General features: G+C 58.5%; 2 protein-coding genes and 1 long non-coding RNA gene across 5 annotated transcripts; 1 reads left to right on the top strand and 2 right to left on the bottom strand.

Moving 5' to 3' along the window:
• Window positions 1-1210: 1210 nt before the first annotated feature.
• Window positions 1211-5566, bottom strand: LOC138846090 (uncharacterized). Of its 2 annotated transcripts, none has more exons than XR_011383479.1 (2): window positions 3823-5566; window positions 1211-2118 (listed from the first exon to the last, which is right to left on the bottom strand). It is a non-coding gene; the product is annotated as an uncharacterized lncRNA (long non-coding RNA). The 2 variants fall into 2 exon arrangements; XR_011383478.1 differs by having other exon boundaries at window positions 1211-1489.
• Window positions 2455-13371, top strand: IGFBP4 (insulin like growth factor binding protein 4). The gene is made up of 4 exons (XM_002719357.5): window positions 2455-3293; window positions 9705-9862; window positions 10446-10580; window positions 12159-13371. Exons 1-4 carry the CDS (start codon window positions 2945-2947, stop codon window positions 12291-12293), a joined length of 777 nt encoding a protein of 258 aa, XP_002719403.1. The 5' UTR covers window positions 2455-2944; the 3' UTR covers window positions 12294-13371.
• A 14242-nt stretch (window positions 13372-27613) lies between these two features.
• On the bottom strand, window positions 27614-47853 carry TNS4 (tensin 4). Of its 2 annotated transcripts, XM_002719358.5 has the most exons (13): window positions 47774-47851; window positions 43121-43652; window positions 37417-37891; window positions 35963-36360; window positions 33481-33567; window positions 33087-33212; window positions 31950-32042; window positions 31779-31856; window positions 30518-30589; window positions 29560-29728; window positions 29000-29068; window positions 28766-28792; window positions 27614-28373 (listed from the first exon to the last, which is right to left on the bottom strand). In XM_002719358.5, the coding sequence occupies exons 2-13, from the start codon at window positions 43551-43553 to the stop codon at window positions 28232-28234; spliced, it is 2169 nt and encodes a 722-aa protein (XP_002719404.2). In that variant the 5' UTR covers window positions 43554-43652; window positions 47774-47851; the 3' UTR covers window positions 27614-28231. The 2 variants fall into 2 exon arrangements, with proteins under 2 accessions (XP_002719404.2, XP_069916835.1); XM_070060734.1 differs by lacking the exon at window positions 31779-31856 and having other exon boundaries at window positions 47774-47853.
• Between the last annotated feature and the right edge of the window lie 13095 nt (window positions 47854-60948).

Here is a 60948-nt window from a genome sequence, read left to right as displayed (position 1 = left end):
TACCAGACACGGTGCTGCTGTCAGGCCGGCATCTTCCCCCCTGGAAAGGGAGCTCTTCTTCCCATTTCTTAAGGAGGCCAGCTGAGGTCTGGAGCTGTAGGAACAAGGGTGCTGGAGAGGCTCTAAACCAGAAGCCAGTGAAGGCGGGGGGCTGGAAGAGGCAGGGAGGAAGTGGGGCTCTTCCATGCCCACTGGGAGGGGCATCTTTCCAGCCCTCAGGGACCCGGAAGGCTGTGGAGCCCTGGGCTGGGAAAGATGGCAGGGAAGGAGGGCCAGGATCCTTTGCTTGGAAGGCTTCTGGTTGGAGCTGTGAGTCTGTAAGGAGGCAGCAGTCAGGTGGAGAATGCCAATGACCAGCACGGTGCTTGACTCTGCTCCTCGGCTTCATCCAACTCTCCTGTGGGGGTTAGCTCCCTTCTTTCAGAGGCTGAAAATGACCCTCGAAGATATTAAGTGGCAGGTCCTGGATCCCACAGCTCTGAAGTGGCTGTCCTGCAACTTTGAATCTGGTCCTCTGACTCCACATCCCAAGCCTTTGATCTACAGCCTCTCCCAGACACTACAAGCTAAGGGGTGGGGCGGGGGGGGAAGAGGAGGGACAAAACCCACCAGTTCCATGGCGGGGGACAAGGCCCCCAGAATGTAGCACAAAGCCTGTGCATAAAAGGTGCTCAGATATGTGTTGCATGAACGGTGGGGAGGGACTTGGAAGGCCTGCTCCTAGGAGTGCATTCTCCTGCCTCTGTGACAGAAATAGGGGTGGGGTGGGGAAGGTGTCTGAGGACTGGGGGCTGGGGGAGGTACTGGGATCAGAGCGGACCTCTGTCTCACCTGGAAACCTCTCTGGACTTCCCACACATACCTGCACACATGCTTGCCCAGGTATGCCTCTTGGCCCTGTCCAGCCTCTCCTGCCCCCTCTGCCTCCAGGACCCGGCAGTACCTTATGCCTTCCCGGTTTGCTGTATAGGGAATAGCCTGGCACCGGGATCAGAACTATCCTTCTTGGTACCATGGTATTCTCACAAGAGCTTCGACAGGTAGGATGAGTGGAGATGATGGAGTTAGGAACTGTTAAGCTCTAAGGTCAGAGGACAGGTTGGAGGCAGAACGGGGTCCAAAGGTATTGCAAGTAGAGGAACGGGGCTGAGGGGGCACTTCTCTGAATTAGGCCAGGCTGGGCTCTTCTCAAGGACCTGAGGAACCTGGCTCTGTCTGTCCTTTTTTTATTTTTAATCCAAGGCAGAAGGGGCAGAAGGGACCCCATTTCATCCCTGAGGGGATGGAGAGAATCCCAGAGCCTTGTGCTGGGCCATCGCTCCAGCCCTCTGCAGTCTTCATAGTTGCCAGTAGGTGCCGCCAGTTTGCAACTTTTTGGTCTGTCCCGTGGTCCGGCTTCCAGCCCGGTCTCCCTGCAAGCACTCGGGCAGCCTGCACTTGCAGAAAGCCAGAGGTGGCTCAGACTCCGCGAGGCCGAAAGACTCCTGCCCTACAAGACGAAGTACGAAAGGGAGTCTTCGAGCTGCACTTCAGCTTGGTTGCCCCACAGCTTTGCAGGCCAAGCAAAAAACCAATCAGTGCACTGTGGGCCACAGATCACGCCTGGACAGGTGCCCTTAGCCTTAAACAAGCTGCAAGATAGCAGAAACCTCTGTGTGGGCGGACTGGCAGGGATTAGGGTATCCGAGAAAGACCTTAGGAGATGGGTCCCTGCACCAAATGCTATTCTCTGGCTCCTCTCAATCCCAGCAGGATTGGGGCAAGGGCTGGGGATATAGGACATCACAGAGTGGAAGAACAGCCCCATGCTAGCCCAAGTTGGAAAAAGGCACCCCCTTCCTCAAACCCTTGACTGCCACCTGCTGGGAAACCGTCACAACTACACAAATACACAATGGCTGCAAGAGCAGTGTCCCCGAAGTTGTTCAGACGCAACCCGAGAGTGTTGTGAGTGGGCAATCCCGCAGGCCAATTTTCCTTCCAGGAGTGCGTTGGGACAGTTGAAGCAAACACCCAGGAAAGAAGAGGCTTGGCACCTCTCCTCCCTCCCAGGCCTTCAGTCGATTCCACGCCAGAGAAGGCAGAGTGGACCAGGGTCCGGATGAGCCTTGGGGGATCCTGGGGAAAGGGGAGGTTGCAAGGGTTCAGCGGGAAGAGAGTCTTGGGCCGCCAGGCCTTCCTGACCCCTCGCTGGGTGCTTGTGCCTCCTTCTCCACCCCACACGGCCCGATCTCCAGCAGAAGCCTGGAAGCCCTGGGGTGGGGTGGGAAGGACTCCGGCCAGGGACATTGAATTCGCAGAGCAGGGAGTCCTGGCGGGAAGGTTCTGTTCTTAGTGGGGACTGAGGGCAGCGTCGGTGGGGGTGGGGCAGAATCCTCTGAGATTGGTGGGGGGAGGGGGCCAAACCCAGCCCCTTCGCTTCGCCTCTCCCGCTCTCCCCTCCCGACTCGGGTTCAGAGGCGCCCTGGGCGCCTGCAAAGCTTCCCAACCGCGCCGCTTCCTTCTTCGGCAGCAAAGGACTTTCAGATGTTGGAGCGGCGGCGGCGACTCAGGACAGCGCCCCCTCCCCCTAACGGCCGCCTCTCCCTCTCCCCCTCGCCCGCCCGGGCTCCCCCACCTCTGGGAAGGCGCTGGGGGTGTGGCCAGGGGCCGGTATAAAGTCCGCGGGGGGAGCCGGTCCCGGGCAGCCGCTCAGCCCCCAGCCCCCGCCGCCCGCCGCCCGCCTAGGCCAGGCCGAGGATGCGGCGCAGCGCCCGCGCGGCCAGGCTCGCTCCGCTCCGGCGCGCTTGCTAACTTCCCCGAATCCGTCCCGGTCCTCCAGCCCGGCCGCCCCGTCTCCCAGCGCCCTCCGGGTCGGGTCTTCCAGGCGCGCCGGGCGCTGCCGCCGCGTGCCCCCAGCTACCCGCCTGCGCGCCCGCGCTCCCCGCCCCGTCCTCGCCCGACCATGCTGTCCCTCTGCCTCGTGGTCGCCCTGCTGCTGGCCTCCGGGCCCCAGCCGAGCCTGGGCGACGAAGCCATCCACTGCCCGCCCTGCTCCGAGGAGAAGCTGGCGCGCTGCCGCCCCCCCGTGGGCTGCGAGGAGCTGGTGCGGGAGCCGGGCTGCGGCTGTTGCGCCACTTGCGCCCTGGGCTTGGGGATGCCCTGCGGGGTGTACACCCAGCGCTGCGGCTCGGGCCTGCGCTGCTACCCGCCCCGGGGGGTGGAGAAACCCCTGCACACGCTGATGCAAGGACAAGGCGTGTGCATGGAGCTGGCGGAGATCGAGGCCATCCAGGCAAGCATGCAGCCCTCTGGTAAGACACCCTGCCCTCGCTCGACCTCTTGGTGCGCTCTTCCCTCCTCCGGCTGGCCTGGAAGGCCCTGGAAAAATCCCCCGTGAGCTGAGGAGAAGGCAGGGACGTGGCAGGGCCTGACTGGCACGGGACAGGCTCAGCCAAAGAAACTGCTCCCCAGTTCCCAACAGCCTGTTGCCACGGCTAAGGGGACTGTGTCCCATCCCTATGTCTCAAATCTCCCACCGGTGCTATCTGGGAAGAGGTCTGGCTGCTGGTGACAGAGTGGCAAATGTAGTGACCAGGTCTGGTCAAGAGAGCTGTCCACGGCCAGTGAACTGGAGCATGGGGGTGGAGTGGGGGTGGGGACAGCTCTGTTCCTGAACCAGGGCCTGCCCCTCACCCTGGACGCCGGTGAAACCCCAGGGGCTGAGGAGCCAGAGCTGGACATCCTCACGTGGTGGAGTGGGAAATACAAAGGAGGTGGCCTTTGGTGGTGAGGGCTGCCAGGCTGCCAGGCTGCCCGTCCCCAAAGCCGTAGGCAGCTCACCTTGCTGTTGGAGGGCTGTGCAAAGACAGGGGTCTCTGCCCGGCCTGGTCTCCAAGCTCCCCTGCTCCCTCTTCCTGGCAGGTGCCACGTGAGCTGGCAGAAGAGAAGTCTTGGCTCCCAGCCCAGAGCTGCGGAAACCTCGTGGGTGTGGGATAGGGGATAGCGATGGGGAGGGCGGGAGAGAGACCTTTTAGCCCTAACCTCATTCTTACACTTTCTCTGTTTCCATTCCTCAGTGAGCCGGTCTCAGCTTCTCTCCCATGTCTCTTTCGGCCTTGTGTTCTTTTGTTCTTTCCTGCTTTGTCTCTCAGCAGCCAGTTTCACTAACGACGTCCTGAGTTCTCTTTCTCAGTTTCTCTCTCTCGCTCGCGCTCTCTCGCCAGCTTGTTCCACGCTTCTGTTTCTGTCGCACGGCCTCTCACTTTCATCTCGCTTTCCATTTTTCTGCTGCCTGGTCTTTCCATCACTGTTTTTATCTTTCTGCTCCCCTTGGACCCTCTCTGCCTGTCTGTATCTCTGCCTCCGTTTCTTGTTCCCGCTCCGTCTGTTTCGCTCTCCCTGTGCCTCTGTGTCTGTCTCTCTTCCTGGTGCTTCAAGCTTCCATTGTTGCAGTCCGGATGCTGGGACTCTGGCCCCAAGCTTCCTGCCCAGGGTCCCAGACCGCTCCACTTCCTCAATCTTCTGCCGCCTGTTAGCTGGAGGAGAGCAGGATGCAGGGAAAACAGGAAGGAGGTGGACCCCAGGGGTCCGGGCCTCTGGCCTCGCTGCCCTTCCTGCCCCTGGGCAGAGAGAGATGGGTCAGCAGAAAACAGCCTGGCACCCAGCTCGTCGGGAGGAGGGGTCCTGGGGAGTAAGTTGCTGATCTTGGGGCACAGATGCCAGCACCAGTGAGGCTGGGAGTGAGGGCTGAGCCCTTGGGCTCCTTGGGTACAACGGGGGCCAGTTTCCTTTTGAATTCTCCACCCTCCGCTGGCTGGCGGGTGTCTGGCACCAGATAAAGATGGCCGCCTCCTCCTCTCTTGCCCACTGGAACAGAGGAGCCCTCAGAGGGTCTTCTGCTTTGCTTAGGTAGGAAGACCCCATTCTTTGGTGGAGGATAGTCTGACCCTGTCGCACGGCTTGGCACGGACAGCTGGTGGCTGCCCTGTGGACACAAGGCAAACTGGCCTGCAGAGGTGACTAGGAGTGGGTTGGCTTCAGGTCCCTGTTGGATTTCGGAGCCCAGGTGGCTAATGTGTCTCCCCCTTCCCTCTTTGCTTTGTCCTCCACCCATGCTGAAGATGCAGGCAGCTGGAGGGGGCGAAGGGGGAATCAGGAGGGTCGGGGAAGCTAGGTACCTGCTTGGTAGGCAGGGTCCATGCGCTGTCACCTCCTGGTCATCAGAGAAGTCCTCCCCTACCACGGCCTGGGCCACGCTGCACCAGGGGAAGGACGCCCCCTAGAGTTGTGCAGCAGCTCTGCAGGGTCTTTGGTGAGAGAAGGTGACCAGGGCTCAGACCCTATCCTGCTACCCTCTTTAGCCTTATACTGTCAATAGGGCATTGTCCCTCCTGGGGGTCCCCTCCCGCAGCCCAACCCCAATCTGCCCCCTGCAGCCCAGGAATGCTGGGTGGAGGGCATCAGGCGGTTCTCTGCGTCTTCCTCTTGGGGCTGAGCTTCAGCAGGTGGTTGGGGACAGGCATTCCCTTGGTTTGCCTCCTCCTCGGCCAGCTATGGCTCAGCTGCCGCTGCTGTGCACCAGGGGCAGGTCTTCCCCACCCTCCCCACCCTCCCCCACCCGTCCATCTCCAGCCAGCTCCAGGCAGCCAGGTTGTGGATTAACACGGCTGTGGCCGCCAGAGGTGGAGCGGGACATGTGCGTCACAAGTCCACAATTCTGCCTCGGGGTCCTGACCCTCCACTCGTGGAATCTGGGGGAGTGTTCAGTGGGGAGATCAGCCTTGGACAGGGAGTTCCTAAACTGGGCCCTGGGTCCCTCTGGGACAGGGTTAGGGAACAGGGAGGCTGGGTTAATTTTTAGTCAACGCAGCAAATATTGTCCTCCGTACTTCAGTACTGGGAATCCAGGCATGACATGGGAGCCGGCCTTCCCAGAAATTCTATGCCTTGGGGGAGGAGGGCTGGAGGAGCAGGGCTGCTTGGCATTTTTCCTGTAGTATTGGCAAAGCAATATTACCAGTTGGTTCCTCGGCGATCAAGAATCTTTTCCGTTTAAAGACGTAGGAGCTGCGAGTTAAGTCTGCCCGTCCAGTTTGCTCAGCTGTGAAATGGGGATGGTGACAGGACCTGCCTCGCAGGGTGGGAACGTCTGGCAAGGAGCAAGGCTCAGTAAGCTGACGTTGATGAGGATGGCAATGAAGAAAGGGTTGCTGCTGGGACTCGAGGACCAGTAGGACAAGGGAGCAGAGTTGGGGGGACATTCAGAGGAACTAAGGGGTGGGTGGACTTTGGGGCCTCTTGTTGCTGTGTGCACGAGGAGAGCCCCACTGCCTTAGCAGGCTCTTCAGGCCCAGGCCAGTAGTACAGCACAAAGGTGAGGGGCTTCCCAAGTCAGCCCTCAAAGAAGGGGCCTGGGCTCCACACAGGTGGTCCTGGCTTGTCCTCCTCGGGAAATGTCTTTCTGGCTGAGCAGGTGAGTGAGTCCCCAGGTTGCAGCTGGAGCTTTGTGTCTGAATGACTGGGCCGCTCGGCTCCCAGCCTGGCCGGCTCATGGGAGGGGCTGGACATGGGGGGGGGGGTCCCGTGGTGGGGGAAATCACACAGCAAGGAGGAGGAACTCCTCCATCTTCCACCACACACTGTCAGCCTCTCCTCGCTCTGGACTCCTTCCCTTGCTCAGCAGAGACCACAGCTGCCACGTGTGGGTGTCCGTTAGCTAGCACCCATGGGCGGCTGAGGAGGAGCCCCAGCCTGCCTTGGAAGCCCCATATCCCACACAGGCTTTTCGGAAGTGAGACCTTTCAGGGGGCTACGTCTGACTCCAGCCTCTGCGTAGTGGGGAGCCCGCGGGCATGGGCATGAATTTTTTCCAGAGGGCACCATGGGAGTGAACAGCACCAGGCAGCTGGAACTCTAGCAGAAGTAGCAAGTATGCAAGCGGTTCTGGGAGCTGGGAGACCCAGTGCTGTAACCTCTACCCCCCAAAGCCCAGTGCCTAGGGGCGGATCCTGGGGTGGGTCCTCAGTGTGCCAGGCAAGCAAGCCTGGGCAGGGCAAAGTTAGAGATTAGATGGAAAGTCAACAGCCTAGGGTACAGAGACTGGGGAAACCCTAGTGCCCTGTCCAAGGTCTGTGTCTCTGACCGGGGCCGGGTCCGAGTGCCAGAGTGCCCGTGGGTGTGCTCTTGTGAACGCATGGTGTGCGTGGTCATGTGATTATGTGTTTGTTTGTGGTTCTTGGGTGTCCATCCTTTTGTGTGTGAGTGGGAGGACGGGATTCCTTGGTGGCTCCCTGTCCTGGTGAGAGTAAGGAGCTGTTGTCCCTCTCTGGAGGGCTCTAGTGTAAGCTTGGGCAGGAACTAGGGCTCGGTGGGCTTGGCCTTGGGGAGCCCAACCAGGGGGAGGCCAGGCAGGCTGCTGGCAACCCTCTCCAGGTGACTCAGGCCAGACCAACTCCAGCACAGGAACTCCACATCCAGGCTCGCCCTGTGCTCTCCGCAGCCCAAGGTTTCAGTGAGCGCGCTCAGTCGCCCTCCCAAACACCCCAAACGTCTGCTAGCAGTCCCCTGAGGGGGTAATCGTTTGTGATTTTCTGCTCACAGACACTCCACATGGGAAAGCAGTTGTTACAGAACCTGCACTCCGTCTTCTAGTAGGACCCTTGAGGCCTCTACTGCCCTACACCCCCGTGGTGGGCAGCTGGCCGCTTTCCGGGCACCCCTTGCCTGAGAAAGCTTGTCCTTACTCTTTGAGCTCCTGGAGCCTCAGAACTTTCTTCCCCAGAGGAAGTTGTTCCCTACCAAGAGGAACAGGAGTTGCCGGGCAAAGCTGTGCTTTCTCTATGGTTGTGGAAAGAAAGCAAACTCAGGAAAAATAAAGGCTGTCCAGTTTGGGAGGGGACGCCCTCGACCCAGTGGCCTGGGCTGTGGCAGGCAAGGCCTGGTGATGTCCTCCAGCCTTTCCCAGGGCCTTGGGCCGCAGCTTAGTGCAGTTCTGTCCTTCCAAGGTTTGGTTCTCATTCTTTTGGTGTGTTTCCTCTTTCTGTCTGTACCTCAGCTCCAGCCTACACCCCTGAAACACAAACCTCATGACTTTGTGCAGGGTGGGTCAACGAGGGAGGGAGTCCTGGGCCTTCCTGGGTCTTTTGGACCAGGAAGGTTCTCTGGGAGGGTCTCTGAAGACAGCCCAATCCCAGACTTCCTCTGGTTCCTAAAGGAGGTTCAGGGTCTAGTCTCCTAAGGTCTCCTTGGCATGATCCTTGTCCACTTCTTTTGCTGCCTGCCTGCACTGGCTAGGAGGGCTAGCTTGGTGTCTTGGCTGTGGTTGACCCTCAGGAACTTGATGAGTGACAGGAGTTCCCTCTGCATTGTCCTCTGGATGGCACACGTGCAGAAGGGCGGATCATATCTCTGCTCCAATGATGCCTCTCTCAGGCAGCCCTCCACCCATGACAAAATCCTCTTCCCCTTGATGACTCCATTTTATTGGTGATCCTTGGTGTGGAACCTTGACAAAGACTTTCTAGGGGTCTAGATTGCTTCTTGCCTGAATTCCCTTTATCTGCATGCTTCCCCCAACCCCCAACACTCTAAGTAGGAGAATAGAGAAAGGGAAGCAACCCCCAGCTTTGGCTAGGCGGAAAAATACCATTTGACCCAGAGGCAGCTCTGGGACCACTGCCACGCATGGAGGAACCTGCTAACTCCTCAGGAAAAAAAAATCCTGACGCAAACCAGATGTAACCTCCTGTCCGGCTGCCAACATCTGGAATGCTGGCAGGGGCCTTGTGCTCAGCTTGCAGTGAGCTGCCAAGCCCCAGCCTTGCAGAGGGGCTCAGATCTGCAGAGAGGTCTCCCACTCTCTCTCTCTCTCTCCAGCTCAGCCCTGCATTCTGGCTTTGGCTGCCTGGAGGGAGGAGCCGCGGCTCTGATCCTGGGACTTCTGGATGGGGTTCTTGTTGAGCTCAGAGAGTGCAGATCTCATAGATGGGGCGAGAGGCCAGTCTCTTTGCTCCCATCTCCAGGTGCTCGGTGCCTTGGCTCAGGGCAACAGACGTGGATTTTGGATGGGATCTGAAGCCTAGGGATGAGAAACTTTGAGACAGGGGCTGAGGAATGAGGGGGGGTGTTCTCTTGGTCCTGGGGCCACACAGGGAGTCACACACACACACACACTCACTCACTCCTGCTTCTGCGCTCCCACCCAGCCAATGGGGAGCGTCTGTGGGCCAGATTTTTCATCACTCATGGAAACTTTGATTCTGGCTGTTGGGTAGAGTGTCAGCAGCAAGCACCTGGGGATCCCTTGGCTAGCCCAGCCAGACATTGGAAAGAGCAGGGAGACAGAAAAAGAAAGCAGGCAGAGAGGGGGATGGTGGGGAACTGAATGGCACGGGGTGGGGGCAGTAATGGGGAGGGGACCCCCTGCCTGCTGCAGACCTCCCTGCAGGGCCCAAGGGATTCTGCTGCCATCTGGGCAGCTGCAGCTGGTGACTCACTGGAGGGCTGGACTGGGCGGGGTGAGGGACAAGTCAAGGACTTTAAGAGCAACGATCTTCTAGGAGATCCAGGGGAGCGGGGAGGAGATGGGGGGCTGCTTTGGTTTCTTGCTGTCCTCCAGGCCCCATTGCCAGGCTGGAGAGTCTCCAAGAGGGAGAAAGTGGGGGAGGGGGCTGGTGTGATGTCCTTTTCCGGTGCTGACGCTCCCCATCTTGTCTGGACTGCAGACAAGGACGAGGGCGATCACCCCAACAACAGCTTCAGCCCCTGCAGCGCCCATGACCGCAGGTGCCTGCAGAAGCATTTCGCCAAGATGCGAGACCGGAGCTCCAGTGGGGGCAAGATGAAGATTATTGGGGCGCCCCGCGAAGACGTCCGGCCTGTGGTGAGGAGCTCTGACTCACACACGTGCATGTGCCTAGACACACACACACACAGAGACGCACACACATGCACACACGCATGCACATGCACACACATGCACACATGCATCCACCACCATCATCACCCGATCTGGGCTGTGTTCATCCGGCAGACATTCTGTGGACACCTACTGTGTGCCAGATACACCTAGTGTGTGTCATCTTTCCTTGGAGTGATTTTCCTGCTCATCAGTTGTATACTTCGGTACAGTGGAAGCGATTGTTAAATACTGAAATGCTTCTGTACTGGCTGGGAAAAAAGCAGCTACCCCAAGCCTCCCCCACCCACCCCGCCCCGGGTATTTCTTGGCCCTTCCCAGTAACGAGGGGGTTAATGCTGGTCACTGCCGTAACCCTTGCCACCCTGCTGCAGGGTCTGGCTCCTGTGCTTTCTGATGGGCGGCTCTGAGGGGTGCTTGGGTCCTACAAGTTGTCGCTGACATGACTTCATGGCTCCCTCCCTGGCCTCTCCCAGGGAGCTGAGTCCTGTCTGGTCCTGCTACCTCTCTCCCTTCTGCTGAGCGGTTTCGTCCTCCTCTCCCCCAGCCCCAGGGTTCCTGCCAGAGTGAGCTGCACCGGGCCCTTGAGCGGCTGGCCGCCTCGCAGAGCCGCACCCACGAGGACCTCTTCATCATCCCCATCCCCAACTGCGACCGCAACGGCAACTTCCACCCCAAGCAGGTGCGGATGGGAGGGGCGTCTCTCCAACCTGGCCCTTGGGCCCTTCCCGAATCCCACCCCGTGTCGGTGCCTCCCTCATTTTGGAGATAAGGAGGCTGAGGTGCAGAGAGGTGTAAACAGGGCCCAGAGTCAGAGAGAGAGAGAGAGAGAGATAGGGGTGGCGGGACCCTGCCTCCCGGCCCAGGGCTGCTTATCCCTGGAGTCACCACCATCCTTGGGCTCCCAGCGCTCTCCCTTCCCAGGAGCAGCGGAAGGGCCTGAGGCAGGGAGGAAGCTCAGCCCATCCCTTACCCCAGCCTGTGCAGCAGAACCACCTGAGGAACAGGATTTGGGGTGGAATCAGAGGAAGGGGGGCAGGAGAGAAGACACAGAGGCGGCCGCCTCCGTATTCCTTCCTGCCCTTGGAACTTGGGGTATCCTCTGGTCTCACAGGAGGCTGGGATGTTTGGGTGGGATTGGCCCATCAGGGTGGGTCCCAGGGTGCCTTGTGCTGGATACAGCCTGAGGTCCCCGGCTCCAGCCCTCTGGGCTCTGGACACATCCAGCGAGCCAGCAGAGGTCTGGCTGGGAGCACAGAGGCTCTCGTGCTCTGGACACCCCAGGAGAATTCAGGCGGGTGTGAGGTCTTGTGTAATGCCGGAAGGCCCAGAGAGAGTTCCCCGAAGTCAGTGCCCGCCCAACTCCAACCTTTATCCCAACACCGATTTTATCCTGTTCCCAATTCTCTAGACTTTTCCCCTCTGATTTTTAAAACAATTAATATACATTATTTTATTAGGGCAGTTCTAGGTTTATAGAAAAACTGGACAGAAAGTATACAGCTGCCTTGTACTGCCGTTCTCCCCCTGGCCAGTTTCCCTTGTGTTTGATGTCTTACATTAGAGTGGCTTACTCCTTGCAGCTGATGGACCAGTAGTGCTATATGATTGTTAACAGGGTCCATAACTAGGTTCCACTTCTTGTGTTGCCTAATTCCATGTATGTTTTCTTCCTGCAGTTTTTATCCCAGTGAAAGCTGGGACACTTGACTCCATCCCCAGACAAATTCTGGCCCTTGGCCCTGGAACTAACCTTCACTGTAACTCTAATTCTACCCTGAAATAGGCTTTTGCTCTCATGCCCTCTACTGTCTAATCCTAATCTAAACTTCAGCCTGACCTTAGTTGCTCTGACCTTGACCTCTGCCCATAGCCCAGTTCTGTTTCTGACCTGGGCTGTAACCCTTACCAGACTCAAGTTTTACTCCTAATTCCTAATTCAACTGCAGCCCTTACCCTGGTCTTACCTTAATCCCAGTTTGGATCCTGCCATTGACTCCACCAAGCACATCCCTGAAGCATCTCCGACCTGAACCAACCTTTCTAACCCAGGCCTTTGCAGGGTCCTGCCTCCCCAGACGCTCTGGACCTCGCCTTCCTAGCCAAGTGCTCCCTACCGGAGTGAGCTCAGGGGACCCACACTCAGAGATGAGCCTCCTCCCTGTCTGACTTGGGGGCTGAGCTGCGGTTGAGGCGGGACGCTGGGGCTTTTCTGTCCCTGTCTGCCAGCTGACTGCTCATGCCCCTCCTGTCTTGGCAGTGTCACCCAGCCCTGGATGGGCAGCGCGGCAAGTGCTGGTGTGTGGATCGGAAGACGGGGGTGAAGCTTCCAGGCGGCCTGGAGCCCAAGGGGGAGCTGGACTGCCACCAACTGGCCGACAGCTTCCGAGAGTGAGCCCTGCCTCTGGCGGGGGGCTCATGCCCCCTGCTCCCCCCTGCTCTGAGAGTGCAGAGCTGACCCAGAGTGGGGTCTGGATCTGAGTCCTGGCTCTGCCTGTGGCCCAGAAATTTCCCTTGGGGTGTGTGCGTGTGTGTGTGCGTGTATGTGTGTGTCTTGATGGGCATGGATGTGCCATTGGGTGAGCCAGAGCCTAGAGTGTCCTATTTGGGCTTAGAGAGCCCAGGAGGTCGCAGAGTGGTGATGGGGAGCCCTGGCGCGTTTCCAACTTGATTCTGAATTCATTCCTCTATCTACCCACCTACCCACCCATCTGAAAACATGTATTGACCACATACTATGTTCCAGCTCTTATTCCGACTTCCTCTGATTTGGGTATATGGGATCCCTCCTTCAGGTGAGCACAAGCCTGTGAGAGAAGAGAAGTCTCATTCCCAGAGTCGGAGGAGAAGAGAGATATATGTTCCTTGACCGTTGTCCCGCCCACCGTCCAGTTGCGGGGGAGGGGAGGGCACAGGGAAGGCGAGGGGTGTGGATGGCCCAATGATGGTGTGGCTTTGACCCACTCCCAAGGCTCCCCTTCCTCTCTTCCCCAGGACCCTCAGGGGCAGGGGCCTGCAGGGACAAGCCCACTTTGGGGTCCAGGTATCCTTTGGCTTGGTTTCCTAGCAACCAAGTCCCTGCTGGATGGGAGAGGAGGGATTGGAAGAAGTTCTGCTGAACAGAGGGTTGGGCGGTTGGAGCATCTTTTGGAGCAGTCAGAGTGGGAAGAGAGGATGCAGCCTTGGACTGAATGTGCCTCGTGCCGAAGAGGACCCGCCTGCTGGGGTCCGGCTCCCTGCAGCCAGGCCGTCACGGGATGACCTGACCGGGATGACCTGACCCCATGCTTCCGGTGGCTCGCCACTGTGGCTCTCCCGTTTACTCCTTCCCCTTCACCTCCTCCCCTGCTCCTCCCGAGGCCCCTGGGCGTTTTCTGGATGGAAGGAAACTTAAGAACCTTTCAGTTTGCCAGCAAGTCTTTTCTTCTTTTTTTTTTTTTTTAACAAAACAAAACAAAACAAAATCTCTAGAATATTGTGTGTGGTTGCTTGATTTACTGTTGGGAATTGGGGAGGTCCCAGGGCTGGCGAGGGGACAGATTTTGGGAAGTGGGTGCCCAGACCTGCCTATGTGGTGAAGTCAGCCCACCCGCCCCTTCCCTGAAGCTTCTTCCTGGGGGTATCCCTGTCCACGGAGTAGGGGCTGTCTGGCTTGGACTCCTGGGGTGTAGCAGTGGCTTCTGGAGGAAGGTGTGACCAAGGATAGCCCTGTTGGGCCAGCGCTCTTTCTGGGATCAGCCTGTATGTGGAGTGGGCCATCAGCGGATGGGGTTTGCATGTGGGTTTTTTAGTTTAGCTGGGGACTAGGGGGGTTCTGCCCGCCACATGCTCCACAGCTCTGACCGCCCAGATTCCTGCCTGGGGGCTGTGCTGAGATGGTATTCTGAGGGGCCGGGAGACAGGGCGGGGGGGAGGGGCAGCTTTGATTTTGTTGTGGATGTTCAGCGCCAGCCCCAGGGGGGGCGTCTACCGTGGACTCCTCAGAGTACACGGCAGTGAGGCCACTGCCTTCTGGGGACATTCCCTCCAGCCTGGCCCTGTCCCCTCCCCAGTTCTAGAAGTGCTCCCAGAGTTCGGGTTTCCCTGGCCTCTACTTCGATGGCACCTGTGCTGTCTGCACCTTGGGTCTGGGGCTGAAGTCGCATCCCTCTTAGCTCTGCCTCGGTGCCGCAGCCTCTTGCAGCTGTCTGGTTTCACTGAGGCACCACGCTGCTGCTAGCAGCAGGAGACCAGCAACAAAGCTACCTTGAGTTCCCTGCCACTCTGCCTAGAGCCCACTCCTTCCAGGGCCGGCCCAGGGCGTGCTGGAGGGGGAGGGAGTGCGGGCTGAAGATTCAGTCTCAGGTCTCTCAGCCACACCCAGGGGAAGTCTCTCCCTAATGCAGCTCTTTCCAGCCCCTTCCCAAGGCTGGGGGTCTGCACCCTGGGCAGCCGGTGGTAGGAGGTCTCCTGAGAAAGCAGTCGGCTTGGAGGTGGCTGTGGGGGTGCGTGTGAAGGTGGCACGGGAGCAAGCGTCTGGGCCCTTCCAGGTGTGCGTGTGTGCCCACCTGATGTGCTTCTGTGAGATGGCCACTTGTGTGCTGGGTCTCTGAGCTGAGAACGACACATGCGCAGAGCGCACACTTCCCCGCCGGCTCTGAGTGCGGGGCCCCTGTGGGGCGTTGTAGGGGACTGTGTGGTCCCAGGGAGCCGTGGAACGTGCATTTGGGAGAATTCCACAAGAACACTGTCCCCACGACCCTGGAACCAGGGCCTCCGTTTCAGAAAGGAAATGGGAGCAGCTCTGTGTTTGGCCCTGGGCCCCCCTTCCCACTTGGCCTCCAGATACCCTGACATGGTCCCTGTGGTTGCCACACACGGTGCCAGACCCTCGGGTAGGGACCACTACACCGTGTGAACTTGGGCTTATCCCTTTGTCGCATGCTCTGCCCTGCCTCCCCACCCCGAGCCGTCCTCTGCAGCCCCTGCCTGGATCCCCTCGCCCGCTGGAGCTGAGCTACATCAAACATTTGGTTTCCGTTTCCAGCTTCGCAGTGCAGATCCAGCGCTGGGGCTGAGGGCTGGGGGCTGGGATTTCGCTGGCAAGAGGGCAGGCTGGGGGCAGGGAGAAGAAAGTGGAGCCTTGGACTGACTCCTGCGATGGATTCCGGCGGGGGTAATCTCTGGATAGATGGCCAGAGGCCCCTTCCCTCCCCGTCTGGGCTGTGAGGTTCCAGTCACTGTCCTACCTTCAGCTCCTCTTGTCTCTGCTCCTTGGGGCCAGGCTGCCAGCGAGGTGCTCCAGGAAGGCTCCTGCCCCGCGTCCCCTCCTGGGGGGATGTGTAAATATGGCTGTGTGGCAAATGACCCTGAAAGCATTCCCAGCCAGAGGAGATCCCCCTGCATTCCAGGCTCCTAGGCAATGTCACCTCTGACCTAGAGAAAGTGGAGACACTGGGGGTGGACAGAGCTGGGGGGCCGGCTGGCTGCTGGCTGCTGGCACCCTGGGTGGTCGAGGGCAGAGGGAGGAAAGGGGGCCAGCTTGTCAACTAGGGGAGCTGGACCAGGAGGAGGGAGCATATTCAAGCATATTCAAGGGTGGGGGGTGGGGGGTGGTTATGTGGAGGCGGGACAAAGGAGTCCGCCTCTGGGCTCAGTCTTGTTGGGACAGGCACTGCTGCTGATCAAGGGCCTAATGGGAGCCTCACTGTCAGAGTGACCTGTCCCCCTGGGGCCCCGGAAGGTGGGGAGGGCTGGGGTCAGGGAGCAGCTGTGGGGAGCCCCGCGCCTTAGCTAATTAGAAACATGCTGTGCTGCGTGAGCAGGCGCCAAGGCGACCTCCTCTGGCCTCCCCTTCCCAGCCCCTCCCCCTCCACCTGGAGTCCAGTCCCACCAGCCCTGATGAGTGAAGGGCTGGCAGAGCCTGGGAGTAGAAACTCCTGGGGATCAGCTTCCCAGGCCCTTACACGGACTCTAAAGTGCAAACAACATATTTTCACCATGCAGTGGTATTTAATTACACATAAAAACAGAGCCATTAAACTGAAATTAAACCCTTGTTGGAACCACTCAATTCAGGGCATGACAAATTGCTTTCAGTGGAGGCGGGAGGAAGTCCCCAGGGGAAAGATGCAGCTTGGTGGCCTCCATGGCTGGCTGGGTCCCCTCCTTCTCTTGGCCCCCTTGCTGCTCTAAACTCTGAAAGTCAGAACCGTCTTCCCGAAAACCCCCCAAGCCAGGGGGAAGTGTCTAGGTTTGCTTGGATGACAGGAATGAAGGGTTGGGGAAGCACCGAATCACTGTCCTATCTGGTTTTAGCCAACCCAACCCGCTTTATGGATGGGAAGTGGAGGCCCAGCTGCTGGGGTCGTCCAGAGAGAGCAAGTGGCGACCAGAGACTGTGTCATTCGGGCTGTGTCCTTGGCTCTGGGCCTGGACACAGGGGCTGGGGCTGGGCCAGTGCAGGGCGGGGGACCGGAGCCGACCCAGAACTTCTCCAGAACTTGGTCCCCACCTGGTGAAACCCCAGAGACAGCGGGGACGAGAGGGGCATGGGCTTTTCCCTGGTGCCCAGACTCGAATCAGACAGACCTGGTTCCTCAAGGGCCTCAGCTTCCCCACGCGTCAGACAGGGATGGGATTCCTATCTAGGGTGTTCTTGGGAAGACCAGCGGCTCGGGCCACAGCAGAGTTCCGCCAGCTCCAATGGATTCCCTTCCCTGGGTTCAGTTTCCCTGTTTGCAATCAGACCCAACTGAGATCTGAAGGTTTCTAGAGCCTTCTGGTTCTCTGTTTGCAGCCCTTCTTCTTCCCTCCAGTCCTTTTCATCAGTTTCCTTCTTTTTTCCTCTGTGGTCTGCAGGTCTGGGATCCGACCACTGGGGAGGGGAAGGGAGGCCCGCGCCCCCTGCTGCCTGCTCCTGCACCACCACCCCATCTTTCAGTCGCTCTGTGTGCGGCCTGCCCGGGAGTAAAAGGATACAAGTGGGAGGGGACTGCCCTGGGGGGGAGGGTGACTGTGAGGTCAGGGGGCTCACTGTGGCCCCCCTTGCCACACATCCTCTGTGATCTGATTGGAACCAGATGGGTGCCGAGGCCAGAGGCCTGTCTGAGCAGTCTACTGACTCCGTGTACTCCTCCAGGAGGGGCGGGGGATGGGTTGGGGGAATGGAGAGGCCTGGGGGGGTCTCTTATTTCAGGGGTCTGGGAGGGAGAGCCCTCCTTCCCTTCTCCTCCCCACTCCCCAGGCTTGTGGCCTGGAAATCCATCCACTAGCACGTGGAGGGTGGCCACAGGAGGCAGCCAGCTGAGGATAAGTTCCTGCCCAGCTTGGGTGGGCAGCCTTCTGCCTTAGGGCACCCACCCCCCACCCCCACATTTCCATTCTGCTGCCCATCTCAGCAGCAAGTTGCCAACTAGGAGCTGAGCACACCTGTGTCCTGGTCTCCTAGTGTGGCCTCAAGGTCACTGCCCTCATCCCAGCCTCCTCGACCTTGACAGACGCAGAGTTTTCGGCACTGGGCGCTGGGGCGGGCTGCGGCCCAGGCTTCCCGTCATTTCAGGCCTGGCAGGCATCCGGCTGCAGATGGCTCCCCCGCCAGCCTGGCGGCCAGCACAAATGCTTCACAGCTGTATCTCTACCAACTTGCCCGGGAGCTTTGAGACAGAGGCGGGAGTCACAGAGGGGCCCGCACCGAGGGCCAGGGTGGAGGCTGTGGGGGACAGCCCAAGACAGCTGCTGAGAGAAGGAGGATGACAAGAAAACTTGGGAATCCAGCAAAGGCTTTCCCAACTTGCAGGGGCTGGAGTGGGGCCGGGTGCTGCCTGGCAAGAGCCAGGCCTTGGGTCTCTCTCTTCTCGCTCCTGGTCTCTGAGCAGAGCCAGAAGCTTCCAAGTTGCAGCAGCAGCAGGAGGGGAGCAGAGCTCTGTCCCGACCCAGGGGAAATCAGACCAGGCTGCTCAGAAGATAAATTCAATTTTCCAGCATCATGGAAGGTTAGTGGGACAATAAAGCCCTCCCCCCAGCCCCCCTCCCCCCCCAAAAAAAAAACATTAAAAAAGAAAAATAAGTCCAATTGCCCTTGGCTGAGCTGTTTCCCAACTTCATGTCTCAGCAGCAGTTCAAGGCTTCTTATTCAAAGTGACATGTGACTGCTCGGTGACCCTGGCCTGCTCTGCTGGTGTGCAAGGGGTCAGACTGGGCCAGGGCAGACTGACCACCCCCACTCCCCGAAGCCCCCTGGGGCCTGTCCTGGAGGCAGGCGTGGCCTGCAGGGCTCTCTGGAGGCAGCCCCAAGCCTCCATGCAGAACAAGGGGAGAGGCTGTGGGTCAAAGCCAAAGCAGCCCACTTCCGACAGACCGGACGACAACAGGGTCGGTCGGTGTCTCCTAAACTCCAGGCGACAGGCAGAGGAAGGGACACTTGGCACATCCCGGGTAGAGGGTGGGCGGAAGCGCAGAGGCTGCCTGGAGCCAGATCTGGAGGAGCCAGGGTGGGAGGGAGAAGGGAGAGGAGGCAGTGGGGGCGCTGCAGAGGAGACCTCTGGGGGTGTGTGGGCAGGGAGGGAGCAGGGAACGAGGAGATGACCCAGCCTGGGGGCTGAGAAGGGTCGTTTCCAGAGAACAGAGCTGGAAGCAGTCTCTAGGGTCTTCTCCTCCAGCAGACCCGTTCCACAGCGGGGAAAGCAAGGCCTAAGTGGACGTGCGCCTTGCTTGTCTGAGGCATCAGTGAGTTGGCAGCAAGAGTACCTTAGAACTTGGGACAGGTGTCCATTCCCCAACACTTTAGGCCCCAGATGGGGGCTGTCACTTGGGAGGAAGGAAGAGGGGGTGAACTCCTGCCCTGAAGAGCTGGGACCCTGCGTGAGGGCAATGAGGGTGCGTGAGCATCACGACCCTGTGCCTAGGCAGCCAGGGGGTGTGAACCTCAGAGGACATGACTTTCCCCACACTCCCGCCCAACATCCTCCTGGCAACTGCCTTACTCAGGTTCTCAGTTAACTACTCTTCTCCAGCCCCTTTATGTTATCTTATTTTTTAAAGATTTATTTTATTTATTTGAAAGGCAGAGTTACAGAGAGAGAGAGAGAGAGAGAGATCTTCCATCCGCTGGTTCACTCCCCAAATGACTGCAATGGCTGCGGGTGTGCCAGGCTGAAGCTGGGAGCTCAGAGCTTCTTCTGGGTCTCCCACATGAGTGCAGAAGCCCAAGGACTCGGGCCATCCTCCGCTGCTTTCCCAGTCGCAATAGCAGGGAGCTGGACCCGAAGCAAAGCAGCCCAGACTCGAACCAGCACCCATAGGGATGCTGGTACTGTAAGCAGTGGCTTTACCTGCTACGCCCAGTGCCAGCCCCTTTATTATGGCTCGTGACAGCCGACAGCCACTGGGCCTTCGAACTTTCTGCTTCCTCTGCTGGAATCACCTTTGCCCCCTACCCCTCTGAAACTGACCTCACAACCCAGGCTCCCTGTATGCCCCTCCCCCACACCACTGCACAGTCTGCTCAGAGCCCCTGATCCTCTGCCTGGTTCCATCCTAAATCCAAGACTTCCCAGCTTCTGGGAGTCGGAGGATGGAAGCACCAGGGATCTCACCACCCACCGTGTTCCTAAGCGGATTCCCTAGGGGTTCAGGTCCCTGTCTCCAATCCAAGGACCACGGAGGCACGTGATTTCCTCTACAGCTTTCTTTTCTTCTTCTTCTTCTTTTTAAAAGATTTATTTTGGCCGACTCTGTGGCTCAATAGGCTAGTCCTCAGCCTGAGGCACCGGCACACCGGGTTCTAGTTCCGGTTGGAGCGCCGGATTCTGTCCCGGTTGCCCCTCTTCCAGTCCAGCTCTCTGCAGTGGAGGATGGCCCAAGTGCTTGGGCCCTGTGTCCGCATGGGAGACCAGGAGAAGCACCTGGCTCCTGCCATTGGATCAGCGCAGTGTGCCGGCTGCAGCGTGCCAGCAGTGGCGGCCATTGGAGGGTGAACCAACGGCAAAAGGAAGACCTTTCTCTCTGTCTCTCTCTCTCACTGTCTACTCCGCCTGTCAAAAATAAATAAATAAAAATAAAAATAAAAAAAAGATTTATTTTATCGATTTGTACAGAGAGAAGGAGAGACACTGAGAGAGGTCTTCCATCCTCTGGTTCACTACCCAGATGGCTGCAATGGCCGAAACTGAGCCGATCTGAAGCCAGGAGCCAGGCGTTCCCACGTGGGTGGCAGGGGTCCAAGCACTTGCGTGATTTTCTGCTGCTTTTCCAGTCACATTAGCAGGAAGCTGGGTCTGAAGTGGAGCAACCGGGACCTGAACCTGTGCCCATAAGGGATGCTGGCGCTGCAGGCCGGGGCTTCAACCTGCTGCGCCATAGCACTGGCCCCTAGTTTTCTTTTCTCCTCCACTATGGTGGTTTCCAGCCTGGCAATCTGGTGGAGCACTTGGTTGTCGTGCCGTGGTCCTTATAAGGGTATCCTGGGGAGTCCTGCCTTGTTGATGGAGGGATGACGCTGGGAGGGACAAGGAGGCAGGGGCTGGACTTAGAACCATGTGGTTGTCCTCACCCCCTTTGTTTTTTTTTTTAAATTAATTAAGCAATTAAATTGAAAGGCAGAGCTCTTCCATCCTCTGGTTTACTCCCCGAATGGCCACAGCGGCTAGGGCTGGGCCAGGTCGAAGTCAGGAGCCAGGATCTTCTTCCCGGTCTCCCACATGAGTGGAAGAGCCCAGGGACTTATGCCATCCTCTGCTGCTTTCCCAGCCATTAGCAGGGAGCTGGATTGGAAGCGCAGCAGCTGGCACTTGAACTGGTGCCCATTTGGGATGCTGGCGTCACAGGTGGTGGCTTAACCTGCTGTGTCCCAGTGCTGGCCCCTGGCCAGTCCCCTTTCAGGAAGGGCTCCACCATCATTCCCATCATTCCTGCAGGCCAGGCCCTGGGAGCTTCTGGGTCACCCCTCTTCCCCACTGCTTAGTCTCATTCACCTCCAAATCCTGTGCATTTTCATTGTCAGCAACTCTTCCCAGCTGTTCTGAGAGATGAGACTAAATTCGTCAATGTGGGCTGGAGGTCTTTCTCAGCCCACCCCCAGCCAACCCCAGTAGCCTCCCTGCCCCTAACAACCCCTTGCTGTCTGGGGCTGCTAGCCACACTGGCTGCACTGTGCTCCCATCCACCACAGGGTTTTTGCACCTGCTGTTTCCTCTGCCTTCAGTACTACGAACGTCCCTCTTCCACCCACATGCCCCTGACAACTGATTCTCCTTCAGTTCTCATCTCAGCCGTCACCTCCTTGGAGAAGCCCTCCCTGATTTCCCCGCCTAGGTCATTCTCGCGAGGAATCATTTCAGAGCGCATTATGGATTTTCCAGCCTAAGCATGCTCAGTGAGGCCTCCCAGGGCTGTTATCTTTGTCCTCACTTCTATCGACTCCTCGGGGTCAGGAGCCATGTCCGTTTTACGCTCCGCCAGAGCTCCAGGCAGGGTTGCCAGAGTCAGTGAATGAAAACACAGCCATCCAGTGACACATGAACTTCAGCTACACAGCAAATCACTTTTGTAGCCCAAGTCCCCGACTGACCTCCAAGGCCCAGCCCAGTGGCAGAGCCACAGCAGGTCTCCCGCAGACATGGAGCGACTGAGCGAGCAGAAGCGGAAAGACACTTTCTGCCCTTGCCCCTGTGCCCCCCAGCCCTGGGGCCCCCTCCTGGGCTCTGTAGCCTGGGCACCACCCCCAGCCCTGTGCTGTCCTTGGGTCCCCCTCTTCTTTGGCCCTTGCTTCTCCCTCTTTTGTCTGTCTTTTTGTTTTCCTTTTCTTTCTTTCTTTCTTTCTTTCTTTCTTTCTTTCTTTCTTTCTTTCTTTCTTTCTTTCTTTCTTCCTTCCTTCCTTCCTTCCTTCCTTCCTTCCTTCCTTCCTTCCTTCCTTCCTTCCTTCCTTCCTTCCTTCCTTCCTTTCTTCCTTTCTTTCTCTGCCTTTCTTCCTCTGCCTTTCCTTCTCCCCATCTCATCTGCCCACAAGTACCGGGGTGGGAGTGTTCCTGGGGTCCCTGTCTTTCCTGAGAAGGTTTCTTGGTCCAGTATTGGGCATCTGTGAAGGAGGCTCGCCCGGGCACAGGGGGGTCGTGGGCACTGCAGGAGAGGGGAGGTTAGCTCAGAGAGTCAGCCCTGGTGGAAGGTTCTGAGTGGGAGCTTCCAGGGGAGAGGTGCCAGCCCCCTGGCAGAAAGACATGGGGGTGGGGCAGGCGCTGTGGCGAAGCAAGTTAAGCCGCCACTCGGGACGCCCGCATCCCCTATGGGAGTGCCTGGCTCCTGGCTACTTTGCTTCTGACTCCAGCTTTCTGCTAATGTGCACCCTAGGAGGCATCGGGTGATGGTTCCAGGAGCCAGCAACTCCTTCCAGGTCTCCTATGTGGGTAGGAGGGGCCCAGCTACTTGGGCCATCTTCCGCTGTTTTCCCAGGTGCATCAGCAGGGAGCTGGACTGGAAACAGAGCTGCCTGGACTTACACTGGTGCTCTGATATGAGATGCTGGAGTGGCAGGCGGCAGGCTAACCGGCTCTACCTACTTCTCATCCACTGTTCCCTCTCCATCCAATGAGACGAATGATAGTACTTTAGGTAGTGTTGCTGTCTGGCTTGGATGGGATCACACGGCCACGCTCCTGGCTGCAGACTGCGCCTCCAGCTGGGCAAGCCCTTTGTTCAGGGAGCTACTCAGTGCTCAGTGACACAGCGGCTGGAGCGCTGGCCTTCTCCTAAGGAACGTGTGTGTGGCGCTTGGTGGCCCAGGAAGGGCACTCGTGTCTAGTCCGCGTTTTGGGCTTTGCACAGCCTCAGCTTTGTGCGGTCAGTGTCTCAATGCCCAGAGAGGCGACATGCCCCAAACCATGGGCACGGTCAGTGGCAGGAGGCCCTGCCCCCACATCTGCCTGACTGCCCAGGCGTCTGATTCCTGAGGGAAGTGTGTGTGTGTGTGTGCGCGCGCGCGTGCGTGGGTGGCAGTGGGGTGAGCTAAGGACGTGGCCCATTTTCGTGTTCACAGGGTGTCAAATCTGAATGCCGGGGAGGAGACAACATCCCTTCCCGGGGCGGGGGCACATGTGGACCCCACCCCCCCACCTCCTCCCCAACCCCTGTCTGCCTAATTCTGCACAGATCACAGGGGAGCTTCGCACACTTTTGTTGACTGCGTGAACGAGCAAGTGCGTGTCATTCTCCCTCCTCCCACCTCTCGTTCCGCTCTGGCTCCCTCCCCTGCTTTGTCTGCCTGCTCCCAGGGCTGCTCCAAGCCCAGCTCCACTCACCCCTCTTGGCTGGATCCGGCTGGGGGGAGGTGAACGGCTGAGGTGCCTTCCAGGAAAGAGAGTTACAAAACAAGCCCCAGCTGTCTCTGGGAGGGCAGAGTCCAGGGCGAGGGTTTCTTCTGGGGGCTGGGGGCGCCAGCCTGGCTGCGGGTGGGGTGGGGAAGGGGGCTGTGGGCTGAAGCACCCCCTCCGATTGCTGTGAGGCAGAGCATTGTGGAGAGAGTTAAAGCTGGTGTCAGAAGAGAGAACTCAGCAGAACTAACCGACCGCTAGAGCTGCGAGCCTGTCTCAGCCGCCCGATGTACGGTGCTGAGAAGGCTGGGGAAGCAAAGGTCAGGGAGGACAGGGGCCCAGACCCCTGCCCCAGCCTGACTTGGGGTGCACGTCCCTCTTCGCAGGCTCTTACCCCTTTCCTGATCTGAACCCCAAGTCGTCACACTTCTTCATCTCTCCCAGCCCCGGTCCCCATCCCACGTCCTGCCTGCCCCCACAGCCAGGTTTCTACAGCCCAGATCTGCCCACGTACTCTTCAGACCCCCTGTGTCACCCCATTACTTACGGGGTGAAGCCAAAGCAGAGTGCAATATACAATTGTGCAACACACATCCTGCGCAACTGTACACAGTGGTCCTGTGTCCAACCTCCTTCATTCAGTCCCTGAATCATTCAATTATTTACTCCCTAGAGGTTCTCAGCTTGGCACCTCACACTCTGTTTATTATTTTTTAACATTTTAATTAATTCATTTATGAGAGGGAGAGACAGAATGAGAGAGCGAGCGAGCATGAGTGCTCCCATCTGCTGGTTCACACTGCAAATTCCCGCCATGACCAGGGATGCTGAAGCCAGGAGCATCAACCCAGGTCTCCCATGGGGGAGGCAGAATCCCGATTATTGGAGCCGTCATCCCTGCCTCCCATGGTCCACATTAGCAGGAAGCTGGAGTCAACCAAAGCCAGGTACTGAACGCAGGCACTCACCTCTGTGGGATGGGAGTGTCTTAACACCAGGCTGAATCCGTCCCCTCCCTACCCCAAGTCTCCTGAGGGTCCTCGGGGCTCCTCACCTCTCTCCGCCTCCTCCCTCACCCGCTCCCCTGGTGCCCTATACTTTAGCCACATGGATGGTGCTGCACCTCGTCATGCTTGTCTGGGAACGCTGGGACAGGGGGGCGGGCATGGATTTGAATTCCTGTCTCTCTGCCACTTATTGGCGTGGTGCGTGTGGGCAAATCAGCCCTCCAAGCCTCAGTTTCTTTCTTTTTTTTTTTTTAATTTTTTTTTATTTTTTTATTTTTGACAGGCAGAGTGGACAGTGAGAGAGAGAGACAGAGGTCTTCCTTTGCCGTTGGTTCACCCTCCAATGGCTGCCGCTGCATCGCGCTGATCCGATGGCAGGAGCCAGGATCCAGGTGCTTTTCCTGGTCTCCCAAGCACCTGGGCCATCCTCCACTGCACTCCCTGGCCATAGCAGAGAGCTGGCCTGGAAGAGGGGCAACCGGGACAGAATCCGGCGCCCCAACCGGGACTAGAACCTGGTGTGCCGGCGCCGCTAGGCGGAGGATTAGCCTGTTGAGCCACGGCGCCGGCCTCCAAGCCTCAGTTTCTAAACTGTCAAATGGCATCAAAGCGCTAACGTGCCTCCCCCAGGGAAGCCGGCTTCTCCCTCCCTTGCCTGCCTGGAAGAGCCGACACCGACGCCCACGCCTGGCTCACATCGCCCGCGCCCCTCCACGTGGGTCAAGTCTGTCTTCCCCAGTCTTCTCTTCCCCCCTGCCCTGCATGGCACTTACAAACCCCTGCTGAAGCGCTGTCCCATCGATCTGTTTTCCTGTTCCCGGGAGCAAAGCCCGCAGCCAGAAAACAGGAGTTGCGTGAATCAGGCGTCAGCCTCAGGGCCGGAAGCCTCACCCCTGCCCGGGTTCTCAGCCCTGGCCATTGCATAGCACAGAGGCAAAGGTGAAACAGCAGAGGTCAGCAGTCTTGGCCCCTGGGGGGCCCTGAGCCCCTCTGTATGTGTGTGTGGGGGCAGTCAAGTGGGGGGACTGGGAGGCTTCAGTTTCTAGGAAGGTCGCTTTATAGCAGAGAGAGGTGGGGTTTAGGGGGTGTGGGAATCCCAGGTTTGAAAAATGGCTGGCAATGTAGGGGCACTGCTGGACATGGCTGTGAATGCAGCCTCCAGGGACAGAGGTGAAGGGATTAAGTGGGAAAAGAGCAGGCGGTGGATGGGCGTTGGGCCTAGCTGCAAGATGCCCACATCTCCTCTTGTGGTCTCTGGGTAACTGCCCCCAGCTGCTGAGTCCTGCCAATGGGCACCCGGGAGGTGATGGGCTGGCTCAAGTAGCCCTATGGGAGATCTGGATTGAGTTCCTGGTCCCCAGCTTCAGTCTCAGCCCAGTCCAGTCCAGCTGGGGCATTTGGGGAGTGAACCAGCAGATGGGAGTGCTGTCTCTCTTTCCGCTTATCCAATGCAAGACAATTTTAGAAAGGGAATAAGAGGGGCCGGTGCTGTGGTGCAGTGGGTTAAAGCCCTGGCCTGAGGTGCCAGCATCCCATATGGATGCCGGTTCTAGTCCTGGCTGCTCCTCTTCCGATCCAGCTCTCTGCTATGGCCTGGGAAAGCAGCAGAAGATGGCCCAAGTCCTTGGGCCCCTGCACCCATGTGGGAGGCCTGGAAGAAGCTCCTGGCTTCGGATCGGCACAGCTCCAGCCGTTGCGGCCATATGGGGAGTTAACCAACAGATGGAAGACCTCTCTCTCTCTCTCTCTCTGCCTCTTCGCTCTCTGTGTAACTCTGACTTTCAAATAAATAACATAAATCTTAAAAAAAAAAAAAAAAGAAAGGGAATAAGAGCAAAGGAGGCTTTCCTGTGAAGAGGAGAGGACGGGCTTGGGGGGTGGGTGGAGAGGATGATGAGGGATAGGGAGGGGTGGAGGGAGCGGGGCAGGCAGGTGGGTGGTGCACCTGTGTGAAGGGGGAGACAGTGATGGGAGGGTGGGAAGGACCAGGGAGCGGACACGGTGGGGGATCAGCTAGGAGGACTGAGGGCCATGGGCATCAAGGCTTGGAACCTTCTGGAGAGAAAACCTCTGGGGTGTCCCTGTGTGGGTGCAAAGACCCTTCCCCGTTCCTGGCTCCTGGCCTGGTGACCTCCCTGCCCTCCCCCTCTCTGCCCTGCAGCCCTCCTGCCCCCTGCTGGGCTGGCTGCTGGGCTCTGCGAGGCAAGTCTGCCAACCTTCCTGGGGGAGAGAGGAACTGGGGCAAGGGTGGCCCACACGATCACCCTGCGCGTGGTCTGCCTGCCTTGTGATAGGTCGAGCCTTCGAAGGAGCCCTCACAGGCCCTCGGGGCACTGCTGTCCCTGGGTGCTGTCCGGAGGGGGCAGCGGGGACAAGTCTGGGACCAGAGGGGACAAGGAAGCCTGCCAGGCCCAGGCTGGGATGAAGGGGCCATTGTGGAGGCTGGTGGCTCTCGGGGGTCACCTTGGTGCAAGACTTCCTTGGGCTGCTCGTTTCCCCGGCTTTGAGGCTGGGCGAGAGCTTGGAACCCACCAGGGGTGCCACGCATGCTCACCCCAGGCCTGGACATGGACATCTCCACCTTTGTTTTCCCGGCATAGTGAAAGTAAGGAAAACGGGAGTGCAGGCTGTGTGTGGGGACACAGGGGTGTGGCGGTGGCCTGTGAGGTGGCCAGGGTGTTGGAGGGAAGGTGGCGCCCTGGCCTTTCTCTGAGACGCAGCCTTCCCCGGGGCCAGCTCCGAGAGTCTGGGAACCAGACACTTTGTTTTTCACGATGGCTGCGGCACAGGCACCCGGGACTATGTGGGCGACCCCGGCCGTCTGCACACTGTGACTGTGACCGTGACCTGGAGAACCTCATGCCATTCTGTGGCCTCTGAGGGAGAACTGAGCCAGCTGCTCTGAGCCCCTCCCGCCAGCCCAGGGCTGCTCCAGTGGGCTTCGGTTTCCTGGATTGAAATCATAACCGTCCAGGCCCCGCCTTGGCTGAAGACCTGGGTCTCTGAGGGCTGGCAGCTGGGTTGGGCAGACCCTCGCTCCTCAGAGAGCAGCTAAGGTGTCTTTCCACCTAGCCTCCCCATCCACCAGCGTGGCGTGGCTTCCGTGGGACCCTGGCCTGCCAGACAAAGTCCAGCCTCTGGGGGCTGGGCTGGGCTGGAGGCGGGAAGGGAACGCTGCCCAGGATCGCTAAGCCTTTTGGTATTCTTGACTCTCTGCTGCCCCCCTGTGGCTGTGAGAACAGCTGACATCATATGGCTGTAAAAGGGCTCTCTCTCTCTGTCTCTGTGTGTGTGTGTATTTTGGGGTTGGGGACTCAGCAAGCCTGGGGTTGAGGCAGAACCACAGAGTGTTGGTCCTTCTATCTGCTTTAGGGGATGGGGCCTCTGTGCCCTTATTCCTCAGATGAGAGTTATCCAAGCAACGCTTGGGCAGCTGTGACACCAGCGATGGGGTGTCTGTTTACTGAAGAAGTGAAAGAACAGATAGGGCTGATACTCATTTACAAGGGGACTCGGGACTAGACACCAAGAATGTGAGGATAGTGGCATCTTCTCTGACCACGGGGCGACCATGCTGGCTTGCAGAATCCTGGGCAGGTGGGTTCAACAAGTTATCAGGAAAGTGGAGGAGGAAGAGCTGCAGAGAGAAGTAGACTCCGTGCTCCACCCTCGCATGCCCCGCGGGGTCCCGAGCCAGCTCCGGCTGGGTGCCACAGCACGGGGGGCACGGAACCAGCTCAGCCTGCTTTGTCAGTGGTGCCCAGGCTGCAGGGAGCCGCAGGTCCTCGGCTGTGTGTGAGCTTCAGGACTCTGGAGGGGTGAGGAGACCACTAACCCAGCTGTCTACTGGCCTCTTCTTGTGGTTGAGGACACTGAAGGCCGGAGGGCACCAGGGAAAGACTGTGGCAAGTTCAAGGCTTTCAACCCCATGCTGTCCTGCAGTGCGAAAGCCGGGCCTGCCAGCGAACCCACGAGCCCCTGTGTGGGTGGGGGTGGGCTACTGGGCTGGGATGTCTGGGAAGGCGCACAGGCAGCCCCGCCTCCTACATCCGTTCTGTGTCCTGCAGCAGAGCAGTCACCAGGCTGATGACCCGGGAGGCTGGCTGGGCCGCATCGTACTCCGCGAAGAGGTGGCACACGTTCTCCTGCAGCTCTGTCTGGCTCTTGGCCACAAATCCAAACATCCTGGGGACAGAGGGTGGTCTGCGTGAGGGGGCAGCCTGGGAGGTATCAGTAATGAGGTGGGGGCGGGGCAACCCATACCACAACACTCCTTGGTCTCCCGCAGCCAATGGGCTCCCCGACTCAGGGTCTCGGGGGCTCTCCTAGGGAAGGAGGTGTCTCCCCCATCAGACTGGGAGACCCTGAGCTCCATTTCCGGTGGTGGCTCCCTGAGGGCATGATGTTGTCACCCCCACCTGAGGCAGGCGTCCTGTGCCTCTTGCAGAACACTGGGGACTGCAGGCTGTCTGAGGGAAGGGGCAGGGTCTCCCCCATCAGACTGGGAGCTCTGGAAGTCTGGGGCCTCACCCCAGGAACCCCTCTTACAGTGGGCGACAGCAGATGGGAAGCCTTACCAGGAGGGCTTGCAGTACTTGTGCCACCTGTGTGGACAGAACGGGCCAGTGTGAGTCCTGGGCTTTGCTCCACCCCCTTGACCCTGGATGGGCATCCCCACTGCTGCCACGCCCACTACCCCGCGTCAGCCACCCCAGAGCCCATGGGGTTCACAGGCCGTCTCTGCCACCTCGGGCCGGGAGTCGGCGGGGCAGCTGGGTGGCCGTCTTACTCTGGCCCAGCCTTGAACTTACTTCCGTTGCTCGGGGTCCATGCCACAGAAGCGGAGGGTGCTGAGGGCGTAGTGGCGTCGGAAAAACACCCTGGGGGGAGGCGGGCAGACAGGGGAGGATGGTGAGAGCCTGGGCCGGGGCCCTGTCCTGCTTCCTGCATCTCCGGGCCCCCTGTGGCCCAGGTGCCCTGTCCCCGGGGAGTCTCCTGGTGACCTCTCCCCCCACTGACCCCAGGCTGGCCCCTGACTCCTCCCGGGGAGGGCATCCCCACCATTTCCCCTTGGAGTGCGTTCTGAGGATGGAAGCTCCATCTTGGCCAGGAAGTGCCCTGCCCAGCTCTGGCTCCACTCCATGTCCTGGGGCCAGCCGGCGCCCATGGACACTGCAGACTTAGGCCAGCCCCAGTGACCACCTTCACTGTGGTGACGAAGGGTGGCTGTGGCTGGGGGTCATTGGAGTGAGGCCCCCAGAGGGCAGGGGCCTTGCTGGAGCCATGGCCTGAGGTCCAGGGTGCTGGTTACTCTCCTTCGTCATGGACCTGCTCTCCCAGCCCCCAGCCCCTGGCACGGGAAGGCCCTTACTTCCTCTGAATGTCCGTCAGGGTGATGCCCTGTTCCGTGACTCTGAAGTGGACCACAGTGGGCGTGGGTAGGACATCCCTCTCCAAGGTGGTGGAGATGGCCTTCTGCACAGCCAGGGCTCCGCTCAGGGTCTCCACGCTCACGGAGCTCAGGTACAGGACGTGGCAGCCTGTGGGGCACAGACATTGTGCTGGGCTGCTGCCAGGGTCCTGGGGATCACCCAGGCCCAGGTCTGCCCAGAGCCGGGGGACGGGTGACTCTTCCTCAGGGCTCCTCTTCCAGCCACCAGACAGGTGCAAGGACACAGGTGACAGCAGTCTGCGGCCTCTCCCACGGGACTTGGGCAGCGACTGTTGTCCTTGGCTTTCTAGGGTGCTGTAGGGAGGGAGTGCCATCCCAAGTGTAGGGGCACCCAGGAAACTGTCTTCTGTCCTGACCTCTGCCTTCCCCTCCCCCACAGCCCCTCCCATGGGTCCTGGTTCTTTGCTGTGAACAGAAAGAGAAGTGGGGGGAGCAACGCCTGGGTCCCCAGGGGCACGGAGTGGGAACTGGGAGTGGGAACTGTCGCTTAGGCAAGTGCTGATCTGCCCCCGGCCCTCTGGAAGCAGGGGAGGGACCTTTCTCTGTTGAGATCCCCAACTCAGACCCGACACCCACAGAGGCCGCCCCCAGGGCAAGCATCTCTGACCCAGAGAGACCCCAGCATGTGTCTGTGTGCCCATGCAGGTACAGGATGGGTTCAAGCCCCGCCAGCGGTCCCCTGCTCCCCTCCGCCCCCTTTCCCTGCTGGCCCCATGCCTGCAGCCTCTCATCTCCTGGTCTCCAGGCTGCAGCGGGGAGGGGCCTTGTTAAAGCCTCAGAAAGGCAGCCTGGGAGGGGCCCCGGGTCACCTGCAGGCCCTGGGGGGAGGGGCAGACACAGGAAGGGCCCCCCCCCCCCACTTCCCTGTCCCACTCACCTGCAGATTTCTTCAGGCAGGAGGCCGGGCTGTCCGTGGAGGGGTCCGAGCCCCTGTCGGTGCCTCCTAGCTCTGAGCAGAGGCAGAGAGAGAGACGCCCGAGGGAAAGGGGGTTCAGTGAAGGGCCCCTTCTCAGAGGAACAGGCCTCACACATCCCTTCGAACAACTCCCACCTCCAGCCCCTCCCCTGGGAAGTGCTGGAAGGAGGCGGGGGAGGGGGACCTCCTCTGGCAAGCCTGTGCCCCCTGCACCGCTCGGCCCCACACTGCTGCCAGGGCCTGTCCTCACAGGCTCCTCACTTCTCCTGGAGCCCATCCTGACCTCCCCTTCCTCACAGAGGGTGGGGAGGCTGTCTCCATGGCTACCCAGGAAACGCCCCTTCTCCTGTGCACCCCTGGGCTGGGGTGTGGCAGCTGAGTGCTGGGATGGCCCCCCCAGCTGTGGGTTCAAGGCCTGAGCCCAGGGGTCTCTGCGCAGCTTACTTAACACCCAGGACCCTCATGTTCTTTTCTGCAAAATGGCACCAGCTCTGGGGGGGGGCAATGAGGGGGTGCTCCACGAATGTCGGAGCGAGACATTCTCCACGCTGTGTGCTTTGGGCTCTTTTGTCCTCTCAAACAAGGCCACTGCTGGGGCCGGTGCTGTGGTGTGGTAGGTTAAGCCGCCGCCTGCAGTGCCAGCATTTCATGTGAGCGTGGGTTTGAGTCCCAGCTGCTCCACTTCCAATCCAGCTCCCTGTTAACGTGCCTGGGAAAGCAGTGGAAAATGGCCCAAGTCCTTGGGCCTCCACCACCCACATGGGAGACCTGGAAGAAGCTCCAGGCTCCTGGCTTCCGCTTGGCCCAGCCTCAGCTGGTTTGCCCATTTGGAGAGTGAACCAGCAGATGGAAGATCCATCTCTCTCTCATTTTCTCTGTATCTCTACCTTTCAAATAAGTAAATAAATCTAAAAAAAAAAAAAAAAAGGAAGCTACTGTTTACCAAACATGTCTTCTGCACCAGGCACTGGGCTGAGCCTGGCCTGAGAGGCCTCACTTAAGCTGCACATTCATCCTCCAAGGCAGTGTGACCAGCATCCCACCCATTTCACAGATGAGAAAAGTGAGGCTCAGAAAGTTTAACATTCTCAAATGCTCACAGCGAGGAAGGGGAGAGGCACTTTTAACCTTGACCCTGAATCAATCTGCATGCAAGGAGAAGTGACCCGGGGCAGACTGCCTGGTGAGAACCCCCGCGTTGCCGCCCTGGGCCCAGGCCCACCTCTCTGAGGGATGGCGAGTCTGCAAGGCAGCGCCAGGGCCATGATGGAATGCTGGCACACGAACGCCGACAGGCTACCTGCAGAGAACGGGCAACCCGGCGTGAGTGCCGCCTCGCCGGCCCAGCCTCACAGCCCTTGGCCCCCTTGGGCAGGGGCCTGGGGAGGCTCACCGAAGTAGGGCTCCTCGTCCGCTCCTTTGAGATGCACCCCTTTGGCGGAGGACTCGATGAGGAAGTGCTGGATAAGGTCACTGCTGTCCTCACCTGGACAGAGGAGGGGGGAAGGGTCACAGCAGGAGAGCTCCAGACCCTGACCACAGCCCTGCACCCATCTGCGCGTCAGCTTGTCCTTCCCCCACCCCTGAGCGGAACCTCAGGCCGGGCCCCTGTTTTCAAGGCCTCCTATACACACGCGGCCAGCATGTCTGCTCTGGGTCCAGCAATCCCATGGGGGACCTGGAGAGAGCTCCTGGCTCCTGGCTCTGGCCTGGCCCAGCCCCAGCTGTCACAGTCCTATGGGGAGGGAAGCTCTCTGTCTCTCTCGCTGCCTTTCAAATAAATGCTTTTTTTGAAAAAGGACACAAGTTTGGGGTTTCTTGTCTTTGCTCTATCACTTAATTGCTCTGGGTCATTAATGCTCAGAGCCTCAGCTCTGTCCAGTGAGGGTGAAATCATGGGGCTTAGGTGCAGGGCCAGGACCCAGGGACCTTGTACTGTAATTGTCTGTTTTTGTCTATCTCTCCGACAAGGGGCGGCTGTGTCTGGTTCCTCTGCGTGGCAGGTGCTCGGGGATGCCCCGAGTCACGTGCAGTTACTGAATGACCATGTGCATTCCCAGGAAACCATGTGATCAGCCATCACTCTCTCTTGCTCGCTCTCTCTCTCTCACACACACACAGACACGCTATCACACGTATGATGAGCTGTTGCTCACAGCTGATAAGTTATCAGCTGGTAATAAGCTGGCCTGGGCACGCCTGCATTTTATTACCACACTGAGATTCCTGGGGATAGATCTGGTCTGGGCAGCAGTGGGCACTCGGAAGAGAGCAGCCCAGAGAGGGGCTGGGACCATCCTCCTCCTCCTCCCACCGTGAGGGTGGAGCAGGGGTTTGGGGGACCCTGGAAGGCAGCATTGGCTAAGCGTTGCTGTGGCCTTGGTGGCGGAGGGCAGCTGGGAGAGTGTGGAGGTGGACCCTCCTCCCAGAAGTCTTAGCAGGGCTGGTCCAAGGTCACCTTGAAAGACGGCATCAGAACCAGGCCTCAAAGGCGCCCCATCTGAGGCTGAGCACAGATCCGGCGGCGTACCTGATGGGTTCTGGGCAGATGCGGGCGCCTCGTGCACCCTCAAGGCAAGGCCGAAGGAGCCCCGGTATGAAGAGCTGTCCCTTATGATGAAAGCTCCTGGCTCCGCCCTCCTCAGCAGCTCGATGGCTGGAATAGACCTGGTGTTAGAATCAGGTGCGGCCCACCTGGACCGCTCTGTCCCCAGCCCCATGGGATCTTCACAGAGCAGGTGTTCAGGTCAGCCTTTGCCCTCAGGAAGTCCCCTCTTTGGCCTAACCCCTGCCACGATGTTCTTGCCACGGTTCCCACCGTCTCAAGCGCCATGAAGTCAGCAGGACACCCCGCTTTCTGGGCCTCCTCTCCTGTGACCCAGGGCCCTGCCCGCCTGATGCACAGTGCACGGCCCAGGCCTTACCTTGTTCCCGGGTGATGCTTGGCTTGAACCAGTACTTAGATGTGTCCATCACGAATTTCATGGTGGGCTGCGTGTCCCTAGTGGGGCCTGGAGACAGAAGGGCTGCTCAGAGATGTCTATCAGAGAGGGCTTCCCTGCTCCTTGGCCCTGAGGTTCCATTCAACCCACCCTCCCTACCCCAGCCCGCCTCTCTGCAGACAGGCAAACCAAACCAAAGGATTCCAGGGCTTGGGGCATCTGGGACTTGGGAGTCCCCTTGTATCCTTGGAAATGAAGCAAAAGCAAACAAGTAAAATCCCTTTTAGTGAGAAGTGGTGGGGACTGAAGTAGGAATAATAAGGGATTCTCCAGACACAGGGCTTGACCTCTCACTCGCCTGCCCCTTCAGAATCCTGAGAGGCCCTCAAGGACGTACTGGGCTTAGAAAAGGAAAAGAGGTTAATCCTCTGCCTGCAGCACTGGCATCCCGAATGGGCGCCGGTTCTAGTCCCAGCTGCTCCCCTTCCCATCCAGCTCTCTGCTGTGACCTGGGAAAGTAGTGGAAGATGGCCCGGGTGCTTGGGCCCCTGCACCCACGTGAGAGACCAGGAAGAAGCTCCTGGCCCCTGGCTTCGGATCAGCGCAGCTCCAGCCATTGTGGCTACTTGGAGAGTGAACCAGCGGATGGAAGATCTGTCTCTCCCTCTCACTGTCTGTAACTCTACGAAAGGAGGGAGGGAGGGAGGGAGGGAGGGAGGGAGGGAAAAGAAGAAAAGGGGAAGGAAAGGAAGCCTTGTTCAGGGTCTGGACCTACTCTGGGACAGGTGTTAGCTCCCGAAGTCCCGAGGGGACCCCGTGGCCTGGCCATGAGATCAAAATACACCTTGCTTCGAGACTACTCTGCAGGAATTGATAAGATGCCAGGTACGACAGTGACGACTGGGGCCTCACCAAAGCATGAAGGGAATGTTGCCGAGCTACGTCAGTGTGCCCTTGGAGACGACAGCATGCCCCTTTTCCTGGGTCCTTGGGATAAAGAGTGGCGGGCCTCGTGTCAGCATCTTAGCAGTTTAGGGTAACTCACTGTAAGAATTGTACTGATATCTGCGAGGTCCAGCACTGTGGCGTTCTGGGTTAAGCCGCGCCTGCAACGCCAGCATCCAAATGGGCACGGGTTCATATCCCTCTGCTCCACTTCCAATCTGACTCCCTGCTTATGGCCTGGGAAAGTAGTAAAAGATGGCCCAAATGCTTGGACTCCTGCACTCGAGTGGGAGACCCAGAAGAAATGCCTGGCTCCTGGCTTCGGATCAGTCCGGCTCAGGCTGTTGTAGCCATCTGGGGAATGAACCAGCAGATGGAAAACCTCTCTCTCTCTCTCTCTCTCTCAAATAAATAATAAATCTTAACAACAACAACAAATCTGCAAAGGATTGTCCTCCTAAGAAAGTGACCAGAGCAGGCTCAAAGATGCTTCCCCTTGCACTGATGTGGGAGTGGGGGTGAGCATGGGCTAGAGTGATTCCACATCCCAGGAGTCACCTGGGGAAGCCTGGTTATGGGACAGAAGCTGAGAGAGGGAGGGGCCGGGTCCGCGTCCCGGGGAGGCTCTGCTCTGGGAGGTGTGCGCCCAGGGAGGGCTGAGGCTTGGCTCCAGTGAGTACTGCTGTGGTTCCGGTGCAGGGTGTTCTTTCTGGACGCCTGTAGTCACAGGCTGGGGGAGGAGGGTGTTGGCTGCTTTGTGGTTTTCAGCCCTGGGGGTTGGAATGCATTGTCTCCCTTCCCTGTCTGCCCCTCCGTGCTCTCCTCAGCCCCAGATGGCAGCGTGAGGACTGACGCTCTCCCTGGCTCTGCTTGGGTTAGTCATGAGACTCACTGCTTTGACATCCCTGGGGCACCTGGTGCCGTCCTCTCTCCTCCACCTCCACTGCCTCACCCTGGGGCATGCCCCTGACACCCATCTACTGCAGTGCCTCTGACCCCACCTCGCCCCTGTTTGAGACTCACCGATGGCCCCTGTTGCCTAAAAGGCAAACACTTTTTAGCTCGGCATTCAAGGCCTTCCACGGGCTGGCTCCCAGTTACGATCTGCGACCTGACCCTGCACCCAGCAGCCCAGGTTTTCCTAAGCGTGCCATGGGTTTCCACACATTTCCCCTGGGAATGCCCTCTCTCCCCTGCTGACAAGGCCCTTGCTCCCCTTCTCTGCCCACACATTTCCCATCCACTTTCCAGATCCAGCTTGAATGTCACTGCCTCTGTTCTCCAGACTCAAAGAATCACTCTTCCTTGGTGGCCCTGTGACACTTCTTGACCCGTGTCCTTCCCTGCTCTGTGAGATTCTTGGCTTTGTCTCTCTACACCCATCGATGTATCCATGCAGTCTGCTACAGGGCTTGGGCCAGGCCCACTGCAGGGACTCAGTCCATGTGCTGCCTGGTGCTTTGTCAATTTGCCCCCTGGTCCAACCTTGCAAAGCTGGAGGCATCGGTTTACAACATACCCTCTGGGGACGTGGTGGCGGGGGCATCTGGCAAGGTCTGGCTGTGGCTCTTGCTGGCCTGGCAGGGGTGGCTGGGAGGGGCAGCTCCGGGCTGGTGTCCTGGTGTCCGCTGAGGTGGGGGAGAGCCTGGTTCTGGGCAGCCGTTGATGAGCACGATGGGTATGTCCATCATGGAGTTGGTGGTGGATGGGGGGCAGCTGCTGGCGTGCTCTTCGGCCAGAAGTGGGGAGCAGGCTGTTCCGGGCTGGCCCATGTTCAGGGAGGGGTTGCTGGTGCCCTGCGAGTCACTTGACCCAGGGCCAAGGCTGTGGAGGCTGGAGGAGGAGCTGGCTGGGCTCTCCCAAGACCTAGAGGGTGACTGAGGGCTGGAGAGGCTGGAGCGGAGGAGGGACTGGCTGCTGCAGGGGAAGAGAGCCCCAGACAGGGTGTTAGGGCACTGGGGTGGGGACGCAGGGGCCAGGGTCAGGTTCTGGAATACAGTGATCTAGTTTGCCCAAGGCTTTAGCCAAATGGAGCATTATATCACCTCTGTCCCAGGTCAGAGCCAAGGGCAGGCATGCTCACTTGATCCCTGAGCTACTGAGGGAGAGGGACTCCCTGGACTGCAGGGAGTCAGTGGGCCGACCCCTGCAGCCACGTGGGCTTGGCCTGGCCCAATTCCCTCTGCCTTCCCAGCCAGACAGGGCTGACAGGACTGTCCCACCAGGACCCCTAGTGATCATCACCCCCAAGAGTCCTGAAGACCCGGCTACAGCTGCAGGAACCCCCAGCTGGAGGAGGAGGTGGCGGCCAGCTCTGGATCAAGCCAGCCTTCCCCCGAGCCCAGAGCCCCATGCCAGTGGGCACAGCTGAGGAATCCTTGGTGGCTGTGCCAGGGCTTGCCTCGGCCTGTGGCTTTGGTGTTGGAGTGGTGGTTTGGTCCTCCCCGGGCAGCATGGAGAGTCCTGCACCTGCTGAGCTGGGGCCGCCATGAACAACACCCAGGCAGGCCGGCCTCCCTCCCGCTAGGTTTTGCGAGCGACAAAGAGGAAGGAGGATTTTCGTTCCTAGATGATTCATCTCGGGCACCCCCCCCCCCGCCCTGTTCTATCTGCATCCTTGTGCTTTGGGTTTTAGAAAACCCTTCCACAAGAGGAATCGGCCCGGGCTGGAGAGCATGGAGGACGGCCTCAGAGGCAGCGGCTCTCTTCCAAGAGGCAGGCGCAGTGGAGACTCTGGGAGTGTGGAGTGTTCTCTAGATGCATAAGGACAGCGTGAGAGCCAACGGCTGTGTCTGCATCAAAGGGCATTCCCTCTCTCATCTGATGTGCTTCCAGCTTCCACTCAGGCACACCAGGGCCCCCTTCTTTGGTTTTAGGATGTGTGCATGCATGTGCATGTGTGTGCGTGTGCGTGTGCATGCGTGTGTGTGTGTGTGTGTGTGTGGAGGCCAGGTGGAGGTTCTAGAACCTTACCTTCCAAATATACAGCTGACATCGGGCGCTGGGCTGGTCGACAGCACGGAGATCCTGCTGCCCCGTGAGTCACCTCCGGCCCTGTCCTGAGGTGGATGTGGCCCCGGGAGGTGGCGACCCACGGCTGGGGCCCACAGCCCCTTCTCCAGGCCTGGGGAAGCCGTCAGTGGGGAGCCAGAGCGGGGGGGTCCTGAGGCCTTGCTCCCCGTGCAAGGGATGGAGACGCTGGGGGAGGCTGGGGCGCGAGCGGAGGGACCCCCAGAGGGAGGAAGGGGGCACGCGTGGCCCCTGCCCTGGCTCCCAGAGAAGATGAGGCTCTCGCTGCTGCTGCGGGTCTCCCGGGGGAGCTCTCTGGAGAGGAGGAGGCCGCCGGCGCGGGGGGAGCCGGAGGGCGTGGTGGCGGACGGGCTGGAGCAGCGCTGAGGAACGTTGTGGCACCTTGATCTGGTGGAAGTCACCTCGATGTACTTTATATCTTTGGAGAGAGAGGCAGAGAGCTGGTGAGACCCAGAGCCTGGACTCCCACAACAGAACCTGTGCGGGTTCTCGGGGTCCACCTGCTCCCCTCTTTCTTTTGCACGGGTGAGGAAACAGGCCAGGAGAGGAGAAGCTCCTTGACGGGCAGGACTCGCACCCAATCCACCTTCAGGGCCCGGTTCCAGAGTCGCCCTGCCTGCGACGTCTTCCCTCGGGTGGGAGAGGCTGTGGCGTCCTGGGGATCAGACACACTTGGGGTTGAGACCTGTTTCTGTCTGAGAGAGCTTAACCAAGAGACTTGCCCACACACAGCCTGAGTTTTCACGTCTCTGAAGTGGGCCGCTCTTCCCAGCTACCAGTGCTACGGTAAGGGTGAGATGAGACGAACTGGCACACAGTGACGGACGCCTGTCGCTCAGGATGTGTGTGAGTAGCTATGTGTAACGTGATGAAGGCAGGAAACCTCAAGCCCCGGGCTTTGAAAAGTCCCAGTGCCTGGCTGCACCCATGCTAATTAAATCAGACTCTCCGAGGGGCCCCAGGCCTCAGGTCTGTTTGTCTGCTTATGTTTTTGGTTTCCTGGGTGAATCTGACGTTCGGCCGAGCCTCACCAGGATGATTTATGGCCCACGTCACCTGGGAGCTGGTGACTCTTAGGTTCCGCCCCAGGCCTACAGAATCTGAGTCTGTAGGGATGCAGGAGCCCAGGGCAGGCTGAGCAACCTGCTTTAGAGGGAGAGCTCCCTGAGGCCGGGGCCAGCCTGGGCCACCCTCGTGCTGCCCAACGGCCCCAGGCTGTCGATTCGAGCCAGTGCCCCTGGAATCCCCAGGGAAACCCGAGACCCTCCCTGGAGAGAGGGGGTGTGTGACCCTCCCCATGGTGAGGAGGGACACACCTCCTCTCCACCTGGGTAGGGGAAGCTGGGTGCTAACTGGTGGCTCCTTCTGCGGAGATGGGGGCTGCGAGTCCTGCTTCCGGCTTCCCAGGGTAGAAGCCGGGGCTATCAGTGACAACATGCACCCTCAGCTCCTGTCCATGGCTCCCCCACCCTGTGAGCTCTGGCACAGGCACCCCCATCTCTGTCCTGACATGGAGCCCCAGCCTGCCCCGGCCTGCTCCTGGGTAGGGCTACCTTCTGGTCTTGCTGGTGGCTACTGCTTCTGTCTGAACCTGCCCGGGCAGGGCCGAGGCTGGGGGATGACATCAGAGGAGCAGGGCTGGTGGGCTGACCCAGGTTTGTAGCTCCTGGAGGATAGAGGAGCAGCCTGGGTCTGTAGTGGGACAAACCAGGGTGCGAGGCTGGGCTTTGCCCCTCTTTGCCCAGGGGTGCCGGGGGACTTTGCACACCTCTCTGAGCCCCAGTTTCCTTAACTGTGAAGTGGGGCTCAAATCCCAACCTCCCAAGGTCTTGGCGAGGATGGAACACACGATGAACGGAGCACGGAGCCTGGTGCCTGGCCCACAGGGAGCCTTGGGACACAGCATTCCCTTCCCGCCTGCTTCTGGGGCTGGTACTTGGCACGTGGCGCATGCCCTCCAGCTAAGGTGGGCGTCCCCCTGCTTAGATAGGAGGATGTGGGCAAGTGGAGACGGACTTAGGGCTGAGATGGGAGAGGTCTTGGAATGGGGTGGATCCTTCTGGAAGGATGGTGAACACAATTCTATTTTTGTAAGAGTTTATAGACATCATCACACCCAGACGCGCCTTTGAACCTCGTAACAGCCCTTAGGCAGGACAGGCATTGATTTTACAAGACAGGAGACTGAGGCTGAGGGGGTGGGGGTGGTTTACTGCCCACCAGTCTTCAGGAAAGACTGGTACTGGGGCTGGTGATGTGGCATAGCGGGTAAAGCCGCCACCTGTGACGCTGGCCTCCTGTACGGGTGCTGGTTCATGTCCTGGACACTCTACGTCCTATCCAGCTCCCTGGTCCCTGTCACCTACATGGGAGACCCAGAAGAAGCTCCTGGCTCTGGATTTTTGCCTGGCCCAGTGTTGTCCATCTGGAGAGTGAACCAGCAGATGGAAGATCTCTCTCTCTCTCTCTCTCTGTAACTTGGACTTTCAAAATAAATAAATCAACCTTAAAAAGAAGACAAAGACTGGTATTTACCGGGTACCTGTACCAGCTCCACTCCAGCCATGTTAACCATAGCAGCTCATTTGGCAGCATTACCAAGTAAGAAGCATTGCTAATTCCCATTCAACAGAAGAGGAACCCGGGCCCAGAGAGGCTGATGGATTCTCGAGTGCCACACAGCCTGGGAGTGGAGGAACCCGACTCCTCGTCCTGAACTCTCTTTAGGGGTCTTTCCCAGGATGAGGAGGGGCTTCCCGGGACCCCATTCCAAGGCCTGGCCCTGGGAGCAGGTGCCAGGTTGCCTTGGGAAAGGTCTCTTGGCCTAGTCAAGCTCTGGGCTCCCTACTCACTGGGTCATCCCAACACACACCAAAGATCTTGCTTGGGGAGCAGCAGGCAGAGACGGGCAGGAAGGGCGGGAGGAGGTGTGGGGGGGTGGGGAGGGGGGAGACGCTGTGAGTCACCTCTGGCCCTGTCCTGAGGTGGATGTGGCCCCGGGAGGTGGCGGCCCCCGCCCCATGGCAGGCGCAGTCCTTTTGCAGGCCTGTGGGGCAAGTCAGAGCAGGGCTGGGTGCTGGCGCCAGCTGCGGGCCACGCCAGCGGACAGCGGCGCGTGGGTGGGGGGCGGAGACTGTGTTAAACCCCTTCCCTGGGGACTGGCAAACAGCTTAGGCCGGAAGGAATGGCGCCTGTTCCAAGGTGGGGTGAAGGTCAAAGGGAGGATAGAGAAGGGGGTGGGGCCCAGGGACAGCGAGCAGGAGGCGGGGACTGCAGAGCCCAGAACCCTGGGTTGGAGGCCTGACCTGCACTAGGTGTGGCTAGTTAGGACCAGAGGAGCAGTGAGCACCTGCTGGCCCTGCAGCTGGTGAGACAAACACCCTCAAGCTGGGAGGGTCGACTGCAAGGTGGCGGGAGTGGGGGGGTCCTCCGTGGTGAAGACCCAGCCCTGAGAGCTCAAGGCCATGCCCGCACCTGGTTACACTGCCGGGGCCCCTGAAGGCCCGTCCCCAGCAGCCACAGGACAGGGGGACCCTCCCAGGGCGGAGCTGCTCCAGCAGGGCTGACGTGGGAGGCTGTGGGCTCTGAGACATGGCCAAGGATGGCGTAGAGGACCTTCTTGTCTCCATTGGAACCCCTTGGCCGCATTGGGACCCCTTGGCCACCATTGGCTCCCGCGGTGCTCCCTGTTCCCAGAGCGGGGTGGGCACTGCTCACAGTGGCAGGCTGTGCGCAGGGCATCCTGGGAGCAAGGGCCTGGCGGGCACCAACCCCCCTGCCCTATCCGTGTGGAGGCTCCACAGAGGCTGCTCCTGCCCCATCTGGCCTTGAACGTGTGGAGCCCATGCCTGGAGGCACGGACAGGAAAACCCTGGCTCGCACCTGCCAACAGCAATTAGGCTCCCACCGCCGTCTGTGCAGAGACATGCCCCTGACCGGCTTGAAGGAGGAGGGAGGCTCCTACAGGACACGGGCAGCACCTCTAACAGGTCTGGCAGGAGGGGAGCCGGTTGGACAGCGGGAGCCCAGGGCATTGAGCTGGCCTCCACCCAGAGCCCAGACCTACCCTGGGGCTGGCCCTACGTGTAATTCGAATGCTCCATAAAAGCAGCCTCCGTTTGGAACGACTTAGAGCTGCCAGCAACTGCTGTTTCTTCAAGCCCTGCAGCACCCTTGGAGGCAAGACTTCTGACTGTGTGCGTTTTGCAGGCAAGGAAGCGCCCTGAGACACACAGACGTGAAATGAACTGCTTGTGTAAGGCCCGACCCCAGGCTGGCTCCCAACTCAACCCCTCCGTGTTTCCATTTGTAAAAGAGGGCAAAATACTCGCCTCTTGGGGGTGGGCTGAGAGGGCAGGAGGTTCCTAGTATATGCTAAGTGCTCAACATGCGGGCGCCATTCTCATGGGTCCTACCTCTAATCCTAACCACCCCTCCACCCCCTGCTGTTTAAACCCCGGGAGGCCTCAGTCTTGCTGCCTGTCTAATGGGGCTGCTGCTCCTAGCTTGTCTCCCCTAGAGTGTACTTGAAACTCTCTGCAGGAATCTGAGGCTGGGCGGAGGGATTTCCAGAGTCGGTTGGCCGTGGCTTTGTACTGGAGGTGGCTGGTACTGACTGCACAGCGTTTAGGATTTTATCCAGCGGGTTGCTAAACTCTGCTGTTATTAAAAATTGCATCATATAAACTTAGAGTGAGGAAACTTAGATTAAAAACAAAGGCCAAGCCTACTCAGAAGGCATCACCTCCCAGCGGTTTTTCTACTATCTGTGCACTTTACATGTCTTTATTGCAGTCATGGGAGCACCGGGCCACAGCTTGTCACTGTGCGTCTCTTCCCGACTCCGTGCTCAGTGACAGCCCGTGGGTGGCTGGAAACCGGCCAGGGTGGCAGAAGTCATGGAAACGGGCAGGTGCTTCAAATCAGGGTTCCCTCTGTCCCCACCTCCCTCCAGCAAGGGAGCCTGTGGTTAAATATTTACCCACACAGCAATATGGGAACACAACAGGGCTCCCACCCTAGACAGACTGAATCCTGTGTGTGTTAACCCCACTGGTTCCAGCGGGGGCCTCCCAGGAGAGGTCCTGCCCTTGTGGGGCACAGGGACACCAGGCGGCAATCCTACACCCAGCTCAGAGGGGGCTCAGGATGGGCCTGAGGAGACGCCACAGTTCTGAACTCTCACTGGTGTCCGTGGTCCTGCACACACAGCTTCCATGGACGTCTTCAGAAAGTTCATGAAAAATGCCTGCTATGGAAATAGATACTCCAAAAAAGTATGCATGGATTTCAAAACATTTTTGCACCAAAATCTGCATTATGATAATGTGTATTTTCCAAGAAATGCACATGAGGTTTCCAAACGATTTTTTTTTGCAACAAAATAAACTTAACTTTGACTTCCATTTTCCATGAACTTTTTGAAACAACCTCCTATTTGCTTTTTTAAATTCTCACAAAAAAATCAAGTAAAACTTTCCAAACTCAGGAACCAGATAGAACAGGATGGTGAGGGGAACTTGTATACACCCCAGGGCTGCACAGCACCTCCCGACAGGAAACAGCTCTGATTCTACCGGAAACGGAGTCGTCTTTCTCATGAGGCTGGTCCCAAGCCCCCCTCCTGGCACTGTGCCCCAGTCCTTACCCAAGGCTTCAGGCTCCTCCTTCTTTCTCCTCGAGGTGGGGTTCTGTGCAGGCTCAGCCTGGGAGCCAACAAGCCCTGGGGGGAGCAGCTGGAAGTTGGGGTCCAGTTCCAGGATCATCTGGTTGAGGCTTTCCAGGGAGAAGTCAATGTAGGAGTCAAGGTCGTCGGGAGGTTCGGAGGCCTGCCCGCCAGGGCACTGCTGGCGGCAGTGGGTGTTGGCCTCAGCCTCGGGGGTCTGCTGGAGCCTGTTGGAGTCCCCCTTGCTTGTCCTGGCGGCCATCAGGGCTGGGACGCCCCAGCCTTCTGTGGTGTAGTAAGGACACTGGGGTGGCAGGCTAGGGCTGGGTGCTACAGCCCTCGTGGGTTCCTCACAGGAGGCCAAGCCGACTGCGCGGCCCCCCACCAGCAGGGGGCTGGACAGCACCTGGGACATGGTGCAGGCGGGATCCCCGAAGTTCAGCTCTGGCTTCCGAGGGACCGCGCTCACATCCCTAGGTGTGTCGTCGTCACGCGCCACCAGCAGCCCCAGGACCTGAAAGAGGCCAGGAGTGGGACGTGAGGTTTCTGTAGGTAAAGTCTGATCCAGCTCCCTGCTAATGCACCTGGGAAGGTGGCAGCAGATGACCCAAGTACTTGGGCTCCTACACCCACCTCGGAGGCATAGAGGAAGTTCCAAACCCCTCTCCCCCTAAACATGGGCGCTTCTGTCCATTCGTTTAAAAACGTGGCTGCTGGACCAGGCTGCCTGGGTTTGCATCCCGTCTCTGCCGCTTACTAGCTCTGTAACCTTGGGCAAGTTAATTAAATTCTCTGTTTCGGTTTCCTGATCTATAAAATGAGTTAATGTTTATAATACACTTAGAACAGTGCTGGGTACCTAAGAAGCACTGCATAATTTCCACAGATACTTATTGAAATCTACTATGTTCTAGCCGTATTTATGAAATGAATACTAGGGAATGTTTATTGAGTGAGTACTATGCACATAGGCACTGGTGTTTACACACAAAGGCTTTAAAACAAGATTGATTTATTTAATGACAGAGAGAGAGAAAGACAAAGACAGGTAGATCTTTCATCTCCTAGTTCACTCCCCAAATGCCCACAACAGCCGGGGATGGGTCAGGTCCAAACCCAGAGCTTGGAACTCCATCTGTGTCTCCCACATGGGTGCAGGGGCCCAAGCACTGGAGCCATCTTCTGTGGCCCTCCCAGGCGCGTTAGCAGGGAGCTGGATCAGAAGCAGAGCAGCTGGGATTCAAACAGGTGTTCTGATATGGGAGGCGGGCATCCCAAGGGTGCACCACAAAGCCTACCCCTCATAAAACCTTCTAAGTCCTCAAAGCAGCCCTAGGAGGTAGGTATTATTTTAAAAATAATTTATTATTTTATTGATATGAAAGGCAAAGAGATGGGTATATATATATAGAGACAGAAAGCGATCTCCCACCCACTGACTCATTCCTTAAACAACTGCAGTGACCAGAGCGGCACCAGGCTGATGCTGAGCTGGGAACTCATTCGGAGTCTCCCAAGGGGGCGGCAGGGATCCAACCGCTGGAGCCATGAACTTCTCCCTCCCAAAGTGCCTGTTAGTAGGAAGCTGGAACGGCGGGCGCAGCCGGGATTTGAACCCAGGCACTCGGATACAGGATAAGGGTGTTCCAAACAGCTTAACCACTAAGCCAAATGCCTGCCTCTGATTGTTTGTTTTTTTAAAAGTGAACCTCAGACATAAAAGAATCACTTATTTGGGACACAGAGAAAGTGAGTGAGAGAGAAAGAGACAGAGACAGATACCCGTCTATTAGTTCACTCCCCAAATACCCATAAAGTCTGGGGCCCAAACTGGGGGCCAGGAACTCAATCCAGGTCTCCCCATGGCTGACAGGAGCCCAATGATTTGAGCCCTCATGGCTGCCTTGGGCACCAGCAGGGAGGCGGAGTGAGGGGCTGAGTATGGAACCCAGGTACTCTGATGTGGGAGGTGAGCATCTTCAGGGCGTTTTAACCTCTAAACAGCTGCCTGGAGCAGGTGTGATGATTCCATTTTACAGTGAGAGAACTGAGACACAGAGAGGGCAGTAACCTGCCGGGGGGCATGGTGCCAGCAAGTGTCAGAGCAGAGTGGACCCGGGGTGCCTGATGACCTGAGCCAGTCACGGTGAGGCAGACAAATGAGCAACTATAAACAGGGTCACCAGGGAGGAGAAGTAGTGGGGACTCTGTAGGCACTGGTGAGGAGGTCAGGGAGGACTTCCTGGAGGAAGGGACAGGCAGACGGAGATAAGAAGGTAACACAGGATCCTGCTGGGCAAGGCAGGGAGAGGTGAGGAGACAGGGTCGTGTTTAAAGCAGAAGGCACGTGTGTGCAAGGGAAGGCCTGGCTGACGGGATACTAGAGGAGAGAGAAGGCATCAGAGTGTCTGGGTGGGTGGAGGGAGTGCTGGGGAGGGCAGACCCCACAAAGCCACTCACCCCTGAGGGCAGTGGGGAGCCACAGAGAGGTTTAGCGTCGTGACATCAGCACATGGCATTCATTCCCTGGGGGCTTATGCAGGAATTAGTGTCTTAACTTCCTCATCTCCCTCAGTATGGAAAGTTCCTCCTGTTGTCTAACCTTAGCGCCACCAGCTCGTTTCTTACACGTGGGGCTGGATCGGAGGTGAGAGGTTGTGGGGCCCAGCCCGCCTGGGGCTGGGATGGCTGGGTCGTGCCGGCGGCCCCGCCCCCTGGCCTGGAGCCTTGCTGCCCGCCTGCCCCCACCAGTCCCTGCCCCGCCCACTCTCTGCTTCTGCCTGCTTCCAAGCCTTGTCCTCCTGCAGCCTGCTTCACGGTGGGACCCTAGGGCAGGACACCAGCCTGGGGCATGAGGAGTGACCTTGGCCTCTGCAAGCCCAAGGTTCAGGTTTGAATCTCAACGGGAACAGCTCCTTACGGGGTGACCCTGACCCTCGTGTTCCTCATCTGTGAGACAGCAGCAAGACCCTGGCCTGCCCCGTCCTGGACAGTGTGGATCCGCTGGGGTGCTGCGTGGGGAAGCAGTCGGACAATTCTGAACTCTGCGGGAGCACAAGCCAGCCCCTGAGCCGCTCCGTGGATATTCGAGCTATGTTCGGAAACCTGGGATCAGTCCATTTTACAGAGGGAGATACTGAGGCTGAGAAAGGTGGGGAAACCTGCACAGACTGCACATCCAGAGACGTGGTGGAGCTGGGGTTCAAACCCGGGCCCGGAGACCCTGGCATCTTAACTCCTGCTGCCACAAGGGCTTCTGACTGTCCAAGATGGCAGAGTCTGTTCATGAGAAAACCCAGGTCCTCTCTCTCTCCTGCTTTCCCTCCCTGGGCTTCCGCAGGGCCGGCAGCCAGGCTGCTCCCTGGCCGGGTCCTGGAGGGGGCGGTGCATCCCGGGCTCAGCACGCGTGTCTATAAATGGCAGTGGAAGGAGCTGGCCTCTGAGCTCCTTCCTGGGGGCAGGCGAGGACACAGAGCTGGGGCCGTGGCTTTTTCCATACGGGGCTTCAAGTGTCCTGGGTTTGTTGGGACAGGATCGGGGCTCACCCCGCAGGGTTTCCTGGCTGGGCTCACAGAGGAGTGTGGGGTTACTGACTCTGCAGAGTGCACCTGGGGGAGAGAGCCCTCCCCCGCCCAGTCCCAGGACCCCGTATGCCCAGTTACTGACTTGGATACCACTCCTGTGTCACCCTGGGCAAGTGTCCTTTCCTCTCCAGGCAGGCCTCCATTGTCCCATCTGTGTAATGGGCATCTGATAATAACAGACACCTAAGACTGAACTCATTTTCTCGACAGTTTTGTGGCAGTGAACTATTAACAGGTATTATTACCTTGTGGCTGAGTGATTTGGGGATTCGTCCCTGGTCATGCGTGGATCGGCAAGTGGGTTTGGACTGGGGTTTGAGCCCTGTGGTCTTGGTCTCATGGCCCCACACTCTAATCTCACCCTGCCGCGTGGCAGATTTAAGGCCCCGGGGGTGAAGCACAGGGCAGGAGGCCCTCAGAGTGTGCCCTGGGCGTGGAGAGGGTTTCAGGAGGGATCCAGCCAGCTCAGCCCTGTCTGTGAGTCCTCCCACCCATCCCCATTCAAATTCAGACTCAGGTTTGTGTCTTTCAACTCCAGGACTCCGGAGGCAGGGCGATCCTGGAATCTGGGCAGGTCCCCCTGTCTGCTCCACCACTCTTTACCCTGCTGTAAGCCAGGGCCAGTGGAGGGAGGGGGCAGCCCATGTCTCCCCCACAGTGCTCTGTCTGGGCAGCCCAATCCTTACTCTGCTGTGGCCTCGGCACCTGGCTCCCGATGGGTCCTGAGCCCAGGGAGGCAGGACCTGCAGGGCCGGGAGACCCGGGTTCTATGTCCAGCCCCTCCCCAGGTCCAGATGACCTTGGCCGAGCTTCTTCCCCTGCCTGTATCTGAGTTCTTTCATTTCTACGCCACGGGGTGCAGATTTAGCTCCCTGAAAGTGCTGAGCTCTGGTGTCCGTGACCCTGTCCCTCTGAGCCCCTCCCTGTCCCCTCTACAGCTTCCTTTTGCTTCTCCGTGCCTTGTCCCTGGGCCAGGAGGCGAGGTGGAGACGCTGAAGACGCGAAGGGGCTGCACCTTCCTCAGCTCCCCTTCAAGAGCAAGGTCACCTACCTGCTGTGCTCGGGCGGGCGAGCCGGCAGCTCCTGGGATCCAGGTGAGAAGCAAAGGGTGGCGCCTGCTCACCTCCCGGACCTGCCTTAAGAGCAGCCCGCCCTCCCCCGCCCCTCAGGCCCAACACGTGGCCTTGACAGTGGCTGGCCCCGCCTCTGCTGTGTGCAGACTCGCTCAGGTGGGGCTGGCAGGGACGGCTTTGGGTGGTGCTGGGGCCCGATGTGCGTTAGGGGCTCCCACGTTCCCTGCTGGGTCTTCCCAGCACACCATGTGGTCCGGGGCCCTGGCTTGGACAGGGCGTTGCTGGGACCAAGGTGTGCTTCGGGCCTGCCTCTCGCCGTGGTTTGGCAGAGCTGGCACAGAGGGGAGGACCTTGGCTTTTGGCAAAGCAGGCAGCCAGTGGACAGGAGACCCTCCCGCCACCCCTCCGGTGTGTGTGGACCGGGTCACACTGTGCAGGCACAGGTAGGGCCCCTGGGAAGCCAGGCTGGCCACAGCTCCCGTCTTTCTTTTTTTCTTCCTGTATAGAAACATCTCTACCTTGGCACTTGACTGGGAGGGAGGAGGCTTCGAGAAGGGGCTGCAGCCCCGCCTCCCTCCCTCGATCCCTCACTGGCTGCCCCTCTCCACCGCCCCTCTGTGTCCCAGCGTGGAGGCTGGGTGTGTGAGTGGGGAGGCTCTAACTTCCTCCCTCTTCTGGACGAGGGCTTCTAGATGTCCAGCCATGAACAGGAGCGGGGGCAGCCCCGGAGGCAGGGCCCCATCTGGGCAGCTTGTTCTGAAGTGAGACAGCTGCCAGTCTCCAGTCCCAGCAGGTGCATCTCAGTGGGGGGTTGCCTTAGGGCTTCATTTATTTGTTTTTATTTATTTGAAAAGGAGAGAGAGGGCATCTCCATCTGCTGGTTCACTCCCCAAATGCCCTCAATAGCTGGGGCTAGGCTAGGCGGAAGCCAGGAGCCTGGAGCGCCGTCTGAGTGTCCCATGGGGGTGGGCAGGGACGCAGGTACCTGGGCCATCACCTGCTGTCTCCCAGGATGCATGTCAGTAGAAAGTGGAGCCGGGACTGGAACCCAGGCACTGTGATACAGGACGCGGCTGTTCCAAGTGGCATCTTCGCTGCTGCACCAAAGCCCACCGCGGACTTCGGGTTTTGATGCCTTGTGGTTTCCCAGGGAATGAGAAGCAGTGCTGTGCAGGAGGGTGCGCAGAATCTGCAGAATTCTACCAGGTGACCCTTCTTGCTGGTGGCCTTGAGAGATGTCTCTGGGGGTCCAGACAGCTAGAGAGAACGGATTCTCCCCCTTGGGGTGGACACTGCTGGCAGCTGGGCGGGGCTACACCTGGCGGTTTCCTCCTAGGCTGCCGCTGAGACTGGCAGTGGGTGCCGGGGGTGGCTGCTGAGGTTCTCGGGGGCAAGGTGCAGGTCATAGAGAGGTGAGGTTCAAGCCAGGCTTGTAGCAGCTCTGGCGGTGGCCCTGGCCACCTCCCCTGGGGCTGGCAGTGAAGGCAGTCGCTGCAGCAGCTCTTCGGGGCAGGGCCCCCGTGGTGGGTCATTTGAGCCTCGTTTTTCCTGGGAGCCATTTCTGCAGGGCAGCTGGCTTCTGGAGCCCTTCTGAGGAATCCCCGCGTGAGGCTGCTTCCTGCTCAGGTTTGCTCCAGTAGCTTCGGCTGCCCACAGGCAACTGATGCGGAGGGGCTGGGCTGCTGGGCGAAGGCTGTGGAGGTTGGGTCTACGCAGCCTGGAGTGTCTGCCCTGGGCACTGGAGATAATGGGAAAGCCTGTGGGAGGGAGTGACGTCGGAGGGATGCTCAGTGCCTGAGAGGGTAGCAGAGGGCAGCCTTACCTCTCTCTGGGACTCTTCTGGGGAGAGACGTTCTTTCCACTGACCTGGAGGTTCAGCTTCTGGAACATTCTAAGCTTTATTTGCGGCACGCACACCTGTGCGGGATAGCAGGAAGGACTTTCCAATAGGGAATTCTGGTCACTAAAACCCAGGCTGTGCGTCGAGGTGCAGAAGGAGCAGAGCAGGTGGAAGGCGGAGTGGGTGCTGTGAATGTCCCAGTTCACACTCCCAGCTCGCCTGCTCATCTGCAGGCACGTGCCGGGAGACAGCTACCCTCCCGATGCCCTCTGAGGTCCCTCTGAGCCGAGGGGAAGCCCTCTGCTTGCTCCTGCTGGCAGGGAGCGGCAAGGGGGGACGGAAGGAGGCCCCTTCTCATTCCAGGGCTCGAGATTATGGGACTGCTCTCCCGGCCTAGTTTGCCTTCTTTTGACTTCTGACCCTCTAGCTATGAAATGCACGTGCCCAAAACGCTAGCTGACCCCTTGCGCCCGCAGGGCCAGGGAGGCCCAATGTAGTGTTTCTGTGAATGCCCACACCCAGCAGATGGCCCCAGGAGCCTGCCACACCCCACCGCGGCCTCGGGCGCGGACTTCGTTGTCCACACATATCATTGGCAGAAAACATCGACTGGGCACCCTGACGTCCGTTTATCCATAAACCACCTCCATAGATAAATTACACGCAGGAGCTACATACGTGAATATACATTCATGCTTACAATGTAAAAATATATGTTCGTTACGAAACAGACTATGCACATTATCCCTATATGTATAAATCCCATATATTATGTGGATTATAAAGCCATCCATGGAAACGAAAGAGTAAGTATAAAATGAATGCTATGCAGATGTAATTTTTGTGGCATTTCATTTAATAAAAGCCCCTTTCTGCTCTCACGGTGAGAGCAATGTGATTGAATATGCTTGTTTATTTTTGAAAATCCTGGTCTTAACACTTGGTGGGACAGAGATTTGAGTGGCTTATTCTAAATCTGGTTTACTTCAATTTTCAGTTGGAACGGCTGTCACAGCCAAAAAGGAGCCTTCTCAAAGATTCACAAAGATACCTACATCCAAATGGCCGAGGTGCATTGTGGGCCCAGCTCGTTAAATCGTGACATTAATTTTCAGTTCCATCCACCAATTATGCAAAGAGTTTGTTCAAAATTGGCTTGCGAATTTCCATCTTCTCTCACGTCAATCAGCCGTTCTTACAGAGAAATTGGAACATGTTGCATTTTAATACTTTCAGCAAATGCAGTTAAAACCCACTCAAACTCTTCATTTAGGAGATTTTCAAACAAGTTAAAATGGTCTTTTTTGGTTCATTGTCTGAAGTGTAGCTCTGAAAGATCCTGGAATACAGGAGGTTTTCAACAACGAACTTGTGTGACAATGGAACCCGTTTCCCAGTGCTCTATGGTATCACGTTCCCACCCCAAAGTTCCATCCCTGGTGACCAAACTTCACCTTGACCACAATGCAGAAAGAGTTAATTTAAAAAAAAAGATTTATTTATTGATTTGAAAGTCAGAGTGAGAGAGGGAGAGGGAGAGGGAGAGGGAGTGGGAGAGGGAGAGGGAGAGGGAGAGAGAGAGGTTTTCCATCTGCTGGTTCACTCCCCAGATGGCCGAAATGGCCGGAGCTGAGCCAATCCGAAGCCAGGAGCCAGGAGCTTCTTCCAGGTCTCCCACGTGGGTGCGGAGGCTCAAGAGCTTGGGCCATCTTCTACTGCTTTCCCAGGCCATAGCAGAGAGCTGGATCGGAAGTGGAGCAGCCAGGACTTGAACCGGCGCCCATATGGGATGCTGGCACTGCAGGCAGCAGCTTTACCCGCTACACCACAGCGCAGGCCCCAAGGATTCACTTTCGGCAACCTCTGCAGCAGCGCCCGCCAGCGATGCTCGTTCTCCCTCTGCACCATGGCGGACGAAACTCAGTCTTCAAATCGGGAGGAGCACCTCTCTTGTCTTGTTTCTGTGTAGGTCTTTTCAGGCTGCGCGTCCTCTTTGTCAAGGAGGGTTCATTTAGCTCCAATCGACATTATCAGCTGTGAGCTTCACACAGCTGAGGCTCTGTAGGCATCCACCTGTCACCATACGTTGAGCCCCAGGGTGAGGGAGCAACCCTCAGGCTCTATGTTGGGTGGAGCCTCCTGCCCCTGCAGGCCCTTGCTCCCCAGGGTCACAATACACCAACAGGTGGACTGTGGGAGGGTGCCCATATGGGTGCTGGTTCGAGTCCTGGCTGCTCCACTGCCGATCCAGCTGTCTGCTGTGGCCTGGGAAGGCAGTAGAAGATGGCCCACATCCTTGGGCCCCTGCACCCGTGTGAGAGACCCAGAGGAAGCTCCTGGCTCCTGGCTTCGGATCGGCTCAGCTCCGGCTGTTGGGCCAGTTGAAGAGTGAACCAGTGGATGGAAGACCTCTCTTTTGTTTGCTCTGCGTCTTCTCTCTCTGTGTAACTCTGACTTTCAAATAAATAAATAAATAAATATTTTTAAAAATTAGTAATTGAATTTTTTATTTTTTTAAATGTAGACTTTTAAAAATGTTATTTATTTTGAAAGTCAGAGTTACAGAGAAAAAAGGGGAAGAGAGAAAGAGAGAGAGAGAGAGAGAGAGAAAGATCTATCCCCTGGTTCATTGCCCAGATGGCCGAAATGGTCAGGACAGGGCCAGGAAGAAGCCAGGAGCCAGGAGCTTCATCCGGGTCTCCCATGTGGGAGGCAGGGGCCCAAGGACTTGGGCCATCTTCTGCTGATTTTCCCAGGCTTTTAGCAGGGAGCTGAATTGGAAGTGGAGCAGCTGGGACATAAACCAGCACTATAGGTGGCACCTTTACCTGCTACGACACAACACTGGTCCTGTCACTCCCCGTCTTCGTGGAGGAACGACACAGGACCCTGCGCTGTTCTTTGGTCTGCTCGGCCCTCCCCGGGTTTGCTGCTGGTTCTTCCCGGGTTGGCTACCGTCCCTTCCACCTCCGTGGAAGGGCGGTTCCCCCTAGCCACTTTCCCCACTTCTGCAGGGGAGCGGCACACCGCCGGCCGGCTCTCTCGGGGGCTGCTCAGATGTTCCTCAGGTGTTCCTGGTGCATGGCATCTCTCTCCTCCTTTATAGTCCTCTTCCACCAATCCCAACTCTGCTACCCACACGCCGAGTACGCTGCTCTCCTCCAATCAGGAGCAGGTCCTGCAGCTTGTTGGTTGAACTGGAGGCAGCTGTGTAGAAGCTGTTTCCTCCTCTCCCAGTGCCATATTGTGGGAGAGCAGATGCATAGAATAAGTCTTAATTCCAGTAACTTAGTCTAGTCCGAGTTGCTCCCCACAGGTCCCTTTAATTTTTTTAAATAATTATTATCACCCATTTATTGTATTTATTTGAGGAGGAAGGTGAGAGAGAGAGAGAGAGAGAGAGAGAGAAAGAGAGAGAGAGAGAAAATGAGTGCTCCTATCCAATGATTCACTTTCCAAATACCTGAAGCTGTTGGGAGCTGGGAGCTCAATCCAGGTCTCCCACATGATGGGGAGGGACCCAACTACACCTGCTGCCCGCTGCCCCCGGCTGTGCATAGCAGGAATCAGGGGCAGAGCTGGGACTCGAACCCAGACACTCGGGTACGGGACGCATGCGTCTCAAACCACGTCTTAATCGCTAGACCAAGCAGCCGCCACTCTTTCTTACTTCTGGATAGAATACGTGTGCATTACATTCTAACATTTTCTTCCTAAGTTCTGTGTGACCTCACTTGGTGGCTGAATCCAACTCCTGGGTCAGCTGAGGCTTGGGGTGGGGGCTGCTTAAGGACCCATTGCCAGCCTGTGACAGGGTCAGCAGGAAGTCGGGTCCTTGCCCTCCAGGGGTGGGTGTGGAGGTGGTACAGGGGGGTCAGTACGGGGGCTCCCTTTGTGCCCCTCACCCATCCATGCTGTGCAGGGTCCTGTGGTCCCAGGAATACCTGTGTTCCTGGGCCCCAGGGGGAAACCTTATCTCTGCTCTGTGCTCCCTGGGGGGCAGCAGGGGTGGACCCTGAAGCCCACGTCCCTCCCTTCCTGCTCTGTACAGACAGTCAGGCCTCTGGGTCCAGATCACCCCGACCCTCTCTAGTCCAAAGAATTTGTGCTTGGCTTTGGGCCCTGCGCTGCCGATTCTTACACCTCAGCATCAGAACTGCACAGAAAATCAGCCACGTGTGTCTACAGACCAGCTGGGGGCTTGACACTGCCACCCTGGGGCCGGCTCTGCTAGCGCCTCTCTCCCTCCCTGGGGGAGGCGGGGCGGGGTGTAGGGACACTCATGATGTCTGTGCCCTACCCCGACCGGAATCAGCAGTGACCCAAGCTGCTGGCCTGTCTGCCCCAGGGCTGCCAGGAGGAGAGAGTCCCTGGTCAGCGCGTGTGCCATCCTGCATAGCCCTGGGCTCCTGGTGAGCTCATCGGATGAGCAAGGCCCCCGCTGGGCCTGGTGGGGAGTAAGATGTGATCTTCTCTTCCCTTCAGCTCTGCTGCAGAGCGCACCCAGCAGTGCTTTGTACAGAGCGCCCCCGGAGCCACTTGTGGCCAAAAGGCGTGGTCTCAGAGACGCCATCAAAAGGAACATTCCTTTTCCTGCCGACTGCGTGGTGAGATGACATTTCTCAGCCTCCTCTGCAGTTAGATGGAGTCGTGCCTTGAGCTCGTGGGATGCGGCCAAAGGGATGCGACGGCGCTTGGTCTGGTTCTTGGCTGACTTTCTTGTCCCAGGACCCGGTGTGCAGGACCCGGAAGAGGCTGTCAAGGCTTGTGTTGTGCTGGGGAGAGAGGGTCGGGGTCCCTGCAGGGCTGTGAGGTGTGGAGTCCACATCTCTACGTGAAACCGTGGAGTCGTCGGAGTGGGTGCAGTGGTGATGGCCTGGCTAACAGCATCGGGTGTGGGCTGTGGACTCCCAGTTTCCCGCAGAGCTGAGGGCGTGACTCCAAGACCACCTACTGGTGTCTCCGAACCTCAGCCCCCTCACCTGTGTGGGTGTGCGCCCATCTCGGGTGTTTGGAATCCAAGAGGGATGATTGACACATGCTGAGCAGTCAATAAACGGTCCTGTCAGCCGGTGCCACAGCTCAATAGGCTAATCCTCTGCCTGTGGCGCCGGCACACCGTATTCTAGTCCCGGTTGGGGCGCCGGATTCTGTCCCGGTTGCCCCTCTTCCAGGTCAGCTCTCTGCTGTGGCCAGGGAGTGCAGCGGAGGATGGCCCAAGTCCTTGGGCCCTGCACCCCATGGGAGACCAGGAGAAGCACCTGGCTCCTGGCTTCTGATCAGCGCGATGCGCCGGCTGCAGCGCACCAGCAGTGGCGGCCATTGGAGGGTGAACCAACGGCAAAGGAAGACCTTTCTCTCTGTCTCTCTCTGTCTCTCTCTGTCTCTCTCTCACTGTCCACTCTGCCTGTCAAAAGAAAAAAAAAAGAAAAAGAAAAGAAAAAAAGAATAAACGGTCGTGCCTATTGGACTCACTGCTCCTGCTGGACCGAGCAGGGGAAGGCTGGGACCACATTGGGTTTGTCTCTCAGAATCCCGGGGGGCTCCTGCCCCAGGTTGCTCCTGGCCTGTCCTAGGGAGAGACACAGGGCTCTCAGCAAGTTGGGGCGTGAGGAGGGGTCAGTGAAGAACTCTCCGGGGGAGATGAATGCTAACTGGGACTCAGACAGAAGGCTTCCTGGAGGAGGTGGCATTCCAGAGAAGCTGGAAGGAGAAAGGGTAGCGTTGGGACCGCAAAGGAGGGCGGTGGTTGCTCTGGGTCAGGTAAAGTCCTGGGAAGGTAGAGGGAGCCGGCTGTGCTGCCTGGAGCAGGTGTCCCCGACATTTTCAAGATCTGGAGAAAACCTCCAGAAGGAGGTAGGATTTTAGAGCTACCCCCTGCCCGGGGCCAGTGCTGTGGCGCAGTACGTTAATCCTCCACCTGCGGCAGTGGCATCCCATATGGATGCTGGTTCGAGTCCCAGCTGCTCCGCTTCCAATCCAGCTCTCTGCTGTGGCCTGGGAAAGCAGTGGAAGATGGCTCAAGTCCTTGGGCCCCTGCACACACATGGGAGACCCAGGAGAAGCTCCTGGCTCCTGGCTTTGGACTGGCGCAGCTCCGGTCATTGCAGCCAATTGGGGAGTGACCAGCAGATGGAAGACCTCTCTCTCCCCCCGCCCCCCATCTCCGCCTCTCCTCTCTCTGTGTAACTCTGACTTTCAAATAAATAAATAAATCTTAAAAAAAAATCCATATGACATAACACTTACTATTAGTGACATTAAGTGGGTTTCATACCTTGATGTTTTTACCACCTGGAAAGGAAACTGTACCACCTAGGCCGTCACTCCCTGCCCACCCCTCCCCAGCCCCGGCCCCTGACCCCTCACACCCAGGGATCTGTGTTGTGTTTTCTTTCTTTCTTTTTTTTTTTTTTTTTAAGATTTATTTATTTATTTGAAAGGCAGAGTTAGAGAGAGAGAGAGAGAAAGTCTTCTGTCCACTGGTTTACTCCCCATATGGCTTCAATGGCCAGAGCTGAGCCAGTCTGAAGCAAGAAGCCAGGAGCAGGGTGCAGGGGCCCAAGGACTTGGGCCATATTCCACTGCTTTCCCAGGCCATAGCAGAGAGCTGGATCGGAAGTGGAGTAGCTGGGATTCGAACTGGCGCCCATATGGGATTCCAGCGCCACAGGTGGCGGTTTTACCCACTACACCACAGCGCCAGCCACTCTGTGTTGTTTTCACAGCCTCCCCTATTCTGGCTATTTCACAGAAACGGAATCCTACCGTTTGTGGTCTTTCGTGTCTGGCTTTCTGATTCTCGGTTCCCCATGTTGTGGGATGGATCCGTGTTCCCTTCCTTGTTATGGCTGAGTAACTCCGTTGCCCGCCAGGACCTGACAAGGGCTTGGGCGGGGGTTGGGGGGAAGTCAGCCGGGGCTCTGTTTCTTTTTCCTTTTCTCCTCTGTGCCTCTGGAGGTTTGTCACTCAACAGCCTGCTGCTGGGGACCCGGGCGACAGCCAGTCTCACCACGTCCTCCAGTCTTTGCAACCTGATCCTGAAGCCCAGCCAGCAGTGGCGGCGGCAACATCAGACGTTGGCTGGTTGGCATGGACCCGCCCGCCCGGGGAGGGTGCTCCTGCCTTGGTGGTCTCCAGCTGCCTCTGGTCAGGGAAAGCCTGAGCCCATATGGGGGCGGGGGGGGGGGGGACTGAGGCCACACAGGGTGCGGAGGCTCGCGTGGGGGAGAAGGAGGACATGGCCTTGGAAGCTGAGAAACTGAGCCTGGAAGGCACTGGGAGGCCGTGGGGGAGGGTGGGGGACAGTGGGCTCCCCCCCAAAGAGATGTTTGGATCTCAGCCTCCGGAGCCCTTTCCCAGAGAGACACGGTCCCGCCGTGTTTGTTCTGCGCTCTGCAGACGCCGGAGCGGAGCCGAGCCAGCCTCGGTCACCTCCTCCGAAGAGGAATTTGGAGCCTGGAGCCCCCTCCCATCCGGCTGGACGGTGCCAAGCCTTCAGTCACTGCCACCACAGGAACGCAAGGGGGCCACCTGGGGCCGGGGGAGTGGGCTGGGAGCCCGAGGAGGGAGGCTGTGTTGTCCCAAGAGTGCTGGACTCAGAGCCCAGAGGCCTGGCGTGGACCCTGGCTCCGCCACTCTGGTTGCGGGATCTTGGGTGCCACATCTGTGGCTAACTACGCTCACCTGGCCACTGGGTTCTGAGCCAGATTCAGGCCAGGAGCTGAGCCGGGCAGGGAAGGAAGCAGCAGATGGGATGGCGGGGAGGAGGGGAAGGGAGGAGGGGAGCAGGCCGTGGTGGAGGACCGAGGGAGGTGGTGGGACTCACGTGGAGTAACGGGGTTTGCAGGCAGAGGCTGGGCACGGGGCACCGGCCCTCTCACTGGGTTCTTTCTGCCCCGGGCCTCCGCATCCCGCAGACTAGCTTCTTGGCGGCTATATAATTGCAGTCACGGTCGTTTTTTGAGCTGGGACGGACTTGATGCAAGTTGCCACTTCATGCCTGGAGAAACTGAGTCTCGGAGAGGGGCAGCTCATCCTGAGTCACCCTGGCAGATGGCGAATCTGCCCCCTGGGGCCACCTGGCCAGCAGCCCACGTGGGCAGAGCCCAGGGGTCCTGAAGTCACGACTGTTTTAACAGTGCCCACGGGGACGGGATCTCCTCACTCTGCTTGGGTTCAGAGCCCGTCCCTGGGTCTGCTCCTGGGGCTCCGTGGCGGGCTGGGTCCCACCACCGCAGCAACCCCAGGTCCTTTGGCAGGGTTCAGGGGCACCACGCTGGTGGGTGACGGGGTGCTGTGTTCTGGCTCCCGTCTGAACAGACATGTGTCTTGGGCATCTCCATTCAGCACAGGGAGAGAGGGTGGGAAAGAGGCCCATCTTGGCTCAGACGCTGGGCCTTGTCTCCTTAGCCTGGTCGCTTCACAGAGGAAGGTTTCCTGGGAGCAGCCTATGTGCTAGGTGCCGGCAAAACCAAGACGGGAAAATGTCGCTGTCCTGACGGAGCTCGTGCCTTGGTGAGGGAGGCAGGTCTGCAGGGACACAACGACCACTCCATGACTTCCTTGCTCTACAGGAGGGGAGGGCAGTCAGTGAGAGCATGAGGCAATCAGGGAGGGCTTTCCAGAGGAGGCACAAAAGCAGAACTCATTGAGGGGCTGGTGTTGTGGTGCAGTGGGTTAAGCCACTACTTACGATGCTGGCATCTGGGAACGGTATGCTGGTACCAGAATGCAACTGATTTGAGTCCTGGCTGCTCCGCCTACGTAGTTACACATCTGAGAAGGTGGCAGAAGATGGCTTGGGCCCTGCCACCCTTGTGGGAGACCCAGCTCCCGACTCTGGCCTGGCCCAGCCCTGGCCGCTGTGGCCATTTGGGGAGTGAGCCAGCGGATGGAAGACCTCTGTCTCTTCCTCTCCCTCTTTTTCTGTCACTCTGTTTTTCAATAACAAATAAATCTTAAACCAAAAATGAAAAAAGTAGAGGTCATTGAGTTTGGAAAGCAGCTTTAGCAAGTGGCAGGGGAGTTTGGGGTGGCTTAGGGTGACGTCAGACGTGAAAGTCTCTATATCACGCACAGGTGTTCGGACTGCATGCCCAGAAGTGGGGCCTTCAGCCAGGGAACCACACAACCCATCTGTGTTCCAGGAGGGTTCCTGGGGCTGCAGGTGGGACAGCCTGACGGGGGTGAGGGTGGGGGTGGGGAGCCTGGCCAGGGAGCTGATGTAGTGATTGAGTGATATGAAGAAGCACCCCACTGCTGGACAGTGACAGAGAGGTCAGGGAAGTGGCACACTGAGGGGCTGAGATGAGCTGGTGTGGAGTGTTCAGTGAGGGGAGGAAGTTGACTTCTGACTTGGGGGGCTGGGTAACTGGGATGTCATTCGCCCAGCGGCGTGAAGAGGACTCCTGTGCACTTAGTCTGGAAACTTGAGGATTCGAGGTGCTCCCTCTCCAGAGGGAGAGGTCTGGGTGACACTGACATGACGTGGAGACCAAGGGAGACTGGAGGCTGGATTTCGAGCTCTGAGAGCCACCGCCTTAAATGAGACGTGGGCGCGTTAAGGGGCTGCAGGGTGCTCTGGGCAGCTCTGCCCTGTGCGTACCCCCTTGGCGTTCCCCGTCCCCTCCACTCTGGTGGCGGTCATTCTCCGCAGCAGGAGCCAGGGCCCGGGTCAGGTCAGGTCAGGAGGGCTGCACACGTGACGTCCCCAGAAGCAGCCTCCAGTCGGGGACAGATGAGAACCAGTGGATAAAAAGCACGTCTCCCTCCCTCCCCAGGAAGGTGTGCTCTGGCCCAGCAGTGCCTCCCTTGGCCTCCTCCCTGCTCCATGTCCCTTTTCCGTCTTCCCAGTGCTTCCCGGGACCCTCTCCCAAGTCAGCGATTTGTCCTGGTCTCTGGGGACCCCAGGCAATGACGCTGGCTGGCTCCGTGGGCTGGGGGTCTGCACCTGCTGCTTCCTGTCTTGACTGCTCCTCCACCTTGCACGGGGCTCTTGGTTGCTCCCAGCTGCCTGCAGGCAGCAGTATCTGCAGCACCAGGATGCCGGGTGGGGGAGGGTCGCTCGGCAGACCATTGCTGGACCTGGGAATGAGTGAAACTGTCCACGGTTGCTCATTGCATTTAACATCAAGACCCTGGTGGGCATTTTGTGCGGGCGTTAGGACAATGTTTGGGACACCCATATCCCGAATTGGAGTGCCTGGCTTCAAGTCCTGATTTGGCTCCTGGCTCCAGCTTCCTGCTAATGCACACCTGGGGAGGCTCAAGTCCTTGGCTCCCTGCCACCCGCGTGGGAGACCTGCATTGAATTTGGGGCTTCTGGCTTTGACTCGACCTAGGCTTAGTTGTTGGGGGCAGTTGGAGAGTGAATCAGGGGATGAAAAATCTCCGTCTCTCTGTTTTTCAAATAAATTAAAAAATAAAACAGGATCAAGACCGAGTTTTCCAACAAGCCCCACAAGCTTCCCCTCCCTCTCCAACTGCAGGTCCAGCCACTCCCTCTCCTCCTGACCCACACCCAGGGCTGCTTCCTTTCTGATGGCATAGGGTGGGGGGGATTGCTTCCTTGATGGCCCGGTGAACCCCACCTCATCCCCCCCCCACCCCGTCCCGTTCCTCACTCAAGTGTCCCCTCCCCAGGAACGATGGCCCTGGCTTCCCTCTCCGGCCAGGCCAGACAGGTCCTGCTGCCCCCTCCTCCCATTGCACTCTGGGTCCCCCTTCAGGGATCCTAGTGAGACTTCAGTTCTAGGCTTACGGAATTACTTAAATAATACCGGGACTGGTGTTTTTCACACATTTTTGGCAGTGACCCGTAGCAAGACAAGACTTTGTCTGCTGGGGCCCAGGTCCCCGAACGCTCATCCCTACAGGAAGCACTGGTGCTGTTCCGTTCTGTTCTGCGTTTCTGCCTGTGACTCCCTGGCCGCTGGGTGAGGAGCCCTTTGTTGCCTGCCCTGTCCTCAGGGCACAGCATGGGGCCTGGCACAGTCCATATTTGTTGAATGACTGAATGTTGCCTACAAACAAGGATAAATACGTGAATGAATGGTCTGCCCCACCCAGACAGGAAAGTGTGGCTTTGATCAGATTCTTCCGTTACTGAGAAAAACCAGCCCACTTCCTGTGGCTTTGATGTGCTGCCTTAATTCGAAACTGCTTTGCCTCAGCCAGAAGCCCATTTCCTGCCCCGGCCCCTTATCGCTCTGTCCAAACATTCTTCACCTTTCTCTTTCCAGGGGGACTCTGTATCCCCGGCCCCACCTCCTCCTCTCACATCTTTGGGGAAGACTGGGGCTGATCTCCTGG

The sequence above is a fragment of the Oryctolagus cuniculus genome, chromosome 17 (genome assembly GCF_964237555.1).
Source record: "Oryctolagus cuniculus chromosome 17, mOryCun1.1, whole genome shotgun sequence".
In the NCBI taxonomy this organism is placed as follows: domain Eukaryota; kingdom Metazoa; phylum Chordata; class Mammalia; order Lagomorpha; family Leporidae; genus Oryctolagus; species Oryctolagus cuniculus.
The sequence above is the reverse complement of the archived record's forward strand: the minus strand, read 5'-3'. Positions and strand labels throughout refer to the sequence as shown.

Coding starts and splice junctions, on each gene's coding strand:
- TNS4 (XM_002719358.5), bottom strand. CDS start 43,553: ATGTCCCAGGTGCTGTCCAGCCCCCTGCTGGTGGGGGGCCGCGCAGTC. Junction 33,568..35,962: donor CGCCACCACGTCCCCAGAGG/GTATGTTGTAAA, acceptor TTCTGTCTCCAG/GCCCCACTAGGGACACGCAG. Junction 31,857..31,949: donor GGACGAGGAGCCCTACTTCG/GTGAGCCTCCCC, acceptor CGTTCTCTGCAG/GTAGCCTGTCGGCGTTCGTG.
- IGFBP4 (XM_002719357.5), top strand. CDS start 2,945: ATGCTGTCCCTCTGCCTCGTGGTCGCCCTGCTGCTGGCCTCCGGGCCC. Junction 3,294..9,704: donor GGCAAGCATGCAGCCCTCTG/GTAAGACACCCT, acceptor TCTGGACTGCAG/ACAAGGACGAGGGCGATCAC. Junction 10,581..12,158: donor GCAACTTCCACCCCAAGCAG/GTGCGGATGGGA, acceptor CTGTCTTGGCAG/TGTCACCCAGCCCTGGATGG.